Source organism: Pseudoliparis swirei, chromosome 1, assembly GCF_029220125.1.
Source record: "Pseudoliparis swirei isolate HS2019 ecotype Mariana Trench chromosome 1, NWPU_hadal_v1, whole genome shotgun sequence".
NCBI classification, from domain to species: domain Eukaryota; kingdom Metazoa; phylum Chordata; class Actinopteri; order Perciformes; family Liparidae; genus Pseudoliparis; species Pseudoliparis swirei.
The window spans coordinates 4,028,341-4,089,288 of record NC_079388.1 but is presented as its reverse complement, the minus strand read 5'-3'; the positions used below and the strand labels follow the sequence as shown (position 1 = coordinate 4,089,288).

Sequence of the window (60,948 nt, the reverse complement as noted above, 5' to 3'; positions counted from 1 at the left end):
TGGCCCGGTAACTGTTGCGTAACCCGAGAAAACATCTGACCGCTGCATTGTTGACTGGAAACAAGAGCCGTTGATCGGTGAGAAGAAAGTTAAACTAAAACTAAATGAAAGAAAGAATTAAGCACAGTCGTGATTTTTAGTTAGTCATATTCAGGATTATATTATTATTATTTTTATTATTAATAATACAGATTATTATCTAATCATCAAATAAAACACATCAGCACATTTTGATTGATAGTCTGAACATATATAAAAAATAAAAAATAAAGAGTCCAACAGAAACTTTTAGACCAGCAAATGGAATAAAGCATCCCTGCAGATACTCACATTCTGCTCCCTGGAGAGTTTGGAGTTTTGTGCAGGGAGAAGGAAGCAAAGTCCTCTACTGTAAACCATGTGTGTGTGTGTGTGTGTGAGTGTGTGTGTGTGTGTGTACCAAGGGAGTAAACCCTCCTCGCGGGAGAGCATGTCGCCAACTATGATGACACACGTCTGGTTAACCGCTCGTCTCTCCCTCCAGTATCAGCACCGTGTGGACCGTCCAGAAACATCACATGTGGTGGGTCGCAACTTCTTTTTTGGGGGGGAATAGGGGGATGAGGTGGGGGGGACTAGAGGCATTTTCTTTCCTTTGTTTTCTTATGAGTGAGACGCATTCACAGATTTGTGCATTCTGCAAGAGGTGAAAATAGCTGGTGACAAAATTCAGCGCCACAACATTTCACAGGGAAATTGAAGACGGACGAGTTATTACAAAAACTAGAAAGAAAGACAAGGATTCATATAATTGTATTAAAACAAGATCAGTTTGTATTAGATGAACCATGTGAGGCATCATTTGTTGACAGGAAAAGGTTTAGGTTAGTGGGGAATATCAACAGCACTCACTAAGGCAACAACCAGTGAGCTTAGCTTAGCATAAAGTCTGGAAACAGATAATTTATTAAAATCCCCCCTCTCGTGAAACCACAACTCGTCTTAGTTTCACTTTGATTTTTCAGAAGCAAGACAAAATGAGAACTTTAGGTGCTGGTAGATGGATTTTATTTACTTTAACATTTGCATCTCGTCAAACTCTCAATGAAGCACATTTTTACAGCAACATTCCTCAGATCAGTCGCTTTATTGTTCACCAATTATATGTCATAGACTTGATAATCATGTCAACCTCAGCAATTTGACAATCAATAAAATAAAATAATCCTTGAGCTCATTGGCTGAACTCTTCAAACAATCAGTTCTTGTAAAGGCAGCAGATAATTTAACAGCTCGATCTTATTTAATGACGTAAAGAGAGATTCTTCCTATGCAGAGTTCATCAAGTTTATTAAATCTGATGTACGATAGCAGCACGGGAAATAAAAGTTGTACAAAGTATAACACAAGATACTCAATATTATTTTAAAGACTGAGATGACGCAACCCTTTTGGATACCAGCACTGTGAATTATTACGAGGCCCGCTATTGGTCCTTTAAATATGACATAACATTACTGAATTTGGAATGAATAATAATCCAAAATAAAAGTAAATAAACTAGTTTTATAAAACATGAGAATCTAAAGGCTGTGTTTTATAAAAGTTCAACATGTTTCAGGCACATGAATTATTTTGGCATGAAATCAAGTCGCTGCATGAACTGAGTGTTTAACTGGATTTAAATCATGTGCTTCTCTTTGTCAACGGAAGAACTTAAATTATGTTAACAGCGTACCATGGAATTAAAGCAAAGAGGTAGACGAACATTTAAAAATAGACACTGATGAACACTAAAAAGAGAAACACGACGTTCCGTTCTTTATGGGTCGTTAGGCCGGTCACAAAAATTACATTTCAATTCCTACGTCTGAAATGCAGTATTGAGCCGCGTTCACACCAAAAGCAAGACCACATTTTTCACGCAAGTAGATCCCATGAGCAAAGTCATCGTACAGACGCTAATTGTTTGCGCTAATATTTGCTTCAAGTTGAAATATTCCAACTTTGGCGAAAAATGTACTCGACGCCGAGTTGCGAAAGCCAATCAGCGTTGAGCTGCTCCGCCGTTGGTGAATCTAACTGCTGTTCCTCTAATGGAGCTGGAAGCAGCAGACATTCATGAAGAGGAATATATATATATATTAATATTATGAACTCAAACACGAGGGCGTTAGATGTTCAGACGTGTGTGGGATGTCCTCAACAAGTACGAAGCAGAATTAGTGGTGAGTCCTTTATGGTGGATGAAGGAGATGATGACTGTTTCCACGGAGTAAAGCCAGAGATAAGCCCCGCCCCTCACGCAAAAAGCAATAAATGGTCACGCTAGTAAACTCACGTGAGTATTTCGCAACGCTTTTGGTGTGAACGCGGCTTAAGACTTTTATATTATCCTTACATCAGTGGCAGAAAATTGACTTCGACAATAATATCATTAATCTCAATTATTTGGAGGACCATGTGTGTATGTATATATATATATATAAAATAAAAAATAAAAAAAATAAAAATATATACATATAATCCAAAGTAATGAGTTGCTGTGACGGCCTACCTGCAGCAGGAGGATGAAGTCATGGATCGTGTCCCTGAGTACTTTTTTCGCTTCTTTTGGTTTGTTGTGGGAGAAAAACAAATCCCTCAGCTGCTGTTGTTGTCACAGAGATTATATATACCACACAAAGCACTTGTGGTATTACTACTTCATATGTATTTCAGTTCCCCTCGGCCAATGTGCAGCATAACAATGCTCCCATTATCTAGGAATGTTTCCTGGGGCCGCGAGGCCTCTGAATCGGAAGCGGGCCGATCTGGTTCTCCTGGAGCCCAACAACTGGGTTAAAACTGTCATTTCCCATGTCGAATGAGTGGGAACTGTGTCTCCAAAAAGAAAACCATCATAAAAACATCTCCAAGTTATGTGCGGGTGCAGTTATTCACGCATTCCTGAGCCCGCTTGAACACGGGATAGACGTTCACCAGAGGGAACATGGCGAGGGCTCCGATGAGGGAGCCGGCCTGGATGGAGATGCCGCACCACAGCAGGGCGGCGTGACCCGCCTCGTGCAGCAGAGTCCCGATCACCACCTTCATGTAGGAGTAGAGGCCGGTGAAAACGATCCCGGAGACGACCTGTAGGGGGCACAATCAGGGAGCTGAGACACGGTGAACAGGGAGAAGAAGAAAAACACCAGAGGAGGCGTCGGCTTCTGATTGCAGGATCCGATATAACGAATATCAACTGTGCAATACGCTAGAATACGACTAAGTATGTAGTGTGTTTAAAATACATAGAATAGTCAAGTGCAGTATGTTAAAAAAGTATTTTGCATTAAGCAAGCCGGCACGCTTTTCTGGCCATTCTGACCCACAATCCTTTGCAACAGGACACACTTTGAAAGCGCCACTGCAGTAAAGTACTCGAGGTACAAAGACACAGTATTGAGTATTGACGTTGGCTGTTTTTCTGCTGCGTTGTCAGATTAATGTTTCTTAATTTTTCTCGTGTGTCGTCGATAAGAATGTGTTTTATTACCCGGAAAAGATCATCAGAGGAATGTATTGTTTTGGTTTTGGTACCGACATCGAAACGATTAAATGATACCCGGCTTTAGAAATATATGATGATATTAAGACGATATTTAGATGACATTATGATATTAAGACGATATTATGATAATATTAAGACGATATTTAGATGACATTATGATGACATTAAGACGATATTATGATAATATTAAGATGATATTTAGATGATATTTCCGCGCTGCAAGTGAACGCACCATAACTGAAAAGATATAAATGTTTTATTCTTTTATTAAGCTATTGTCTCTCATTAATTTGAGTAATTTAAGGTTAAACTGCATGCTTTGGGATTCTCATTGTTAGTTTGAATACAACGTTTTATCACTTTTTAACGTATGCACATGAATGCATCCCCACTCACCACCAAGGCCACGCCAGCAGAGCTTCCCAAAAGTGGCGGGCAGGGACTGAGGACTGCCAACGCCATGAGGTACGCAGCGAATACGCCTCCTGCTGAAAACAAGAGGCCCAGACCAGTGTAGGACCTGGAGGACAGCAACGGGGCAAGGAAATACATTTAGGAACAAAAAGTCACAGCTAATAAACAGATATCTTACAGATATCTTCAAATGAATCCACGTGTTCAACGTTCTCACCTCAGGACAACAAACATGGCGAGGAAGCAGGCCAGCGGGTTGGCGATGTTGCCGAGGACGACGGAGAGGTGAAAGGCCACGGGCCCGTAGGGCAGACAGGAGAAGCTCTGCACGGAGGGCAGAACGCCGTTGGTGAGGGCGTTGGAGACGGCGAGCAGCGCCAGCAGGTAAACGTTCCGCCGCGTCCAAAACGCCTGCGGCCGCTCCTCCGACGCCGTTGTGCCGCCGTTGTGCAGCGGGTGCGCCTCCTCTCCGCCTTTTGCCGCGTCGCCCGCCTCCTGTCGCGGTGCGTTTTCCGGCGACTTCGTCCGCCTCCGCATCAAAGCCTGGAAGCTCAGAGCCGAGACGCACAGCATGACGCACAGGAACCAGAAGAAGTTCTGCGCCGGAAAGTTCTCCTTCAAATACTCCGGCCGCACCGTGCCGTTCACCGTCGGGCACTGCAGCTTGCCGACGCCTTGCCCCAACGCCACGATGCACGGGAACAAGGCGCTGAGGCCCTGCCCGATGAAGAACGTACGGATGTACTGGGAGGGGTAGCTGAACATGAAGGGCAGGAAGGTGACGTTGGAGGTGCAGCAGACCGTCGACAGCACGAAGGCGAAGAGCAGGAAGAGCAGCGACCTCTCGCCTCCGGCGATCGCGACGGTGTGCGACCAGAAGACGGCGAGGAGAGCGGACGCCACGATGGCCAGCGCCTGGACGCAGTGGATGACGAGGCGTTCGTTCAGGCGCCCCGGAGCGCAGTGGTGCGTGACGGTCACCGCTATCGGACCGACGTTCCCGAACGCGATCAGCACCGAGAGATAGGCCGGCAGGTTCCATCCTGAGACGAGGAAAGACAATTGAATGAAACAATACGGTAAAAAATAACAATACAACGATGTTTTGTGATTGAAAACATTCAGAAATGTTAAAATTATTTTTACACATCCATCATTTTTATTTCCTGCTATTACAACAAGTAAACACAACATGTACATTAAGGAATCTGCTTGCAAGACATGTTTCCTAAATTATTACTGGATTAATTATTCTTACGAATTTCAACTGACAACATGCTTTGTAACAAGTTCAACAGCCGCCAGATAAATGTAGTGGAATAATAAGTTTAATGTATGAAATGCACTAAGGTAACATGACGCGGAGTAAAGTCACAGGAACACCTGCACGAGCTTCTCCTCATGTTACATTCCCTCTCTGGAGAGGAGACTCGTTATTCTGGTTACTACTTCTAGTACTTATTGCACTTGAAGCAAATACATTTCACAATAAAAGTTTTTTCAAAATCTGCATTTCATTTGATGTTTTCGGGTTAACACACTTTTAAATTGCTCAATATTGAAGTCACAATAAATGTTTTATTTTAATTTACTTTGATACCTTTCTGAAAACATTTATTTAAATTGGCTTGTTTAACATAAAGAAGTGTTTATCTACTTTTGGATGCAGACGAGGTTTTTCTAAAATTGACCAATGTTGATTAAAAAAAAAAAAAAAAGGTGCTTGTGATGAGAAAAAGATAACAGGTGTTATTTAAAGGTAAAACAAGTTCGGATTATTATTCTAATTGCAGGTCCGTTACACCCTACTCAACGTCAATATCTGGGAGCCATCACAGTGACGTCACACCTGCTCAAGCTAACGTTAGCTGGGATCAGCGTTCACGTCATATGGAGACGTTACGAGCTCGCGCTAACATCCCATTGTTACGATAATGTCCCAAATATTGACAATTAAATGCCTGTGTTGTGACAAAACATTTGCACTAACAGGCCACATCCAGATAAGGTGGACATGTGTTATCTCTCACTGACCTTCGGGCAGCACGTTCACTATCACCGGCAGCTCGACCCACAGGCTGTTGACGGATATCCAGGAGCCCATGGCGAACAGGGCCACCAGCCCGTGGGTCACCGCCGCGCTGCTCCACCAGCTACCGGACATCGTGCCGCTTACTCCGGCCAAAAGAACTCAACGCTGACGACAAGTCTGGGCGAAGCGGTGACTGCCTTCTTCCCATTCAGCCTGCACTCGCTTGAGGAATGGTGGACCAATTCGCAAAGTTCCCGCCCCCGTGTTGCCTTCGCGTACCCCTCGTAAATGTCGGTGTCGTGGTTTACTCTGTTTGCCTTTTCACTTTTACTGACGTAACGTTTCATTATTATCCAATTAAATGATACACGAGTGAATCATTTGACTCTTTCTTGCCCGTCCATCGATCTATTTTCGTTTCCTGATTGTTGTCCACAAAATCGGTCCCAACACGTAAGTTACTGCAACTCTTTTATGCCGTTTAGTACTCCTTCAGTTTTCCGAGGAACATGAAGGCACCATGAGCTGTGACAACTGATGTGGGCGGGGTCTCAGGGACAACTCATTAAAAACCAACTGTGACAAATGCGAGCCAAGTTGATGTTGAAAGACTGAACTCTTGTCTCAATTATATTAGCAAAGGAAACAACTAAATATGAACAAAGTTGTTTATTCTGTCACATATTTTAAGTCAGCAGTGGTTATTGACTGATCTTGAATAAAAATAAAAATTTTCTTCTCGGCAACAGAAAAAAGGGGTAAACTTTCATTTAAAAAAAAGCCTTATTACAATACAGCACCATGCCCATTATTATTCACGCAATATCAAAAGTATATTAATCAAATTTCATGATTTTCTGCTATCCACTTGTTTATCAAGACGCAATAAAAGCGCTCATGTTCCTCCACTTTCACTCACTGCAGCATCCGGCATGTCCTGGAGCACCGGCTTCATTTGGATCTTTCTGGGCGCCCAAACGAGAGAGTAGCCGGGCTTCAAACGGGGAAGTGAGATCTTCAGCTTGATCACCATTTTCGTGACGTTGCTGAAGACGCAGTCCAAGTTCGGGTCCGTGTTGTTCAGAACCATCTTCTGGTACAAGACCTCACAACGGACCGCTTCCCGTTTCTCGGCTCGGGTGTTGCCGTCAAAGCGCAGCATCATCTTGTCGACTTCCTGCTGCGACTTACACGGCCCCCCGTTTCTGTTCACCGTGGCGACTATGTAGTCCCTGTCCATGTTCTCCTCTTCGGGTTCCTTTTCTTTCTTGACGCTCTTCATCGACGGACCGGGCTCGTCCCGCTGGTCGGTCCCGTGTTTCGCCCGCCAAGCGCAAGAATCATCGGAGCTGCCGGCGGACGAACCGGATGGTCCGCCGTCTTCCTGAGAGCTTCCCGGGTTCTTGCGCTTGGAGAACTTTTTTCTGTCGTCGGGCTGCGGCCGGCTGGACGGATACTCCGCCATCAGCACGGAGAACGTGCAACTCACCAGACGCAAACTCAGCTCTGGCGACGGGACGGTGGAGAACATTCCCCCGGGCAGGAAATCCTTGAGGTGTTCCTCGGTGACGGTCGCAATCACCTTCACCGTCTTCTTCAGGCACGCTCTGATGAGCTCCCTGTTGGTGGGCCACTGGCCGCAGAACTGGAACACTCCGTCGTAGGTTTTCTCCTGCGACGGGAACTGCTGGAACACGTCCGCGGCCCCTTCGGGTTCCAGCAGCGTCGACGGATCTTTGGACCAGTCGAGGAACTTTTGGTAGAGGCGCAGCATGTAGTGGCTGAACCGAGAGTACTCGGCTCCGCTTCTCAGCAGCTGCCAGTACGGGCCGAGGATTTTGCAATAGACGACGGCCAGGACGCACACGAGGCTCTGGATGGCGGGGTCGGAGGCGTCGGCGGCGACGCACTCCAGAATCACGTTGGGGCACTCGTCGTTGTCCATCGACAGCAAATCGGAGAAGAAGGGCGCCATCTCTCTGTGGTGGTGGACGAGACCCGCCGCCGATTCAAAGTAGCCGGTGAATTCATTCGACTGATTCACTGAAAGCCTGGAGGGGTTTTGCTTTTCCTCGCAGAAGGCGACCCAGTGACTCCTGTAGTCCGGCGCGCCGGGGACGCCGGCGGGCCTCACCACGTCGCAAGCCATGTGGATGTAGCGCGACGTGGCGCTTTCGGACAGATTCACAAAGTCCCTGAATTTGGGGAGCTTGTCGCGGCCGAGCTCCTCCCCCGTCGACAGGACGATCTCTTTCTCGAAGTTCGCGACCTGCCGCTCCACGGCGTCGTGCATTGCGACGAGGAAATTGGCGTTGTAGTTTAAAAACACCACGGGGTAAACGAGCGACACTTCCTCGCAGACGGCGTCGAGTTTCTTCTCGAACTCCGCCATGGCCGGATGCTCCTTGCACGTCAGGGCGTACTGATTTTTGAGGAGGTCCAAGCAAACCTGGCCGCACGTTTCGTTCTTCGCGCCGTACATGCGCGACAGCTTCTGGACCGACACCATGGCGATGTCGAGCAGGTTCAGCGACTCTTGCTTTTCACCCGAGGTCGTTTCTTCTTCGCTGTTGGATTCGTCCGAATCGTCTTTTACGACCACTTTCCTCACACGCTCTCCGTTCACCTCGAAATCGTCGTCCTGCGTGATTTCATCGCTCTCGTATTCCTCCTTGACGGTAACTTTTTCGTACTCTCTGGTTCCCTCTCGTTTCATGCGTTTCTTCACGATCAATTTCGCCGTCTTTCTCCGCACCAGTTCAAAGTGGCTCTGGCGCAGATGTTCCATCGCCGCGTTCCTCCTGCGACTCCTCGTCTCAGAGTTGCGGTAATGCAGTTTCAACTTTTTTATCTTGGACCTGAGGACTTTATACGCTTTTTTAATGTCCCCATCCTCGCAGAACTCAGGGTTGAAATTCCGAAGCCACGTGACTAAAACAACCGGCGCGATTCTCTCCCTGGTGACAAAGTTGCTCAACTCGAGAATCAAGCCGTTGGTGACCTCGACCCACTGCGCTTGGGCCGAAAAATCCCTCATTTCTAGAAGATGCTGCCGCTCGACTCCGATGCTGTCGCATATCGGGCCGACAAAGTTAAAGTTGGCGTACGATTCGAGGAAGGCCAGCCTCGCGTCACTCCCGAGGCTCAACGTCGTTGCGATGCCGCTTTCAATCAAACGGCGAAAGTCAGCCGAGTGATGGCTGGGGAAGATTTTCATGAGCCAATTGAGAATGGCGATCCAGGGGAAGTTATTGTCCTCTCTCATGAGTCCTACTTGAATTAAAAGTCTGTTCTTGCATGGTGCCTTTTCCAGCTCGAGCCCTTCTCCCAATTGAGGACCGATGAAGTCCGCAACAAGCTTCCAGAAGTACTCGTCTCCTGTAAAAACAAAAAGTTGGAACGTGAGGAGAAAAGTAGTGCACGGAGAAGGTCGCTGAAACACGGTGCGATCGTACTGGATTAAATATGTATTTGTGCTTCTGGGAAAATGACAATGTAACCACTGAAGATGCAAAGTTTGCAGTTAGTATAGGGGGTGCGCTATAAATATACAATAATGCAAAAGGAAATATAAAAAATAAAGTTCAGTATTACATGTATTTTGTAGATAGTTAGGTTCTAATAGCATCGTTACTACAAGGCTGTTTTACTTACTCAGATTATCTTCAGGTAATGACGCTTTACCACAAAGCGAGACATGTTGGCCCTCCTCCATTGTGTACTGGTTTAAAAAGTGGGGACAGACAAAGAAAAACAGTTGCAATCTTCAGCATCGAGAAGCAAAATGTAATAGTTAATTTGTGTTTTTGATGTCCACCATCCCCATTACATGCCTTACAGTTAAGGACAGCTATATTTTGCTTTCGATCTCCTAAAGCAAAGGGAAACAAACACATACCACCACCGAAGTAAGACCATAATAATAAGTAACATTTCCTTATATTTTTACGTCCCTGTTTCATATAGTGTGTGTGTGTGTGTGTGCTCCTGAATGAGCGAAGAGGTGAAACAGAAGAGGAACAAGTGTCCTACTTTCAGTGTTGTCCTGGTGAATGCACCCCTGCAGACAAAAGGCCTCCCGTTGGCACTAGTGTGCACAATGACATCACAGTGAAGACAAACTCTTTTCCTTCCCTGAAAATAAGTTGTAGATGTATTCCATCAATTAACTGGTCGCTCCAGATTACATTAATGTTGCTAAATTGATCTAAACACTCTCGCAGTTTACTCGGTGCTGTTGAATTGTATTGTGTTGAAAGATGTTCCTTAAATGTGGTCCACACTGGGTTATTTAGATATTCCTCATTATCTGTACTCATCAGAATCAGAACCTTTTATTGCCACGTATGTTTTTACATACAAGGAATGCGTCATAGCGGTTGGTGCAACATTGTATAATAACATTAAAACAATCAACAACAATCATGCACGAATAATAGTTTTAATTTATTTTCATAATGAATAACAGCCCAACACAATCAATGTGGATCACTGGCGCTAACGATGTTCATAACGTGACATAATGCGAGCATTAAGGCGACCTGTGCATGCTAATGTTAGCCTCTTCTGGAAGCCACTCGGAAGTGTTTGTAACAACTTTGCCTGCACACTAAGCGACACTACTCCGTGAATAACAACAGAGCAGAAGCGCCATGCTGCATGCTGTAGCTTTTACAAATCAATTAAAATGTAGGAGCAGTAGAAATGTTATTTAAAAGCGTAACATTCTTACCCGTAGACTACACCACCGTGAAACTCTTCTTCGTTCCTAATCTGCACAACACGGCGTGGTGAAGTCAAAACAGAACAGTGGACTCGTCAGTGATTGGATAGTTTCATGGAAGGCGGGCTGTAGTCCAGGTTTAGACCAATCACAGAGGGGATGTGAAATGCATTGTGAGTTTCCTGCTGAGACCTTAGCTGGAGGCTGCGAGCCTCCTCGGTAAACTAGCAGCAGGTAATGCAAAATAGCAACATAGCACACTTTTTTTAATTTAAGGAAACATAACTTTTAATAGTATTTATTGTTAAAGTGCCAACAGTTGCTATGCCATTGTTCTGCTAGGTTTTGTGAAGCTACATGGCGACTAATTGTACCAGTAACGTTAGCTTAGTTGACGTTAACAGCCTATTTTATTATTTTAGCTCACTGCTAGTTAACACACTAAGATTACCATGCATTGATGATGTGATGTGTATATGTTTAGTTTGTATTTAACACCTTATAAAACGTTGTATTATCATGATGTATTAACTAACGCTAAATCTTGACTGTTGGGCTTCCGTTTACAAACAATCGGGGATGCGCACGCATGTTTCAAAACAGAAAACACATCCGAATAAATCTATTTTAATCTAATGTATATCATAAGTAGGATTCTTTCCTGTTAATATAAATAGCGATTATATGTTAAGTTTTTATTTAACGCTGTAAAACTTTGTATTATGATTTATTAACTAACGCTAAATATTTAATGTTTGGGCTTCCGGTGTAAACAATCGAGGTTGCGCACGCACCTTTCAAAATAGAAAACACATCCAAAAACAACCAAGTTAGTGTGTAAGACGTAAACTTGTCTTCGTGCTCCATTATCAAGATTGTTTTAATACCCTAAAAGTTAGTAGAATTCTAACGTGTCCTAGAACCTCGTTCACAAACGGTCTGCACACGTTACACATGACATACTGGAAGAGTGCAAACAACTCCACTGTTTATCATTATATTGACACTTTTTTTTATAGTTTCACTAACGCAATAATGTAAAAACGCTCTCACATTCTAAGAAATACAGACTGATCGTATTCTTCTTTTATTTCCAGATGCCGATATGTCACTTCGCCGCCAATGTCTGACTTTCTTTAAATATAGCTTGAGATAAAGAATAAATAGCGGACAATGGACTCCCCAGAAGCGGTGGCTTCAACCCACAGTGAAAGAAGAGAAGACACAGCGCCAAGCACATCAAATACATCTGGTCAAGGAGAAGATGGACCAACGAAGCCAAGGAAGGCATCGTTGAAGAGGACCAATAGTAAGCCTACAAATGCAAAAGCCAAGAAGCCTAAAAAGGCCAGAGCCTCCAGGCCTGCCCAGCTCGGCTACACTGTCCATCAAGGGGAAGACATGCTTCTCGTCATATCGAGTTCTACTTCTCAGTACGCTGGTTCAGCCTGGAAACCCCCAAAGAAGGGAGGCAAAAAGAAGAAGCTAAAGGGAAAAGCAAAACCGATAAAGAAGACAAAGACACAACGCACTACTACAACGCCTAAACTGGCGAATAAGCCAGTTGCAAAGGAAACAGAGGACACTCGTTTGTTTGTGCCACAGAAAGCTACAGACCACAGGTGGGGTGAGAGTCTTCCTGAGGAGGTGCTCATCAGTATTTTTCAGATGGTGGTCGTCCAAGATGGTGCTGTACCATTTCTCTGCAGGTAATACACATATCTGATCTGATGATTCTTGAATATTTAAAAATTAGAGCTTTATATTATGACCTCATTAATATAAAGGGCATAAGAATGGTAGATCCTTCCTTTATAATATCGCCTGTCGACTTTCAGCGGAAACACATTTTGAGTGTATGATCATAGCTTTAAAAAAATGATGTCCAAATGAATGATTCCACTTATTGTATTTCAACTGTAGCAGAGTAAAGTTCAGTCTGCGTCAACAATGGAAACAGCTTTACACATTTCATTGCATTGAAAATCAATTTCATGTCATGTGTGATTCTTTGTACATCAACGAGATCATAATCACGACTGCAAATGATTATTACTTTCAGAAAAATATTGTTTGAATTGCAGATTAGTTTGTAAATTAATCATTTGGCCCATCAAGTTTCAGAATGTCAATCAGTCCAACACCCAAATTATTTCAATCTACTAAAATAGAAGAAACAAGAAAACCAGAACACATTCAGCCTTCAATACAGTTATTAATGTTATTTTATGAGTATCATTATGTCGTCACTTTTCACTCTTGTTTTGGGACTTTTGGGTATTTCCTGGAGTCTGTACGTTCTTCCGTTTATCTCAGGAACGCCGTGAGGGAATGTTCTTCACATTTGGCTCAAACGTCCACCTGAACTCAAGGATGAACTGATTAGAATTTCAATTTTGGCCATAATTCATATGCTAACTATTTATTTATTTGAACAGGGACCGTACACATCAATCAGTCGAAGGCTAAGTTTCAACCGTAGTCCCTGTGGCCAGATATTACAAGGCTTCACTAATGGAGAGAAAGATTATCACAGAAACATCATAAAAAAAGCAATAAACATACAGGTTATGATCAAATACTGGCCTCATCATAAAATCCTAAAGAAATCATAATAAAAAAAACATCAGAAATGATAATTTGACACCAATAGGATAACTTAATATGGTAATTTGTCGTGGATGTGAACTGCAACTTGACTGGTTGGCAGAGGCTCAGCGGTGCGGCGCTGACTCTGGCGTGGTCACTGCGGTGTGTGTTTCCGGTGTAGGGTGGGCAGAGTGTGTCGCCTGTGGAACGCGGCGGCCTCCAGTCCCGTGCTGTGGCGTAAAGTGACTGTCGGTCACTGCTGGATCGCCCCGGGGAAGTCCCAGCCCCCTAAAACTGAGAAGAAGATTCAAGACACTTTCAACTGGCTGGCACAGAACAGGTCTGTATGATGTAGTGTGTGCTGATCTACCCGTCTTATATTTTGGATATCTTAAAAGTAGAGTACGAGTATAAACTGCACTTCTTATTCTCTAGGTTCTCTCAGCTCCGAGACTTCTCTCTCTGTCACTGGTCAAAGAACGTCTCCTATGCAGTCGAGGCAAGTAGAGACTAAGATATCTGTCCTTTTCAATCTACGACTTTATACGCTTCTGAACTGAGAAGATCGGTTATTTAGATGTTTCTTTTATGTTTTATCCAAAAATATTTGCTGTAGAATTGCATTTGTTATTTTTCATTCCTGACAATGAAGCTAAAGAATATATATATCTTGTTTACAAATGTTCATACTTTAACTTGGGTTTAGGGAAATTATAATCTTTTAACTACAAGACAATGAATCAAGAAAATACAAATAATATATAATCTGTTGATGAATCAATCATGAAAGTAGTTAGTATATGTATTTATGTATGTATGTTTGTATGTGGGTGCGTATGTACAGTGGGTACGGAAAGTATTCAGACCCCTTTAAAATGTTCACTCTTTGTTTCATTGCAGTCATTTGCTAAAATCAAAAAAGTTCATTTCTGTTTTTTTCTGTCCAGATGGGGAGCTGAGTGAAGATTCATGAGAAATAAAATGAACTTTTTTGATTTTAGCAAATTGCTGCAATGAAACAAAGAGTGAAAACTTTAAAGGGGTCTGAATACTTTCCGTACCCACTGTATATACATGGGTATGTGTATGTATACTGTATACATGTGTAAACTAAATATCGTCTGATTAATAATATGCTTATCTGCTTATGTTGTGATGTAGGTTGTGTCTCAGTTCTGCCCTCACCTGCGCTCCCTGAAGCTCTCGTACTGTACGGGCCTGACGGCGACAGCCTTCCACACACTCGCTCTGCACGGCCGGTCTCTGCAAAGCATGAATCTCCAGTATTCAGAGGTACATCGAGAACCAGCTCAATTGTTGTCCTAGTTTCAAGGTAAAACATGTTGTTGGTGTTGGTGGTAGATTTATCCTAAAATGATCTGCAGCCGTCGGCTTTAAACCTGACCGCTTCAGGTTAAGAGCATTTATTCTTTTATTCAGGCAAACTTTATTTATTCAGGGTTCATGTGGAGCAAATATGAAGCAAAGTAATTTGTTGTCAAATCAAGTCACCGGTTAAGGCTGTGGGTCAGTGGTTAGCAGGTCAGTCTTTCAATCAGGGGGTTGGTGGTTCAATCCCCGCCCAAGTCGATCTGTCCTTGAGCAAGACACTTAACCTTGATTTGCTCCCTGTAGCTGTGTCTACGGTGTATGAATGTATCATTTTAACGTGTCTTTGAGTAGCTTAGAAAGTGCTATATTAATTAAATGGATTATTATTAAGTCAAGTCAGTAGTTTACACTAGTTGTGTGTGTGTGTGAGTGATCTATGTTTTTGTCTATTAAAAATAAATGAAGGCTCAAAGGAATATAATCGCTAAATAATTCATAGTTATTGTCCAATTTGATGCACCAGTCACCGTTGTCTATCTACCACCTGTTTAGGTTCATATGTAATTGATAATTTGTATTAAATTATTTGCTGTTGTAGTTCCAGGTTGAGGGACTGCTGGAGTACCTCGAAAATCATGGAGGCCAGATCAAGCAAATTTTGTTCACTCATGGACTAAAGAATGACAGACTTCTGACTGCCATCACCGTAAGCCCCGCCTCCCTTTTCTCTCCTCGCTGAATGCTTTATAAAGCATGTATTACACGAAGCCAGAGCTCCGTAGGACGGATGATTCATTACATGGTATTTGTCTTTTCAGAAGGGAAACTGTCCTGATTTGGAGTTCCTGGAGGTCAACACGAAGCTCGACAGTAAAGATTGTGAACTTCCCATTTGCATCCAGGCACTTCAGATGGCATGCCCTAAACTCAAGGTAACAATCACTTTGTTCAGTTTCCTTCATAATGTGTGATCATTGGGACAATATGTAAATGTTACAGAATTGTGTGATAATCTTTTTCGCAACTGTATTTTTGTTTCTTTGGAGGTGGATCACTGCGAACTAAACTAGAACGGGCACTCGGTAGAGCGCATACCTTCGCATATCACAAGATTGGACATTGAATTATGCACATTTTGGCACTAGTTGCATGCCAATTGGATACAAACTGACCATGCTATGGTAAAAAGAAGATTTTGACCTTTTCTTGACCTTGACCCGATTGATCCCAAAATCTAATCAAATGGTCCCCGGATAATAACCAATCATCCCACCAAATTTCATGTGATTCAAGAAGATTTTGACCTTTTCATGACCTTGACCTTTGACCCAATCAATCCCAAAATCTAATCAAATGGTCCCCGGATAATAACCAATCGATTCGGTTTAATGCTTTTTGTGTTATGCGAGTAACACGCATACAAATAAATAAATAAATGGCGATCAAAACATAACCTCCGCATCTTCAATGCGAAGGTAATAAAGTGACTCCCATAAATAGCACTGTAACCGGGTCTTGGCTGTCACAGGTAGGTTTCCCCCAAGCACCAATGGACGAGCTCACTCAATGATATTTAGTCATATCTTTTATTCCACTGCAGACTGCGCCTCTGCTCTCCTCTCTCGTGCCTCCATCCCCACGCTGCCTCATATAGAGCAGACACTCGTCAGCTGATCCCCTGCAGCTGAGGCCAATTAGGCCTCTTCCCAGCACCTGTTCCCTGAGCCACTCCCACACAGCTGAGCCTCACCCATTGGTTCTCAAACTGTGGGGCACGACCCTCTAGTGGGGCGCCAAGGCATTACAGGTCGGGCGCAAGAGGAAATGCTGATCATTTTTAAAATCCAAATTATGTATTGAGAAAATAACCGGCAGATGCATTGATAGGTATAATCAATAATTGCAGCTATATGTTCTATCTAGTGATACTTTGAGAACTTTCCGTGTCACGTGACAATGAATCAGTTCGCTGTATGTGTGCACCATGTTTTCACATGAATCTTGTTCCATCTATTTTCTATCTGTTGTAACTTGTTCTACCTCTTTGTTGTTCTTCCCATCAGACCTTCCGGATGCTGAATGTCAGACCTCTGCACAAGACGATGCGTAATGGCGCTGACTCGCCGTCGGGCTTCCCGTTGCTGGAGGAGCTGTGCATCGCAACAACCTCCTATTCATACATGACCGACAAAGACTTGTGGGACATCCTCTTTGGCTCCACCAGGCTGCGGGTGTTGGACCTGCGAGGCTGTTCTCGAATCACACCATCCGGTCTCACCACACTGCCCTGTCTCGGTAGGACGAAGTCATGCAATCTATCCTTTAACGTTGCAGAATTTGGAGATGTTAAGTGACTTAAGTATGATTTTAAAATGTGACCTAATTTGGGGCTCCTACTCGCATTTTATTCACAATAACTTGGGTGTTAATTTGGGGCTGCTCTTCTTTATTCTTGATAGATTTCAGCTCTTGTACAAATATATATATATATATATATTATATATACACTACCGTTCAAAAGTTTGGGGTTACTTAGAAATGTCTTTATTTTTCAAAGAAAAGCACTGTTTTTTCAATAAAGATAACATTAATCAAAAATACCCTCTATACATTGTTAATGTGGTAAATGACTATTCTAGGTGGAAACGTCTGGTTTCTAATGAAATATCTCCATAGGTGTATAGAGGCCCATTTCCATCAACTATCACTCCAGTGTTCTAATGGTACATTGTGTTTGCTAATCGCCTTAGAAGACTAATATCTGATTAGAAAACCCTTGTGCAATTATGTTAGCACAGCTGAAAACAGTTATGCTGGTGATATGAGCTATACAACTGGCCTTCCTTTGAGCTTGAAGTTTGAAGAACAAAATTAATACTTCAAATATTAATCATTATTTCTAACCTTGTCAATGTCTTGACTATATTTTATTTTCAATTCATTTGATAAATAAAAGTGAGTTTTCATGGAAGACACAAAATTGTCTGGATGACCCCACACTTTTGAACGGTAGTGTATATATATTTATTATTTACTAATAAAATACCCAGCTGTGTTCATAATATTGGTGATCTGTGAATCGATGGTACCTACCTTTTATTTTGCCAGAGCTTGAGTGTCTGTTCTGGGGTCAGTACTTCAGCAGCAATGTCGGGTTGCCATCACCGAAGAAGGGGCTTCACATGTTGACCGAGAAGTGGAGTCGCACGCTGCAACAGCTCGACATCGCAAACCAGCTCTTCGCCGAGGAGGACTTGGAGATGGCGATGAGTCACCTCGCTCACGGCACAGAGGCAGATACTCTTCGCTCACTAAACCTGAGTGGGACCAGGATCACACCGCCGGCCCTCAGGTACTCGATGAACAGTTAACCCTCCCCATTCAAATAAACTATGAACCAACACTTTTAAAAAGACAATCTGCAAACAAGCATTTCCAGTTGTAAATCCTGAAGCTGGTTTAGCGTTGTCATTAGCTCATTCAAATTCTTAACTCATTATCGTCATTAAAACATGCCGTCCGTCCTTTATTTCTGCAGGCCGGTCGTCGGCCAAATGACTGCTCTCAGCTACCTCAACCTTTCATCCTGCCGTTATCTTCCACGAGGACTGAAGAGAATTTATCGTGGCCACGAGGACGTTCGCCAGCTGCTCGACAAATTGGAGTAGATGTCACATTCATTTGGTTCCAAAAGTAGTTCCAGGCTTAGGTGAATGCCTTAAAACACGCCTCTTTGTGAATCACGTGGTTATGATGAAATGTTGTTTAGATATTTTAAATTTACTTGTAAATGTCTTTTTATATATATGTGTACCATACGCATAAACAGTTGATGTTACTGTTCTAGAAAGCAAGGGTGTGGAATCCACTGAGAACCTGTTGCTGCTCTATTACTTAATCCAAGGTAAGAGCACGGTCGACTCTACATGTAGCTGAAGGGGTGACATTGACATGTTGCAATTTAATACATTTATATGAATTACCTTAACTGTTAATTTACAGGGATATTTAGTTGTGTGTACCCAGGTTTCTTGTCTTTCTTCTTTTTTTAAAATACATTTTTACACCAAGTTACAATGATACCAGACAAAATAAATATTTGACATTAAAAATGAATATTCAAAAGGTTGTGATGAAGTTTGTTGGCTATTGTCTTTCCACTAGAGAGTGCTGTACACTCGAGGTAAATGTACAGAAGGAATCAGTAAGAAAAGCTTGACTAAGTCCAGCTTCAAGGTAAAAGTATGCTCAGCTGAATCATATCTAGTTCAATCAGTGTCAAAACAGTGCATTGATCCCACCCACACATTACATGACAAAACATTATAAGTAAAATAAGTAGAGCTGTCAATCGATTAAAAAAAATTAGCTAATTAATCGCACATTTTGAAATTGCGATTAATTAATCGCGATTAATCGCGCTTAAAAGTTTTTTCCTTCTTTTTAAAGACAAAACTTCACACAGAGCTGTGTTTTCAAAGAGGCTCCTACATATACAGTGCCAGCGAGGTATTTAATATCGTGGATGATAAATTGTTTCTTCAGTGAAACATCAGATTTGTAAAAAAAAAGAAGTATATTGAGACCCCATTGGTCCTGTCATCTTTAACATTGAACAGCAGCAGAACCAGTGGCCTTGATAACTGACTGACATTCACATATGTCACGTTAACCCTCTGGAGGCTGGGCTCATTTTATACATTTTACAAAATAAATTAAATTCACCGTTTAAAGTCTTTTGCATGTGACACACCCCCACGTGTTATACATCAAACATTCCAGAACAATCTCAGCTCTATTCAATGAGGCTCATTTTCCTCGCGCCGTGTTCTCTGCTCTCTGACTGACAGGCTGCTATAGAGCCTAACCTGTGAGGTGGGAGGTCCTTTGTGATTTACTGAGTGTTCATTGGTTGTTTTTTCCCCAAAATGTTGACAGACAAACGGATTGACAAATCACGTTGAAGGTTTCGTGTGACGAGTTCTTTCCGCGCCGCGTCACCCGACACGTCGCCCCTCCGTTCCTCTGTGTATCAGAGGGGGAGACGGGAGGAAGGAGGAGCAGGAGAAAACCTATGAGGGGCCGTGAGGGACATTATTCAGAATACCCTCACACACACAACTGAAATGCTTTCACACACACTACTGAAATGCTCTCACACACACACACTAGTGAAATGCTCTCACACACACTACTGAAATGCTCTCACACACACTAGTGAAATGCTCTCACACACACTACTGAAATGCTCTCACACACACTAGTGAAATGCTCTCACACACACTACTGAAAAACTATATGCTTACACACACAACTGAAAATCTCACACATACTAGTGAAAAGCTCTCACACACACATGATATGAAAAGCTCTCATACACACATATAAAAATTTCACTTGAAACGGAAGGCATTTCACTTGCAACGGAAGGTGCAGTGTTGCCAGGTCCGCGGTTTTCCCGCGGCATTGGGCAACTTTTGAAGTGTTGCCGCGGGTTGAATTTTGTGTCTGCTGGTTCAGGTAGACCTATTTTGCATGCAAATTACATGAATATCTTTCAATAAAAATCCATATTTTAAATGAAATAATTTATTTATACCCAAATCCTACCATAAACTGCTTTTAATGCTGGCATACTAAACATTTGGTGTTACTTTGTAGATATTACAATACATTTGGCAATGATAGCAATGCTGTTGGACTTTAAAAGCAGTGTATATGGTTTGGCACGGGCATATTTTGAGTTCTGATATTGGGCTGGTTTTTGGGCTGGTTTTATTGGCCATTGGGCTGGTTTTGTCGCACAGACCTGGCAACCCTGGGAAGGTGTTTCAGTTGAAACGGAAGGTGATCAAGGATGGCAGATCAACAATGTGCTCAACAGCCCTTAAGCAACGGCGTTACTAAACAACATATTGGCCTCAGCGGAGACCATCAGAACACTGTCTAATGCCTCAACTGTTCGGCAGCAGCCGGTGTTACACCTACTGGTTTTCAAACCTACTGGTTTCCCTACGCGTGCGTTGTGTTCTCTTCACATCTGCAGCGGGGCTCTGTCTCGCTCACCAGATTCGTCACACATTCACAAACATATTCAGGCATGAGAATCCCTCACCTTTCGGCGAAATTCGCCGTTTTGAAACCAAAATAGGTGACTTGCGTGAATCTTGTAGATCCGAAGAGTTTTTGTTTTGGGATGGGGGGGGTCAATCGGCCGGCCGGCGTTTATGAGATTGGAGTGGGACACGGAGAAAATGTGGAGTGGTGCTCTTCGCAATAAAACATCTTTGATGGGACGTGTCGCATCTCGGCCAATCAGCGTCAAGATGTCTTAAGCGTTTGGTGGTTTAGGTTAGCTTGAATGTTAGCCGCTACAGCTGCTGCTGTCGCGCTGCACGGTGGAGCGATGCTAACAAAGTACCCGTACATTAAGAGCGATGTGATTTAGCATATCTTTAGTGTCGACACTTCATCAAGAGAGCGATCAGAGCCGCGCTGCTCCGTGTCACGCTGTCCGCACAGCGCTCAGCGAGTGCCGTTAAGTGGCGGAATTTTCGGCTTTAAAAAAAAAAAAAAAAAAAGATGCCAGAAGTGAAATGTTTAAGTTCAGTCTGTAAAGTTGTGTAACTCTACAGCTGCTCATCCTGATGAACTCTGTATCCTCTGGTCAGATACAGACTAACGGCCTCATAGTGGATCATCAATGCTATGATGGCTCCATGTAGTTTCATTAATATCTTGGAGGCTAATACTAATATTACTGCCATTTGTTAAGTGTTGAAAAAGTTGGTAAAAAGTGAACCATACAGATATTTTATTTATTACTATTATAGATAAATATACCAGTGTCTTATTTATGGTATGCTGTTTTTATGGTATTGTATCATGATATTTATGGCAGGTAAGATCGTGACAACCAGGAAGAGGCAGAACAGACTCAAGGACCAGACTCAAGGAACAGAGTCAAGGAACAGACTCAAGGAACAGAGTCAAGGAACAGACTCAAGGAACAGACTCAAGGACCAGACTCAAGGACCAGACTCAAGGACCAGACTCAAGGAACAGACTCTAGGAACAGACTCAAGGAACAGACTCAAGGAACAGAGTCAAGGACCAGACTCAAGGACCAGACTCAAGGAACAGACTCCAGGAACAGACTCAAGGAACAGAGTCAAGGAACAGACTCAAGGACCAGACTCAAGGACCAGACTCAAGGAACAGACTCCAGGACCAGACTCAAGGAACAGACTCAAGGACCAGACTCAAGGACCAGACTCAAGGACCAGACTCAAGGACCAGACTCCAGGAACAGACTCAATGAACAGACTCATGGAACAGACAGACTCGAGGAACAGACTCGTGGCTCAGCAGACTTGAAGACTTGTTCACGCCAAAAAAAAGAAGGAAGTTGGTTCATGAATGACCATATTATACACAATATTACTTTTATTATAGGCCTGATCACTGACTTGGTGTCAGAATGGAGGACCTATAGATTATCATACAACGTCCAACATCGATGTTCGTGGAAGTCACCAGCACCCGTCCCGCCTATCCTTCTCACCTTTTTCACCCCTGACCCGTTTTCATGCCTGCATATTGCTGGAGATCTTCAAGCCACCGTTCATATCCATTTCGGCGATTACGATTGTATAAGTGAGCAGTGCATCACAGCCACGGATGAAGAAATACATTTTCGAAAAAATAAAAATGAATAGATCGCCCGACCTGGTTTCGATCTCTTTCACGCAAAAGGAGACTGCACTCAAAGACATGCAGTCTGTGCGCTGCGCCACCAGATATTAGTTTCTGCTTAAGTAATTTATATATTGATCCATTAAGTCGAAGGGATCTGAAACAACTGGTTACCTTGAGCGGATATGTACACTTTGAAACATGTTTAGCGATGCTTGTTCGCAACATAAGAAATGTGACTTATCGCCGAAATGGATATGAACGGGGCCTTGAAGATCTCCAGCAATATGTTTGTGAATGTGTGACGAATCTGGTGAGCGAGACAGAGCCCCGCTGCAGATGTGAAGAGAACACAACGCACGCGTAGGGAAACCAGTAGGTTTGAAAACCAGTAGGGGTGTAACACCGGCTGCTGCCGAACAGTTGAGGCATTAGACAGTGTTCTGATTGTCTCCGCTGAGGCCAATATGTTGTTTAGTAACGCCGTTGCTTAAGGGCTGTTGAGCACATTGTTGATCTGCCATCCTTGATCACCTTCCGTTTCAACTGAAACACCTTCTCAGGGTTGCCAGGTCTGTGTGACAAAACCAGCCCAATGGCCAATAAAACCAGCCCAAAAACCAGCCCAATATCAGAACTCAAAATATGCCCGTGCCAAACCATATACACTGCTTTTAAAGTCCAACAGCATTGCTATCATTGCCAAATGTATTGTAATATCTACAAAGTAACACCAAATGTTTAGTATGCCAGCATTAAAAGCAGTTTATGGTAGGATTTGGGTATAAATAAATTATTTCATTTAAAATATGGATTTTTATTGAAAGATATTCATGTAATTTGCATGCAAAATAGGTCTACCCGAACCAGCGGACACAAAATTCAACCCGGCAACACTTCAAAAGTTGCCCAATGCCGCGGGAAAACCGCGGACCTGGCAACACTGCACCTTCCGTTGCAAGTGAAATGCCTTCCGTTTCAAGTGAAATGCCTTCCGTTTCAAGTGAAATTTTCATACGTGTGTATGAGAGCTTTTCATATCATGTGTGTGTGTGAGAGCTTTTCACTAGTATGTGTGAGAGATTTTCAGTTGTGTGTGTGAGCATATAGTTTTTCAGTAGTGTGTGTGAGAGCATTTCAGTAGTGTGTGTGAGAGCATTTCACTAGTATGTGTGAGAGCATTTCAGTAGTGTGTGTGAGAGCATTTCAGTAGTGTGTGTGAGAGCATTTCACTAGTGTGTGTGTGAGAGCATTTCACTAGTGTGTGTGAGAGCATTTCACTAGTGTGTGTGAGAGCATTTCACTAGTGTGTGTGAGAGCATTTCAGTAGTGTGTGTGAGAGCATTTCACTAGTGTGTGTGTGTGAGAGCATTTCAGTAGTGTGTGTGAGAGCATTTCAGTTGTGTGTGTGAGAGTGTATTCTGAATAATGTCCCTCACGGCCTCTCATAAAAACCCGACTGATTCATCCACGAGTTAAACTGATTTCTGCTCCTTATTTTCGCGGAGAAATTATTGTTTTAAAAACGGAAACAGTGTCAAACCGTACTGCCGCGGTTTAAAAAAAAAAAAAAAATGCGTTAATTGCGTTAAAATATTTTAGTGCGTTAACGCGGCCAAATTAATCGCATAGATTAACGCGTTAACGCTGACAGCCCTAAAAATAAGTATTACAAATCTAAAATGGTTGATACCGCAGTCACTGCCAAAATAGATCAGAATTAAGTCATTAAAGAAACTGAAATCAAGCAAACAAAGACCACACCATGTCCTGCATTTTATCATGTTTATTTAGATGTAAGAACACACTTTCTTTTCACGAAAGACATTTTACATTCATAACTATAAGCAGCTTAAAAGTTCCTATATGTAAAATGTGAGTGCTTCTTTTTAAATGATTGATTTCTGCAGTGTCTGGGAGGTTCTTAGCCCAATCATTCATAATGTGTCAAGGTTAAATACATTTTAGGATGTTAAAGAATTCCAATGGAAAAATATCTATATTGAACATGGTCATAGAAAAGTGTAACTAAATTACATTTGTCTAGACTAGCGTAGAATATGTTTCTATAATCCATTTCTAGCATTATTTAGCGCAGAATGTATGTATTTTTCTCTCAAGTCTGTTAATCAAAAGAAAAAGGGAGTACAATTATTTTGTGACTAAATAAAGCACAGTACACAATCTGATAATGCAGGCAACATACAAGAGTAAATGATTGTAGAAAGCTTTACTTCATCTGTGCAAGGGCAGTAAACTGAGGCCAGTGATGGGATCTGTGATCGACCTTTCAACCAGCTGAAGATAGGTGAGATTCTCTTCTGTTGAGGTCAAGGTTAGACCAAATCTGGTTCATTTGAACAACAAAGTTACCTGGTGTGTATTTCACCTGTACAGACACCCTGTGGTGATGGTAGTGTTAGTTATGCTGCTGTCCACCCATGTTTCTGGTGGTTGGCACATGACCATTGATGAAGATGAGCTAAACTCGGTTTGCTAATGAATGATCGTCAGGATGGTTTCCAAGAAGCTTTCGATTGTGATTGATCCAGACTTATACTGCTGCACAAGCGCTCTCCTCTTCTCCTCGGTGATGTATTTGGAGTAGAGCAGATCCCATAGAGTCATGGTTGTTCCTTGGTAATTCCCTTCTGCTCTGGTTGTTGTTGTAGATTTCAGAATTAGTTTGGTTGCCTCGTCAACAAAGAAATACAACTCGTCTTTCTTCGCAATGACCAGTAAGCTAAGGCCTGTGATGGGATCTGTGATACACCTCTCAACCAGTTGAAGATAAGTGAGATTCTCTTGTGTGTTGGGGTCAAAGAAGCCCTTTGTGTCGTCATCAGGGTCAGACAGAATCTCGTTCATCTCTTTGTCAAAGTATCCTCTTGTGTATGCCACCTGTACAGGTACCCTGTGACTGTACACTGGGTCAATTATGCCTCCAGTGGCAATTTGTGCTTCAAGGAGACGGATTCCATGAACTTTGACGATGAGATCTTTTTGCAAGGCCTGGAACAATGAGATTATGTCTCCAGTGTAGGGATCTTTGTATCCGGTAACTGCCCTTTCTGCTGAGAGCAGCTTGTTTTTCCACTCACTGCCAACGACTCCTTCAGCTACAGCTTCCTCTACAGAAAGTTTCTTGTTGTTCACTGGGTCGATGACAAAGCCAGTGGCAGCTTGAGCTTCTAGCAGAACCAGAGTGGTACCAGGAGTCAGCAGGCCTTTGATTTTGGCCTGGTAGATGCTGAGGGTCTCTTTGGAGGACTGCAGGTACACCCCTGCAATGCAGTTGGTCCCTTCAAGGTACTTACGCACCGATTCCATTTCACTTACTTCTGTCACTGTGACACTCCCAGAAGTAAGATTTTTGTAGAGATCTTCGTTGATGATTTTTGATTCGAGCAACTCGGCAGCAGTGACGTCCTTTCTGATTCCATGGAAGTGGTCAACATCATTTGTCTCTGTGACTGTAGTGGTGATAGTAGTTTTCAGTGTGCTGCTGTCCACCCTTCTTTCAGGTGGTTGGCACATGACCATTGATGAAGAAGAGCTAAACTCGGTTTGCTGCTCAATGATTGTCAGGATGGTTTCCAAGAAGCTTTCGATTGTGATTGATCCAGACTTATACTGCTGCACAAGCTCTATCCTCTTCTCCTCAGTGATGTATTTGGAGTAGAGCAGATCCCATAGAGTCATGGTTGTTCCTTGGTAATTCCCTTCTGCTCTGGTTGTTGTTGTAGATTTCAGAATTAGTTTGGTTGCCTCGTCAACAAAGAAATACAACTCGTCTTTCTTCGCAATGACCAGTAAGCTAAGGCCTGTGATGGGATCTGTGATACACCTCTCAACCAGTTGAAGATAAGTGAGATTCTCTTTTGTGTTGGGGTCAAAGAAGCCCTTTGTGTCATCATCAGGGTCAGACAGAATCTCGTTCATCTCTTTATCAAAGTATCCTCTTGTGTATGCCACCTGTACAGGTACCCTGTGACTGTACACTGGGTCAATTATGCCTCCAGTGGCAATTTGTGCTTCAAGGAGACGGATTCCATGAACTTTGACGATGAGATCTTTTTGCAAGGCCTGGAACAATGAGATTATGTCTCCAGTGTAGGGATCTTTGTATCCGGTAACTGCCCTTTCTGCTGAGAGCAGCTTGTTTTTCCACTCACTGCCAACCACTCCTTGAGCTACAGCTTCCTCTACAGAAAGTTTCTTGTTGTTCACTGGGTCGATGACAAATCCGGTGGCAGCTTGAGCTTCTAGCAGAACCAGAGTAGTACCAGGAGTCAGCAGGCCTTTGATTTTGGCCTGGTAGATGCTGAGGGTCTCTTTGGAGGACTGCAGGTACACCCCTGCAATGCAGTTGGTCCCTTCAAGGTACTTACGCACCGATTCCATTTCACTTACTTCTGTCACTGTGACACTCCCAGAAGTAAGATTTTTGTAGAGGTCTTCGTTGATGATTTTTGATTCGAGCAACTCGGCAGCAGTGACGTCCTTTCTGATTCCATGGAAGTGGTCAATGTCATTTGTCTCTGTGACTGTAGTGGTGATAGTAGTTTTCAGTGTGCTGCTGTCCACCCTTCTTTCAGGTGGTTGGCACATGACCATTGATGAAGAAGAGCTAAACTCGGTTTGCTGCTCAATAATTGTCAGGATGGTTTCCAAGAAGCTTTCGATTGTGATTGATCCAGACTTATACTGCTGCACAAGCTCTCTCCTCTTCTCCTCGGTGATGTATTTGGAGTAGAGCAGATCCCATAGAGTCATGGTTGTTCCTTGGTAATTCCCTTCTGCTCTGGTTGTTGTTGTAGATTTCAGAATTAGTTTGGTTGCCTCATCAACAAAGAAATACAACTCGTCTTTCTTCGCAATGACCAGTAAGCTAAGGCCTGTGATGGGATCTGTGATACACCTCTCAACCAGTTGAAGATAGGTGAGATTCTCTTGTGTGTTGGGGTCAAAGAAGCCCTTTGTGTCATCATCAGGGTCAGACAGAATCTCGTTCATCTCTTTGTCAAAGTATCCTCTTGTGTATGCCACCTGTACAGGTACCCTGTGACTGTACACTGGGTCAATTATGCCTCCAGTGGCAATTTGTGCTTCAAGGAGACGGATTCCATGAACTTTGACGATGAGATCTTTTTGCAAGGCCTGGAACAACGAGATTATGTCTCCAGTGTAGGGATCTTTGTATCCGGTAACTGCCCTTTCTGCTGAAAGCAGCTTCTTTTTCCACTCACTGCCAACCACTCCTTGGGCTACAGCTTCCTCGACAGAAAGTTTCTTGTTGTTCACTGGGTCGATGACAAAGCCGGTGGCAGCTTGAGCTTCTAGCAGAACCAGAGTGGTACCAGGAGTCAGCAGGCCTTTGCTTTTGGCCTGGTAGATGCTGAGGGTCTCTTTGGTAGACTGCAGGTACACCCCTGCAATGCAGTTGGTCCCTTCAAGGTACTTACGCACCGATTCCATTTCACTTACTTCTGTTACTGTGACACTCCCAGAAGTAAGATTTTTGTAGAGGTCTTCGTTGATGATTTTTGATTCGAGCAACTCTGCAGCAGTGACGTCCTTTCTGATTCCATGGAAGTGGTCAACTTCATGTGTCTCTGTGACTGTAGTGGTGACAGTAGTTTTCAGTGTGCTGCTGTCCACCCTTCTTTCAGGTGGTTGGCACATGACCATTGATGAAGAAGAGCTAAACTCGGTTTGCTGCTCAATGATTGTCAGGATGGTTTCCAAGAAGCTTTCGATTGTGATTGATCCAGACTTATACTGCTGCACAAGCTCTCTCCTCTTCTCCTCGGTGATGTATTTGGAGTAGAGCAGATCCCATAGAGTCATGGTTGTTCCTTGGTAATTCCCTTCTGCTTTGGTTGTTGTTGTAGATTTCAGAATTAGTTTGGTTGCCTCATCAACAAAGAAATACAACTCGTCTTTCTTCGCAATCACCAGTAAGCTAAGGCCTGTGATGGGATCTGTGATACACCTCTCAACCAGTTGAAGATAGGTGAGATTCTCTTGTGTGTTGGGGTCAAAGAAGCCCTTTGTGTCGTCATCAGGGTCAGACAGAATCTCGTTCATCTCTTTGTCAAAGTATCCTCTTGTGTATGCCACCTGTACAGGTACCCTGTGACTGTACACTGGGTCAATTATGCCTCCAGTGGCAATTTGTGCTTCAAGGAGACGGATTCCATGAACTTTGACGATGAGATCTTTTTGCAAGGCCTGGAACAATGAGATTATGTCTCCAGTGTAGGGATCTTTGTATCCGGTAACTGCCCTTTCTGCTGAAAGCAGCTTCTTTTTCCACTCACTGCCAACCACTCCTTGAGCTACAGCTTCCTCTACAGAAAGTTTCTTGTTGTTCACTGGGTCGATGACAAAGCCGGTGGCAGCTTGAGCTTCTAGCAGAACCAGAGTGGTACCAGGAGTCAGCAGGCCTTTGCTTTTGGCCTGGTAGATGCTGAGGGTCTCTTTGGTAGACTGCAGGTACACCCCTGCAATGCAGTTGGTCCCTTCAAGGTACTTACGCACCGATTCCATTTCACTTACTTCTGTTACTGTGACACTCCCAGAAGTAAGATTTTTGTAGAGGTCTTCGTTGATGATTTTTGATTCGAGCAACTCTGCAGCAGTGACGTCCTTTCTGATTCCATGGAAGTGGTCAACGTCATTTGTCTCTGTGACTGTAGTGGTGATAGTAGTTTTCAGTGTGCTGCTGTCCACCCTTCTTTCAGGTGGTTGGCACATGACCATTGATGAAGAAGAGCTAAACTCGGTTTGCTGCTCAATGATTGTCAGGATGGTTTCCAAGAAGCTTTCGATTGTGATTGATCCAGACTTATACTGCTGCACAAGCTCTCTCCTCTTCTCCTCGGTGATGTATTTGGAGTAGAGCAGATCCCATAGAGTCATGGTTGTTCCTTGGTAATTCCCTTCTGCTTTGGTTGTTGTTGTAGATTTCAGAATTAGTTTGGTTGCCTCATCAACAAAGAAATACAACTCGTCTTTCTTCGCAATCACCAGTAAGCTAAGGCCTGTGATGGGATCTGTGATACATCTCTCAACCAGTTGAAGATAGGTGAGATTCTCTTGTGTGTTGGGGTCAAAGAAGCCCTTTGTGTCGTCATCAGGGTCAGACAGAATCTCGTTCATCTCTTTGTCAAAGTATCCTCTTGTGTATGCCACCTGTACAGGTACCCTGTGACTGTACACTGGGTCAATTATGCCTCCAGTGGCAATTTGTGCTTCAAGGAGACGGATTCCATGAACTTTGACGATGAGATCTTTTTGCAAGGCCTGGAACAATGAGATTATGTCTCCAGTGTAGGGATCTTTGTATCCGGTAACTGCCCTTTCTGCTGAAAGCAGCTTCTTTTTCCACTCACTGCCAACCACTCCTTGAGCTACAGCTTCCTCTACAGAAAGTTTCTTGTTGTTCACTGGGTCGATGACAAATCCGGTGGCAGCTTGAGCTTCTAGTAGAACCAGAGTGGTACCAGGAGTCAGCAGGCCTTTGCTTTTGGCCTGGTAGATGCTGAGGGTCTCTTTTGTGGACTGCAGGTACACCCCTGCAATGCAGTTGGTCCCTTCAAGGTACTTACGCACCGATTCCATTTCACTTACTTCTGTCACTGTGACACTCCCAGAAGTAAGATTTTTGTAGAGGTCTTCGTTGATGATTTTTGATTCGAGCAATTCGGCAGCAGTGACGTCCTTTCTGATTCCATGGAAGTGGTCAACGTCATTTGTCTCTGTGACTGTAGTGGTGATAGTAGTTTTCAGTGTGCTGCTGTCCACCCTTCTTTCAGGTGGTTGGCACATGACCATTGATGAAGAAGAGCTAAACTCAGTTTGCTGCTCAATGATCGTCAGGATGGTTTCCAAGAAGCTTTCGATTGTGATTGATCCAGACTTATACTGCTGCACAAGCTCTATCCTCTTCTCCTCAGTGATGTATTTGGAGTAGAGCAGATCCCATAGAGACACTGTTGTTCCTTGGTATTTCCCTTCTGCTTCGGTTGTTGTTATAGATTTCAGAATTAATTTGGTTGCCTCATCAACAAAGAAATAAAACTCGCCTTTTTTAGTAATGGAAAGTAAATTGAGGCCTGTAGTTGGGTCTGCCACACACCTCTCAAGCAGTTGAAGATAGGTGAGGTTATCTTGTGTGTTTGGGTCAAAGAAGCCCTTTGTGTCGATATCAGGGTCAGACAGAATCTCGTTCATCTCTTCATCAAAGTATCCTCTTTGGTATGCCACCTGTACTGGCACTCGATGGCTGTGGATTGGATCAATTATGCCTCCAGTGGCAATTTGTGCTTCAAGGAGACGGATTCCATGATCTTTGACGATGAGATCTTTTTGCAAGGCCTGGAACAATGAGATTGTGTCTCCAGTGTAGGGATCTTTGTATCCTGTAACTGCCCTTTCTGCTGAAAGCAGCTTCTTTTTCCACTCACTGCCAACCACTCCTTGAGCTACAGCTTCCTCTACAGAAAATTTGGTATTGTTCACTGGGTCGATGATAAAACCAGTGGCAGCTTGGGCCTCCAGCAGCACAAGAGATGTGCCAGGGGTCAGCAGCCGTTTGGTTTTGGCTTTGTAGATGCTTATCACTTTCTTTGTTGACTCGACTCTGACACCTGCGATACAGTTTGTAGCACCAAGATACTTCTGAATCGATTCCATTGTGTTAACATTCTCTTCAGTTACTTCTCCTTGTATAATCTGTGTGAAAAGCTCCTTTGAGATAATTTTTGACTCATACAACTCACTGGCTGAGACCTGCTTTCTTAGTCCTTTGAACTTTCTTTGTTTGGATGATACCTCTGTAATGATGACAGTGAGTATTTCAATGATCTCCTCCATTTTCATTGTTCTTGTCTTGTATTGTTCTATAAGCTGTTCCCTTTTTTGTTTTGATATGTATTCAGAGACCAACACTTCCCATAATGTCACCTCTTTGTCTTTGAATTTCCCTGCATTCATGGCGATAGTTTTGTTTTTGAATGCAAGCTCGATTTGCTCATCTGTGTGAAATACAAGGGATTCGTCTTGATACAGGGGAAGGAGAAGAAGCCCTGTTTCAGGATCTTTCTCACATCGCTTTATCAGCTGAAGGTAAGAGAGGTTTTCTTTTGTGTTTGGGTCAAAGAATCCCTTTGCATCACGAGTGGGGTTCAACAGAGTTGTTCTGATTTCTTCATTCAGATGTCTCTTTCTAATTGCAACATGAATAGGAAGCCTGTGACTATGATTTGGGTCAACGATTCCTCCAGTAGCTATCTGTGTCTCAAGAAGGCGAATACCATCACTTCTTTGAATCAGCTCTGCATCCATGGCTTCAAACAGTGATATTGTTGCATCTGTGTATGGATCTTTATAGCCAGTGACAGCACGTTCTGCAATGAGAAGTTTCTCATATACATCTGGTCCAATTACTTTCTCTCTTGCTGCCTCGTCAACAGCATATAACTTGTTTTTGAGAGGATCAATGACCCATCCTGTTGCAGCCTGTGCTTCAAGCAGTACGAGTGCAAAGCCGGGTGTCAATAGATCTTCTTGTTTTGCTTCATATATGCTCATTACTTTCTGGGATGGATAAACCTTAATTCCAGCAATGCTCCCAGTTCCCCTCAGGTATCCTCTCACAGGTTCACTTTGGATTAGTGCCTCAAGAGTGAGCTTTCCTTCTTTCACCAGTTTGAATGTATTTGCATCAATGATCTCAGAATCCAGTAGTTGTTGTGCAGAGACAGGTTTTCTCAGGCCCATTATCATTTTGGGAGTTTCATTCTCCAGTTTTTCAATGGTGGAAATCACTATTGTGATTATGGTTTGTGTGGTTATCTTCCTCTTTCTGTATTTTTCAAAGAATTCAAGCTGCTGATCCTCAGTGAAGTACCCTGAGTGAATCAAGTTCCACAGAGAAACAGATTTTCCTGCAAAACGTCCAACTAATATGCTCACAGCTGTCTTTTCAAACTCTTCCGTTATCTCCGTGTTCGTGTAAATATGTTCCTTTATTCCCATAGCTGTTGGTTTTTCATTCAGTGGCAGAAGAAACAGTCCTGTCTCCTCATCTTTTACACATCTACCCAACATCTCCATGTATGTCAGATTGGCTTGTGTCTTGGGGTCAAAAAAGCCCTTGGTGTCTTCAGTTGGGTCTGATAGAGTCTGATAAAGTTCTGCATCAAAGTATCCTTTACTGTATGCAACCTCAAGGGGCAGATGAAGAGACTTTATAGGATCAATGATACCACCTGTAGCAATCTGGGCCTCAAGTAAACGAAGGGCATGCTGCTTGACAATTAGATCCTTTTGCAAGGCTTGGAAAAGTGAGATCTTTTGACCAGTGTATGGATCTCTGTAACCGGTGACAGCCCTCTCTGCAGACAAAAGCTTTTCATGCATCTGTGGACCAACCAGCTTCTCTTTGAGGGCTTGTTTCACAGTAAGTTTTTTGTTTTTCAGAGGATCAACAATGAACCCTGTGGCCGCTTGTGCTTCAAGGAGGCAGAGGGCAGTGCCAGGTGTGAGAATGCCAATTCTCTGTGCCTCGTAGATGCTTAACTTCTTATTGGAGGGTTGCAATATCACCCCAGCCACGCAACCTTTGCCTTGTAGGTAGGTTCTCACACTCTCCATTTTCATCAGATCTGCGCTTGTCACCTTTCCCTCGATCATGCTGTTGTATATTTTTTCGTCCACAATTTTAAGCTGGAAAAGATCCACAACAGATACCTCTCCTCTGAGACCAGCACAACTCAGCCCGGCTTGTCGTTTTAGCTCCTTGTTTTCAATCATCTCTATAATGGTGACAATGAGCTGCTCAATTGTGATTTTCCTTGACTTGAAGAGCTTAAAAAACTCCTGTCTTTTGTCCTCCGTCATATACTCTGAGTTGATGAGATCCCACAGTGTTGTGTGCTTGCCCTTGAACCGGCCATACTTAACAGTAACTGTTGTTGTTTTGAACGTTTCCGTAATTTTATCATCTATGTTGATTCTGCTGCTTTTGCTTTTGAGTGGTAAGAGACACATGCCTGTAGTGGGATCTCTAACACATCTGGCAATGAGCTGCAGGTATGTCAGGTTCTCCTGGGTGTTGGGATCAAAGAACCCTTTGGTGTCATCACTGGGATCACTCAGGATCTCATTCATTTCCTCATTGAAGTATCCCTTCTTGTAGGCCACGTGGACAGGAATGCGATGGCTGTTCACTGGGTCAATGATTCCACCAGTGGCAATTTGTGCCTCCAGAAGTCGAATTCCATGGTCTTTTAAGATCAGATCCTTTTGCATGGCTTGGAACAAAGAAATTATTTGGCCATCATATGGGTTTTTGTACCCAGTGACCGATTTCTCTGCTGAGCGCAACTTTTGACACATATCGGGCCCCACAATCTTTGCTTTGACAGCATCATCCACTGAAAACTTCCTGTTTCTAATAGGGTCAAGTATGAACCCTGTTGCTGCCTGTGCCTCCAGTAGAATCAGAGCAGTTCCTGGCATCAGCTTTCCTTTTTGTCTGGCCTGGTAGAGGGTCATGATGCGAGAATCAGGAAGCAGAATGCCGGCAATGCTGTCTTTCCCCTGTAGGTATACATTTACATTTTCATCTTCTATCACTTCCTTTACTGACATTTTTCCCTTTTTCAGATCGTCCATAACCTCCTGACTAATGATGTCTGCTTCCACAAGCTGTTTGGCTGTGACAGTTTCTCTGATGCCTTCAAAGATGACACTCGTTGTCTTCACGGACTTTTCTATCACTTCCAGAATGGTTGTGATAATCGTCTTGATATTGAGCTTCCCCTCTCTGTACTTCTGAATGATGTCTCGCCTCTGGCCTTCATCAAAGTACTCTGACATCAGGAGTTCCCACAGGGATACTGTCATTCCCATGTACTTTCCACATGTCACGGTCACCTTCTCCTTTTTGAAGGACATTTTAGTTTGGTAGTCAATGAAGTTGAAATTCAGCCTGTCTGACTTACCAAGGAGTGGGAGGAGGCACAGTCCCGTGATGGGATCAATAACACACCTTTGCATCAGCTGAAGATAAGTCAGATTATCTTCGGTGTTCGGGTCAAAGAAACCCTTTGTGTCGTCTCCTGAATCCTCTAGTATGGTGTTCATAGCTTGGTCAAAATAGCCTCTCTTAAAGGCTATTTCTGTCGGTAGCCTGTGACTGTTGATGGGGTCTATTATTCCACCTGTGGCAATTTGCGCCTCAAGTAGACGGATTCCATGTTCCTTAACTATGAGGTCTTTGGACAGTGCTTGAAACAGGGATATAGTTTGGCCTGAGTATGGGTCTTTGTATCCAGTTACTGCACGCTCAGCGGAACGCAGCTTTGCATGAAATTCAGGGCCAACGAGTTTGTTTTTGATGGCCTCATCCACAGTGAACTTTCTATTTTCTACAGGATCAACCATGTATCCAGTTGAGGCTTGTGCCTCCAGTAGAACTAGTGCTGTCCCGGGCATCAGCACGCCTTTCTTCATGGCATCATAAATGCTCATTCTCTGATTGGACGAGAGTACAGCAATGCCTGCGATACAGCCTTTGCCTTGCAGGTATTCTTTTACTGTTTCTATCAACATCACATCCTGTGTTGTGGTATTTCCCTTCTGTAGGTCATCAAAGGTTTTTTTGTCAATGATCTTTGATTCGAGCAGTTCAGTGGAGGAAATGCCTCTCCGCAGACCTTTGAACGTGATGCAAACAGGAAGGAGCAACAGGCCTGTGTCGGGCTCCAAAGTGCATTTCTCAAGGAGGGTTTGGTAGTTCAAATGTTCTTGTAAACTTGGGTTGTAGTACACTTTGAGCTCTGACATCTGGTTATTGAGTAAACCCTTTTCATAGAAGCCCTTTTGAATTGCAGATTCAACTGAAATATTTGACTTCTCAATCGGATCAAACAGGCCGTGTGTGGCGATCTGTGCTTCCAGCAGCCGCAATCCATAGTCTCTTGGTACTAAATCTTTTTGCACAGCTTGGTATAAAGATATCATTTGCTTGGTGTAGGGGTCTACATAGCCATTGACGGCTTTCGCGGCAGTGAGGAGTTTCTCTTTCATCTCCGGTCCAACTATTCCCTCCTTAACGGCTTCAGCAACTGAAAGTATTCGATTGTTGATTGGGTCTACGATGCCCAATGTGGCAGCTTGTGCTTCAAGCAGAGCTAAAGCTGTTCCTGGCTTAAGCAGACGCTTCTTCATGGCTTGGTATATGGTTATCTTCTCCTTTGTTTTCTCCATAAATATGCCAGCCACAGGTCCGTGGACCTCTGTGTGGCCATTTTGCTTAGATTTCTCTGTGTGGCCATTTTGCTTGGATTCCATCTTGTCCTATGTGTATAACACAAAGAACATACGCTTAAATCGGTTTCATAAGTTGAGACCTCTGCAACATTTTAAAGATATATTAGTGTCGTATTAGTGTTTGATAATATATTTTTACAGTGTTGGAATTATATGGCTAGGCTATATATTATGGGCATTTTTTGGAGGCTGTAATTTATGCTGCTGTTGAGTAGAGTTACACTGAGCTTGTGTATATAAAAGTAGACTATTTTCGAAGAAAAAAACATGAAATTCAACAGCACCTCTTACATTCACCATCAAGTATAATGGACACCTCTAAACAGTTTCAACAAAAAACGTATATACAACCTAAATGCAAGTAGGATTATTTGCATCCAAATTTGTGCAAATGTTTGTCCGATGCATATTATTTAGCATTTGCCAAGAGGTTTTGTAAAATGTATTTATTTTACATTTCTAGCTCTGTTTTTCCCACTTTTTGTTGACTAACGTTTAACTATATATCAAATCAAATGTTAGGATATTGGTCGCTCTTAAGATTACTGTGAAATCCCAGAAAAGCCACGGTGGGTATTCTTTTTATTACTTTAGCATTATGTTGTAGTTGGTTTGCCTCTTTTTATTCCTTCACACAGTGTTATGTTGAAGCTTTACATGGTTGACCCTGTTTATTTTTAATGATGCACTAAAGTAAACCCTTGTTTTATTGTAGTACTAATTTCTGATCCCCTCCATGTCTGCATATACTGGTTAAGACAAAGCTTGCCTGATTACACGCTTATATTGTTTAAGAATGAGCTTTTTGTTCTATCCGCTATTTATAGTTTTTAGAAAAAGTCATAATTTAAGAACAATATAAGGTTTAAATGCCTACATTACCTAACATATCTGTAAACCCTTCATAAATGACTGGAAACCGCAGCTAACTATAATTTATCATTTAAAAGCATTTGATACAATGGCTACGTTGGTTGTCTTATCATTATTCAAAGCTGCAGCTCACTTCTATAATATATATGCAAACACTTTATCACAGAATGCAAAAGTACGGGAATATGCAATATATGAAGGTCAAATATTTGTTTCCACTTTGAGCACATTAGGTTTCAAAATAATGACGTAATGCCTGTGCATAAAATTAAAAAAGGAAAAATAATTTGATCACATCCAACTTTAATCTGGTTTACATATATATATATATATATATATATATATATATATATATATATATATATATATATATATATATTTTTTTTTTAAACAAGATGTTAATGGTGTTAGAAGGCAATGATTTGTTGGTTCCTTTAAAGTCAGAGAAGTGAACTTGATGGTAGCCATAAGTTATTTGTTGTCTTCCAAACCTTTCAGTTACCGTATGAGTCTGTGGGCAGCTTCAGATCCTCTGGTGCTCCGTTTCTGTTCCGAAATCCAGGACAAAGACCTCCAGTATGTGAGCTGCTGTGGGGATGAATCTCTGTTTCCGTAGAGATAAGGCAAACACAAACACCACCTCCCATTAGCTGCAGCTGCATTCCAATTGAGACCTTTAGTCTACATACTTTACACATTCTAAGCACCTTATTACAATTCTTTTGAATGCATCTAAACATTTCATACATAATTTCTGCATATGGTGCACATAGATTTAAGGCAAAACATTGTAATCAATTGTCCTTTCTGCTCGTGCACCGATGAACTCGGCCGGTTCATGAACTTGTTTCACAAGCATCGTGTATTTGCTTTGGCGTTATGTGACAAATAGTTTCTAACGTGTGACGGCCAGCGGCCACGTGTTGACGCAACAGACACGGCCACAAACACGTTGCAGCTCTTTAGCCTTTCGACATGCTTTCCATTCTTAGTGTTCACCCTCCTTTCCCACTTTGCTTTTCATCTCCACCTCTTCCCGAGGGAGATATCTGTCTCTTTCGATGCAAAAGGCTCCTGAATGTTCTCCAGCTAGTTGCTAACTGTATCGGTACCCTGTGTAGTGCTGGGCTGGCAGTGTCCAGGGGTTTTCTGTTTCTAAATAACAACATTGATAGGTGCAGAACAAGATACAACACATGTACTTAAAGCTGCTATCGCACTATACGTGCAGCTGCAATGACTAAATTCCCCATTCGTCAAGTCAGTCAACACATCTGTGAGGTATAATCTAGAATACAGGTTACTACACCCCCAGTACAATTAAATGACCTCATACAAATACGTTGTGAGGAAAATACCCATCGGCCCGTTTCACACCTTCTGTTGAAAGATTAATAGTTGTATAACTCACTCTTGATGATCAGGGTGGGGAGGGGATCGCTGCCATGACGTTTTAATGCACACGTAAACAGGTTGAAGCCAGACCCGGCTCTATTCTTTACTTCATTAGTTTTCCTAATGTTGCTCACTGTGGGAATTGTGTGAGAAAAGCCCCATTTGTAGCTTCCCTGATGGAAATCACTCCTCAAGCCTCTTTGCACATCAGCCTGTGAGCAGCTTTGAGTGAAGAACGGGTTCCTCCTGTCATTTCTAATCTCAGTGGACTCAAGGTGGGTCCTGGTGTTTTACTGCATGCAATGCAACACCTGGAAGGTTTGCTGTGCTGCCGTTCCACCTTCATGTCATGACTAACCGAGGCCAGAGGTTTGGTTGTGTGCAGTGTTCCACCTCACAGCTGCTGTTTGAGACCGTCTCCCCTTTGTGAAGGTTTTTAAAGGTGCTCAACGTTTACTTTGCATTTATTGAGCTCATCATGCCGCCTGCGTGAAGGTCAGGAGTTGTTTAAATATTATGGCATTACTGTTTACTGTTCGCTTTAAGTAAGTCATCAAATTCACTCCCCAGTCCGGGAGGAGGGGGGGACAGTGAAGTACACTCAGTGTGACGGCTCTGCCACAACATCATAATAATAATAACTAGAATGGGCACTCGGTAGAGCGCATACCTTCGCATATCACAAGATTGGGCATTGAATTATGAACATTTTGGCATGAGTTGCATGCCAATTGGATAAAAATTGACTTTGGTAAAAAGAAGATGTTGACCTTTTCATGACCTTGACCTTTGACCCGATCGATCCCAAAATCTAATCAAATGGTCCCCGGATAATAACCAATCATCCCACCAAATTTCATGCGATTCGGTTTAAAACTTTTTTTGTTATGCGAGGAACACGCATACAAATAAATAAATAAATAAATACACGGCGATCAAAACATAACCTTCCGCATTTTCAATGCGAAGGTAATAATCATAATATCAAATTAATTTCAATTACATTTTTATTATTGTCGTGCAAGTTAAAGTTAAGCTGGACAGCATAATGTTGAGACGAAGATAATATAATTAAAGTTCTAAGCCCTCACAAATATTCCTAATGCTTAATAACAATAATTGTTCCACATTATTTATACGGTCTAATACTTAATAATCGCTCTTCACTAACTTACATCTGGATCATCGTTGTAATGCGCTGTAATCTTTATATAATGTATTATAATGTGATTATAAGTTGCTCTCAGTGGTAATTATTTGCTTCAAGTAAAGTTTTTATATTTATTTTATAAATCAATGCTAGATTAAAACAAAATGTATTTGTTTGGACAAACATTACAGAGTGAAATGTAATTCTCCATCATTCAGTCATATTGGAGCTCATTAGGACTCAGTTTGTTATGACCTGTTATTTACAGATGTAGGAAATAAACGGGTTTTCAGGTATTATCTATATTTTGAGTTCTGATCGTGAGTTGACGAAACAGTTGGGAAATGTAAATGTGATGTAGGTTTAATTCTATTTTTACTCACTTCACTTAAAGCAAACAATGACCTCCTACAGTGCCTCAAAACCAGCTGGTACTTTATTACATCTATACCGTGGAAATATCATCACACTGTGATGCGTTTTGAGATATTATAAGGTATAACAAGTATGTGAATTCTAATAAAATGAATCTGTGAGTGACCATAAATTATTAAGTATTATAATACTTGACTGATTATTATTATTATTATTATTATTATTATTATCATTATTATTATTCTATTTATTTAAAAGGGACCATGTACAGTTAAAACATAAATGTCACCGTTTGATGCACTGTACCAGATTGTAGCTTCAGCTAATTTGCATCTGTAGTCCCTTAACAGACCATAATAAACATAAACAATAACAAACATAAACCAACATAAAAACATCAACAAACAAAAACAAACATAAAAAAATAACAACCATAAAACAAGAACAAAACTAAAAAAATTAAAAACATAAAACTAGAACGGGCACTCGGTAGAGCGCATACCTTCGCATATCACAAGATTGGGCATTGAATTATGAACATTTTGGCATTAGTTGCATGCCAATTGGATATAAATGTATCGTGCTATGGTAAAAAAAAGATGTTGACCTTTCCATGACCTTGACCTTTGACCCGATTGATCCCAAAATCGAATCAAATGGTCCCCGGATAATAACCAATCATCCCACCAAATTTCATGCGATTCAAGAAGATTTTGACCTGTTCATGACCTTTGACCTTGAACTTTGACCCGATCCATCCCAAAATCTAATCAACTGGTCCCCGGATAATAATCAATCATCCCACTAAATTTCATGCGATTCGGTTCAATACTTTTTGAGTTTTGCGAATAACACGCATACAAATAAATAAATAAATACACGGCGATCAAAACATTACCTGCCGCATTTTCAATGCGAAGGTAACAAACAGTCCAGGATGAGAAACACTACAACAGTATTTGTGCTAAAAAGAACACAACATGCACACAATGCGACACAACGCACACACAACGCCGTGTGCAACCGTATACGTCTTTATGAAATGCTAATTGTCATAAAGCATTATGCATATGTTTGAGTAGTTGTCGTTATACCTATACAACCCCATAACCAGATTGTAGTATTAAATATGTATCATGAGTCAAACTGATTCTCCGTAACGTCGACGTGTCGAGCCTCGTTGTCTAAACACGGTTTCCAACCGTAACTTCCACCGAGCCAAGAATCTGTCAGAATGACAAGAAGGTTTTATTGTTTCCACTCAGCGGACCGACGGCCTCGTGTTCTAGAGAAATGTCTAACAACACACACTCAGATCTCTATCGTCACATTCCTGACTCGCTGAGATTATGTCGCTGTCATCGTGTGTCAACAGCTCCGAGGGAGAGGTCGGCCCGATCGGTGCCGCTGCTCGCCGTGCTGGTGCCCGAAGCAGAACTCCTTCATGATGCCCCCCCTGAGATAGGAAAGGGCACCCACGGCGAGGGGGGGGGGTTGGGGCCATCGTAACTTTTTTTGAGCAATTAAATATATCTCTTGTTCTGCCTGTTTTGTGATATACACAGGCACGTGCACAGACATTTTGGGGGGCAGGTGCTCAAACCAAAAAAAAAGGGCACCCATCGCCAAAATGATTTTTCCAAATTAAGGAGTTGGTTGCTTGCAACACTTGAAACACATTTTGTCGTGAGAAGACATGTTTTCTATTAACAATTACAATTTATTTTCATTTACAAAATAATAGGAGCCAAAAATGCCATATCATAAACAACGTACTAACCTCGACCGTTCGGTCATGCCGGGAAATATCAAACTTCTGTAAAAACGTTATAAGGCCTCAATCTGATATTAGTTAGTAAGAAGATATTACAAGTGTTGTTTTTTCTTGCGTTTACTCTTTTCACCCTCTGCAATTACTCATACAAGATTGATCTTTGTAAAACTGGAACAGACAAAACAAAGAGAAACATACCACATAAAACAATGTGGCACATGGATAGCATGACACCGAGAGCTATTGTTAGCATAGTTTAGCTGCTCTGTTCTAGCTGTGAATTATTGTGACATTTATCAAATGAATTAATAAATTCAACATACTATCGAAATTGTCTAAATGGCATTTATAAAACAGATCTCTCTCTCTCTCTCTCTCTCTCTCTCTCTCTCTCTCTCTCTCTCTCTCTCTCTCTCTAACATGACGTCAGTAAACAGCTGGACTAGGCTTTGAAATCACGGATTTCGGGAATTTGTGTTTGTTTATTTTTTTTAGGAAACGACGGACCAGTTGTGACGTAATATTTTCAGTTGTGGTTAATTTATCACCAAACAACGTCAGGGGACAAACACCGTCATGACTCATGACCTGTGTGTCTGATGCTGCGGGTCAGAGGAGAAGGAGGTGCAGCCGTTTGGTGGCGCGAGGAGCACTGCGCGGAGGAGGAAGTGGAGGAGGAGGAGGAGGGGCGCGGCGAGGGGGGGGGCTCGTGAGCGCCGCGGAGCATGTCGGGGCGAAATTCTCACAAGAACTCCAATAAATGCCCAGACAGATATCCAAACACATTTGGGAGGACTTGATGACAGAGACTATTTTTTATTCTTAAATACTTATTAATGAAGACAAAAAGTGGGCTCCAGCAAAAAGGGCACTTTTCTCATCCAGGGCAAAAGGGCTGGTGCTTGAGCACCACTAGGGCTCTATCTGTGCACGTGCCTGGATATACATACCTAAAAGATGCCTAATATTTACGTCACATTGAAACTGCGGAAGGTTATGTTTTGATCGGCGTGTATTTATTTATTTATTTGTATGCGTGTTACTCGCATAACTCAAAAAGAATTAAACCGAATCGCATGAAATTTGGTGGGATGATTGGTTATAACCGGGGACCATTTGATTAGATTTTGGGATCGATCGGATTAAAGGTCAAGGTCAAGGTCAAGGTCATGAAAAGGTCAAAATCTACTTTTTACCATTCTTATCCAATTGGCATGCAACTAATGCCAACATGTTCATAATTCAATGCCCAATCTTGTGATATGCGAAGGTATGCGCTCTACCCAGAGCCCGTTCTAGTTCTATACTGAAATAATATCGGCATTATAATTATTATAACTATGATGATTTTTTTAGTTGCCTATTTTTTGGTGCCCCCTCAGGACTGGGTGCCCTACGCACAGCGCATAGTGCGCGTCATGGGAGCGGCGGCGCTGGGCACAATGTTCAAATCAGTTTATTTGTTATAGCCCAATACCACACATTTGCCCTCAGGGCTTTACAACCTGCACATGTGTTGAGTCTTGTTAGAATCCTTCATGTGGAAAGCAAACATGCTCAGAGATAATCAGTGAGGAATGTTTGCTTTCCCCTTTTATCAGAAGGGAGTTGGCTGACAGTGCAGCAAACGCAATACATCATTTCTTCACTTTTTATCAACTCCCTCGGTCATGAGAGCACCGAGCTGCAGCTGGAACGGGACTTCGACTTTGGATTAAACGTGACCTTTAACCGAAAGGATTCAGCTTTTCATTGGAACTTTTAAAAAAAAGAAAAAAGAAATGATTGAATTTTTCAAATCACCGATCTTGAAATAGTATTTACCTGATGTTTGAAGAAAAGGTCCAACCCCGGTTAGCCGTCGGTGTCGGCCGATGTATGAAGCGTTGGGGACCTTGATGAGCTCCCAGCGTCTCAGCCCCGGTGCTCTGAGCTCAGCGGTCAGATATACAGCCGATCCAGCTGTTAAGCCCCGCCCCCTCCCAACGAACAACCTCCTGTCCTCTGCGAGGGAGTGCTTTGCACACTGAGCTCAGGATGCCAGAAATTCCTGCGGACTTCCTAAAAGGTCGGCCATTGTGCGGTTGGACAATAACAAGCGAGCAACTTAATCCTCTCTTACTGTGCTCCAGGTGTGCAGAGCAACCGACAACCACGTCACCGAAGCTCAGACAATGAGCTGTAACTCGTGTCCAATGTACGTCTCACAGATGGCTCTGGGTCGAACACAGGGGTCGAGGCCCTCTTTATCTTGTATTGATGGGCGGTCAGTTATTTCTCTTTTACACGCTGTAAGTAAGAAGCGACGTAGATGATTATCTTCCTTATCTCACCGGACAGATTGTGACAAGCCGGATGCCTCGGTGATTACAGCGGGCTTTGTCTGTGTGTACGTGCCTCCCTCAGGTTTGGCAGGTTCTCCACTGTGAACTAGCAGATACACGACTGTGTGTGTGTGTGTGTGTGTGTGTGTGGGTGTGTGTGCGTGTGTGTGTGTGTGACACCCTTCACTGGAACCATTTTTGATTAGTTGCATAAACCAGATGGTGAGACATTAGTCACATTGTGTTGATGCCATATCTCTGACTAACGAGTCGAAACATTTTCCCAGGTGTAACCAACGGCAACAGGTGACATCAGCGTTCCACTCAATCGAGCGTGAGAACATTTCGAATTAGGGTCTCGGGAAAATAAATCACCCTCCGTCGCATTTTGCGATGAAGTCACGAGGAAGCCGTGAAGACTGCGTGCTGGATCCTTCATGTCGGTGAAAAAAAATAAGGAACTAGAACGGGCACTCGGTAGAGCGCATACCTTCGCATATCACAAGATTGGGCATTGAATTATGAACATTTTGGCATTAGTTGCATGCCAATAGGAAAAAAATTGACCGCGCTATGGTAAAAAGAAGATGTTGACCTTTTCATGACTTTGACCTTGACCTTTGAACTGATCGATCCCAAAATCTAATCAAATGGTCCCCGGATAACAACCAATCATCCCACCAAATTTCATGCGATTCGGTTTAATACTTTTTGACTTATGTGAATAACACGCACGCACGCACGCATACAAATACACGGCGATCAAAACATTACCTTCCGCATTTTCAATGCAAAGGTAATAATGAGCACCGAAGGAAGACGCGTCTCCCAAAAACCATAAAATAGAGCGGAGTGCTGTTCTATTCTGTGCATTCAAATGTCTCATGAGCTTTTTTTTCGTGGCCCATGACTGGGTTTCTATAAAATAAGATGGACCAACTTGATCGTAAGTGACTCGGCGTATCGCTAACAATAATAAAACCATCTGTCTCAATTCTGCATGAAAACACCGGCCTTAATTCTTCTACAGAAAATATAACTTGTTTTACTCATGAATGAACTCTTGTTTTCAAAGAATTCGATTATTTTGCAGAGCCCAAAATCACAAATTTCAATCCGTACGCTTCCGACATCCCATCCCATCGGATCAGGAAGTCAAAGCTAAAGTCCGTAACCTTTTGGTTTCCGAAATAATTGCTTCATAAAATAATAAAATAATCTGCCGACTCATCAGATCTCGCGTAGGAGCTGCAGGGCGTGGTCCCCTGGAGCTCTTGAGCACACGTATAGGACGACTCCACCTTTGAGCAACCGGACGGATAACCTCCTCCAGGGGTCGCGGGGCAAGTTCCTCTGACATTTAGTTTGTTTGCTCTAAGGGCGAAAAAACAAAACACATTTTTCCCTTTGTAGATCTTCAGTAATTAAATAGATCTTCTCTGACAGCTACGGTTTAAAGGTCGATTGAGTGCAGGAAGAGACGAGATCTCACTTGCAGTAATGAATTGGGATGGTTTTAGTGATTGAATGACTGTCAGCCAAAATCGTTTGGCATGACTCATCAGTTAGTGGGAACTAAGTCAAATAGGCCGTGTGCCGACAAAGCTCTCACTGACTGTACGTCGACAGGTCGGATTAGTTGTGTATTAGACTTTGTGAGGTAACACATATATATCGAGGGTTGCGGTGCATTAACATGGGGTCAGATCAATGAGGTCAGATCTATGGGGTCAGATCTATGTGTATATACAGGACTGTCTCAGAAAATTAGAATATTGTGATGAAGTTCTTTATTTTCTGTAATGCAATTAAAAAAACAAAAATGTCATGCATTCTGGATTCATTACAAATCAACTGAAATATTGCAAGCCTTTTATTCTGATTTATTGCTGATTATGGTTTACAGCTTAAGAAAACTCAAATATCCTATCTCTAAATATTAGAATATCATGAAAAAGTATACTAGTAGGGTATTAAACAAATCACTTGAATTGTCTAATTAACTCGAAACACCTGCAAGGGTTTCCTGAGCCTTGACAAACACTCAGCTGTTATAAATCTTTTTTTTTACTTGGTCTGAGGAAATATTAAAATTTTATGATTTAGGATTTTAGAGTTTTCTTAAGCTGTAAGCCATAATCAGCAATATTAAAAGAATAAAAGGCTTGCAATATTTCAGTTGATTTGTAATGAATCCAGAATGTATGACATTTTTGTTTTTTTAATTGCATTACAGAAAATAAAGAACTTTATCACAATATTCTAATTTTCTGAGACAGTCCTGTATATTAGTGCTGTGAAAAATAACGCGTTAATTCAATTCCAGGTTTAACTTGTTGTTTTTTTTAACGCATTTAACGCATGCGCAGAATGAGCTTCCAATCCGTCTGTTGTTGGTCGTCGGGACGAAAAAAAAGTCACTTGCAAAATGAGCTTCCAATACACCACTTCAATCTGAACTCTGTCCGCTCTCATGCAGACGGTCTGTTCATCGGTAATGATCCTTCCGCAGGTTCACCTACGGAAACCTTGTTACGACTTTTACTTCCTGTAGATCAGGGTCTCAACACGTCGATCGCGACCTGCCAGTCGATCGCGGCGTAGTGTCGGTAGATCGCATGACATTAAAAAGATTGGCCCGCCCCCTGACATGTTCTCTATAGCACGTCTTTGTTCTTTTATTAAACTAAACGTCTGTTGTTGATCGTATCTCCACAGCAGCATGTCATTTCTGTCTCTTCGCGTTGCGTTAACACTTATCGATCTCCGTCTCGCGTCACTTGTCAATCTGTCCCCGTGTCCCGGGCCGGTGAGGTTTCAGCTTTGCAGCGGTGTCCCCGCCGTCCCTTTCATCACGGCCCAGTTCATGAAGAAAACCCACACAGTCAGTTTGCCTCAGCAGCTGCTAGAGGAAGACTAGAGGCCTTTAGATTGTATCATGGTGGAGTTAATGGTTGACAAACAAGAGAAAAATGTTCTGTTTAACCCTCCTGTTACCTTTACATTTACTAACATATTTTACCCTCGGGGTCAATTTGACCCCAGCAATTAAAACCTCCAGAAAATTATTAGAATAAATATTGCTTCCCAAGTTTAAGTGTGAGGTACTTTATGTTTGTTTGTTGACTACCTAAATAGCCCTTTAAATAAATAAAAAAGTTGATATTTCTTATATGTTTGACACAGTGAAAAACAGCCTGGGGTCAAATTGACCCCAAAGAACACCGACATTAAACATTGAATGGGGTCAAATTGACCCGAAAGGTAACAGGAGGGTGAAACATTCTGTTTAGGATGAAGATGTATTAATGTTCGATATGGAAGAAAACTGCTAAATAACTGCTGAGTTGCAGCACCATTGTATAGAAGAATGTATAAATGTATATATCCGTCTTTTGTCATAAATCTCTATGTTCTCACAAAATATACCGAGAATATCGGTAATATGTGATTAATCATGATTAATCCACAAAAACCTGTGATTAACCCGATTAAAATTTTTAATCGTTTCACAGCCCTAATATATATATATATATATATGTATATATACACAAATATATGTGTATATACAGGACTGTCTCAGAAAATTAGAATATTGTGATAAAGTTCTTTATTTTCTGTAATGCAATTAAAAAAACAAAAATGTCATGCATTCTGGATTCATTACAAATCAACTGAAATATTGCAAGCCTTTTTTTTTTTTATATTGCTGATTATGGCTTACAGCTTAAGAAAACTCTAAAATCCTATCTCATAAAATTTTAATATTTCCTCAGACCAAGTAAGATTTATAACAGCTGAGTGTTTGTCAAGGCTCAGGAAACCCTTGCAGGTGTTTCGAGTTAATTAGACAATTCAAGTGATTTGTTTAATACCCTACTAGTATACTTTTTCATGATATTCTAATATTTAGAGATAGGATATTTGAGTTTTCTTAAGCTGTAAGCCATAATCAGCAATAAATCAGAATAAAAGGCTTGCAATATTTCAGTTGATTTGTAATGAATCCAGAATGCATGACATTTTTGTTTTTTTAATTGCATTACAGAAAATAAAGTACTTCATCACAATATTCTAATTTTCTGAGACAGTCCTGTATATGTGTGAATATATATATATATGTGTATAGATATATATATATGTTTATATATACATATACAGGACTGTCTCAGAAAATTAGAATATTGTGATAAAGTTATTTATTTTCTGTAATGCAATTAAAAAAACAAAAATGTCATGCATTCTGGATTCATTACAAATCAACTGAAATATTGCAAGCCTTTTATTCTTTTAATATTGCTGATTATGGCTTACAGCTTAAGAAAACTCTAAAATCCTATCTCATAAAATTTTAATATTTCCTCAGACCAAGTAAATGTAAAGATTTATAACAGCTGAGTGTTTGTCAAGGCTCAGGAAACCCTTGCAGGTGTTTCGAGTTAATTAGACAATTCAAGTGATTTGTTTAATACCCTACTAGTATACTTTTTCATGATATTCTAATATTTAGAGATAGGATATTTGAGTTTTCTTAAGCTGTAAGCCATAATCAGCAATAAATCAGAATAAAAGGCTTGCAATATTTCAGTTGATTTGTAATGAATCCAGAATGCATGACATTTTTGTTTTTTTAATTGCATTACAGAAAATAAAGAACTTCATCACAATGTTCTAATTTTCTGAGACAGTCCTGTATATGTATATATATATGTGTATGTATATATATATATATTGTTAGGATTTGAGTGTTTCCTGTTTTATGTTGAAGTCCCTGTCTCGTTTCCTGTTTCCCTGCGCTTCCTTCCCTGTGCTTGTCTGTTTCTTTCCTGATTGTTTCCACCTGTGTCTCGTTCCCCTGTGTATTTAATCTGTGTCCTTCTGTTTGTCTGGTGTCGGATCGTCTTTTTTTGTTCCCGTGTGGTGTTCGTCCGTGTTCCTGTACTGAGAATAAACTAAATTTTTTGTGAAACTCCTGCTGCGTTTGGGTCCTCCACACCACACATCCGTAACACATATATATATATTAGGGCTGTCAGCGTTAACGCGTTAATCTATGCGATTAATTTGGCCGCGATTAACGCACTAAAATATTTTAACGCAATTAACGCAACTTTGTTTACTTCCGGTGTCGTTGAAGTCGTTGCACTCCCCTGAGTGTCAAGCCGCGGCAGTCCGCCTCCTTCCTCCCGTCTGCTCCTCCATATTCACAGAGAAGCAGAGGGCGACGTGTCGGTGACGCGAGGCGGAAGGTGAAGGGGACTTTTTTGTTTGTTCCGCCCGATGCGCGCGCAGACACGTCGGCATGGAGCTCTGCGGCGCGCGACATGGAGAGAGAAGAGTGAACGACACGTTGAGACAGAATGACATGCTGCTGTAGAGACGACCAACAACAGACGTTTAGTTTAATACAAGAACAAACACGTCTTTAAGGAAAGAACCGTACATTACTTCTGCTGGAATCTGGCGCTATAGAGAACATTACAGGGGGGCGGGGCCTCACCCTGATAGAATGGTGGGAGAAACACTGGGATGTGCAAAAGCCTTTAAAAGGTGCATTTACATTTTTTTGTAAAATGGAGTAAATGCCCCCAGCCTCCAGAGGGTTAACGTGACATAGTTGTCAGTTTACCAAGGCCACTGGTTCTGCTGCTGTTCAGTGGTAAAGATGACACGACCAATGGGGTCTCTAATACACCTTTGTTTACTAATCTGGATGTTTCACTGAAGAAACAATTTATCATCCACGATATTAAATACCTCGCTGGCACTTTATAGGTAGGAGCCTCTTTGAAAACACAGCTCTGTGTGAAGTTTTGTCTTTAAAAATGAATACAATTAAACAAGTGTTTAAAATACACGCTGTCTGAAGGGATTACTCGTTCATTTAGAAGATTTAGTCTTTTGAAGAAAAAAAAACTTTTAATCGCGATTAATGAATTTCAAAATGTGCGATTAATTAGTTAATTTTTTTTAATCGATTGACAGCTCTAATATATATATATATATATTTTATTCCAACCCTGACTACTACTTACTGACGTCAAGAGGAACACGTTTTCTCTCCTCTGTGATTCTCATAATCTCACTGAATATGTGCAAAGAGTTTCGCTCCTGATTTCATGATTTATTGTTTCAACAATCGTAAACCGCAGTGAGGACCACGCTGTTGTATTTACTTAATAAACAGCGTTAATGTAACCACGAATAGATTAAACTTGAAAGTGCTAGATCACACAGGCTTTATCTAGATTACACCGCCACAGCTTTTACAACAAAACCTCACATGGACACGAGCCAATGCAGTCGTAATATTTTAACATTTACCTGGCAGACTTCCTGAGTACACCCACTTAACTCTCATTCACGTACGCTCGGCTAGATTTTGGAAAGGTTGCGTGTTTCTCAAGGTGATGACCAACAGTACCGGTGTTCAGTCATCGGGCCAAGAGACACACCCACACACAGGAACATGTTGCACTGAGAGGGTGTGTCCTGTGTTCAGTGATTATTTATTCATCCCTATTGACATATTCAGAAGACACAGAGCATCGTCGGCCGTTATCGGGAGTTAATGAATCTCAGAGCAATATTTACTTTAATCCAAGGTTCAAGGTTCAAGGTTTTTTATTTGCCATCTGTGCCTAGACCAGCAGTCCAGACACATCGGAATTATTTTTGCAGGGTTCTCCGAGTCAACAGAGGTACAAAACAAACACACTATAATAATAATAATAATAATAATAGTAACCGTAATAATAATAGAAATATGAAAAATATATTTTAAAAAACACTGAACAAAAAACACACTGTACATAGTGGTAAAGTGTATGCAGTATTAACAGTATTAACAGTTAATTTGAGCTCTGCTTGGGTCTCCACCGTCTTCAGTGTGTCGCTGTACTGCTTTAACATGTTCCAGTCACAGAGATAAGCGTCTCTTCAACAGGAATACCTGGTAGTTTAACGCCATGCCGACTACCAACGATTCATGCTGTCATACTCATTGAATGTGTTGTGACTCTGTAATGATTCCTTCTGGTCACATGACGTCTATTGTTCTGTCCATCCTGGAGAGGGATCCTCCTCTGGTCTCTCCTGAAGGGTTCTGACCTTTTATTTTCCCCGTGAAATGTTTTTTTCTATTTCTTGGGAGTGTTTCCTGATCCGATGTGAGGTCAAAGGTCAAAGGTCAGGGATGTCGTATGTGTACAGATTGTAAAGCCCTCTGAGGGGAGTTTGTAATTTGTGATTATGGGCTATACAAAATAACCTGAATTGAATTGAATGTACTCTTCTGACGACTCTTCTTCTGCATGAAAAAAACACTCCCATGGGGATGAGAGCTGCAGGATGGTGCATGTACGTGTATGTTGAAGAAAACTTGTAAAAATAAAAAATAAATTTTTAATTCTACCTGCACTGATGTGAGAATGTAGGTTCAGTGTCACCTGACTTGAGTTAAGAAGCCGTTCTAGTCTGTATATATATATATATCAGTGGCGGGCCGTCAGGGCCAGCAAGGCCTTCTCTGCTGGCCTAAACATCATCAGAATATATATTTTTTTCTAAATATATTTTCCCACAAATATGTATTCAATTATTAACCAGAGTAAGAGTTATTCTCTTAATTTCATAGCGTTCCTCTTGGTTTCAAGATTCAAGATTCAAGATTCAAGATGTTTTATTTGTCACATACACACACAGGGTGTGCAGTGAAATGAAAGTGGCAATGCTCAGCAGGAATGTGCAAGGGCAACAAGTACACACTATTTACAAATAAAAAACAACAACACAATATTTACAGTAAGTGTGTGTGTGTGTGTGTGTGCCTAAGAGGGGCAGTTGTGTGGGTCTATGTGGGGGTCCTGGTGAGGTCGGAGTTCACAATCCTGATGGCCTGAGGAAAGAAACTCCGTCTCAGTCTCTCTGTTCTTGCAGCGTGACTACGGAGGCGCCTGCCTGACCGCAGCAGCTGAAACAGTCTGTTGTTGGGGTGGTGAGGATCCTTCATGATCCTGCCGGCTCTGGTTCTGCACCTCCTGGTGTACAAGTCCTGCAGGGTGGGGAGTGTAGTTCCAATAGTGCGCTCAGCCGAACGCACTACTCTCTGCAGAGCCTTCCTGTCCTGAGCGGAGCAGTTGCCAAACCAGGCTGTGATGCTTCCTGTCAGGACGCTCTCTACAGCTCCAGAGTAGAAGGACTGAAGGATCCTCTGGGAAACTTTAAATTTCCTCAGCTGCCTGAGGTGGTAGAGGCGCTGCCTTGCCTTTCTCACCAGAGTGTCTGTGTTTGTTGACCATGTCAGATCCTCGGTGATGGTTGCGCTGCTGCCAGACCCAGGTTGAGATTTGGAGGGCTGGTCTTTATGTTAGATCTTTTATCCAATCATATTCAGCCATCGTGTGTTGCCAGGGGGCTAAAATCTGCCCTTAGGCCTTCAGAATCAACATTGCGGGCGCTGGTAGCTTCAAGTGAATGGGAATGACAATGTTGTGTCAACCAATCAGCTTTAGAGTTGGCTCCTCTAGGCCTTCGAGAAGGCCCCGGAACCGGCACAGGAGCAGCAAGCAGGCGGAGGGCGTGCACGTCTTTTGATTGGATTACCAATATTGAGAGGCGGGGCCTATGGGCAGGTAAATGCAGAACCTCAGAACTAGGAAACTGAATTTGATAGACTGTACAACAGAGTCATTGAAGTCTTCTTGAGGAAAGAAAGAAGGATGGATTTTGTGTTCAAATAATCAGTCTTCGGTGAGTCGGCATACAATGCATTCTATTTTTTATAAAATGTGTAGGCCTATGTATGTTTGGCACAAAATAAAATGGCAAATAGCCTATGTTGCAAATTATTTGTTTTCTTTCTTTTATTTTCAGTGAATAGTTATGTGTCTTTATCATCACGGTGAAACTGCTTTGGGTGCGACAATGCCCTGTTTAGTGAACAAACTAGTGCAAGTGACTTTTTTCTTCTTCTTTTTCTCCATCCCGATGCGCGCATTTTGCAGCGCGTGAGACGGAGAGCCGAGAGAAATGACATGCTGTTGTGTAGATACGATCAACATCAGACGGCTGTTTAGTTTAATAAATTAACAAAGACGTGCTATAGAGAAAATGACGGGGGCGGGCCAATTTTTTTTAATGTCATGCGATCTACCAATACTACGTCGCGATCGACGTATTGAGCAGCCCTGGTCTAGAGCCATGGCATCATAATGATAGTAATAAGAGGTGGATTAATTCTGGTGGGACTGTGTAGGACCTCACTGAAGGCCCAGGCCCCAGGCCCACGGCCCGCCACTGATATATATATATATATATATATATATATATATATACACTACCGTTCAAACGTTTGGGGTCACTTAGAAATGTCTTTATTTTTCAAAGAAAAGCACTGTTTTTTCAATAAAGATAACATAAATCAAAAACACACTCTATACATTGTTAATGTGGTAAATGACTATTCTAGGTGGAAACGTCTGGTTTCTAATGAAATATCTCCAGAGGTGTAGAGAGGCCCATTTCCATCAACTATCACTCCAGTGTTCTAATGGTACATTGTGTTTGCTAATCGCCTTAGAAGACTAATATCTGATTAGAAAACCCTTGTGCAATTATGTTAGCACAGCTGAAAACAGTTATGCTGGTGATATAAGCTATACAACTGGCCTTCCTTTGAGCTTGAAGTTTGAAGAACAAAATTAATACTTCAAATATTAATCATTATTTCTAACCTTGTCAATGTCTTGACTATATTTTCTATTCAATTTTCAATTCATTATAATAAAAGTGAGTTTTCATGGAAGACACGAAATTGTCTGGATGACCCCAAACTTTTGAACGGTAGTGTACAGGACTGTCTCAGAAAATTAGAATATTGTGATGAAGTTCTTTATTTTCTGTAATGCAATTAAAAAACAAAAATGTCATGCATTCTGGATTCATTACAAATCAACTGAAATATTGCAAGCCTTTTATTCTGATTTATTGCTGATTATGGCTTACAGCTTAAGGTAACTCAACTGTCCTATCTCTAAATCTTTCAATATCATGTCGAAGTATACTAGTAGGGTATTAAACAAATCACTTGAATTGTCTAATTAACTCGAAACACCTGCAAGGGTTTCCTGAGCCTTGACAAACACTCAGCTGTTATAAATCTTTTTTTACTTGGTCTGAGGAAATATTAACATTTTATGAGATAGGATTTTAGAGTTTTCTTAAGCTGTAAGCCATAATCAGCAATATTAAAAGAATAAAAGGCTTGCAATATTTCAGTTGATTTGTAATGAATCCAGAATGCATGACATTTTTGTTTTTTTAATTGCATTACAGAAAATAAAGAACTTTATCACAATATTCTAATTTTCTGAGACAGTCCTGTATATATATATTTTATATATATATATATATATATTTATTTATTTACGAATAAAATACCCAGCTGTGTTCATAATATTGGTGATCTGTGAATCGATACGACCTACCTTTTATTTTGCCAGAGCTTGAGTGTCTGTTCTGGGGTCAGTACTTCAGCAGCAATGTCGGGTTGCCATCACCGAAGAAGGGGCTTCACATGTTAACCGAGAAGTGGAGTCGCACGCTGCAACAGCTCGACATCGCAAACCAGCTCTTCGCCGAGGAGGACTTGGAGATGGCGATGAGTCACCTCGCTCACGGCACAGAGGCAGATACTCTTCGCTCACTAAACCTGAGTGGGACCAGGATCACACCGCCGGCCCTCAGGTACTCGATGAACAGTTAACCCTCCCCATTCAAATAAACTATGAACCAACACTTTTAAAAAGACAATCTGCAAACAAGCATTTCCAGTTGTAAATCCTGAAGCTGGTTTAGCGTTGTCATTAGCTCATTCAAATTCTTAACTCATTATCGTTATTAAAACATGCCGTCCGTCCTTTATTTCTGCAGGCCGGTCGTCGGCCAAATGACTGCTCTCAGCTACCTCAACCTTTCATCCTGCCGTTATCTTCCACGAGGACTGAAGAGAATTTATCGTGGCCACGAGGACGTTCGCCAGCTGCTCGACAAATTGGAGTAGATGTCACATTCATTTGGTTCCAAAAGTAGTTCCAGGCTTAGGTGAATGCCTTAAAACACGCCTCTTTGTGAATCACGTGGTTATGATGAAATGTTGTTTAGATATTTTAAATTTACTTGTAAATGTCTTCTTATATATATGTGTACCATACGCATAAACAGTTGATGTTACTGTTCTAGAAAGCAAGGGTGTGGAATCCACTGAGAACCGGTTGCTGCTCAATTACTTAATCCAAGGTAAGAGCACGGTCGACTCTACATGTAGCTGAAGGGGTGACATTGACATGTTGCAATTTAATACATTTATATGAATTACCTTAACTGTTAATTTACAGGGATATTTAGTTGTGTGTACCTGGGTTTCTTTTCTTTTTCTTTTTTTAAAATACATTTTTACACCAAGTTACAATGATACCAGACAAAAGAAATATTTGACATTAAAAATGAATATTCAAAAGGTTGTGATGAAGTTTGTTGTGTATTGTCTTTCCACTAGAGGGTGCTGTACACTCGAGGTAAATGTACAGAAGGATTCAGTCAGAAAAGCTTGACTAAGTCCAGCTTCAAGGTAAAAGTACGCTCAGCTGAATCATATCTAGTTCAAACAGTGTAAAAACACAGTGCATTGATCCCACCCACACATAACATGACACAACATTATAAGTAAAATAAGTATTATAAATCTAAAATGGTTGATAACGCAGTCACTGCCAAAATAGATCAGAATTAAGTCATTAAAGAAACTGAAATCAAGCAAACAAAGACCACACCATGTACTGCATTTTATCATGTTTATTTAGATGTAGGAACACACTTTTTTTCACGAAAGACATTTTACATTTATAACAAAACAATTAAAAGTCCCTTTATGTATAATGTGTGAGTGCTTTTTTTGAATGATTGATTTCTGCAGTGTCTGGGAGGTTCTTAGCCCAATTATTTATAATTTTTCAAGGTTAAATACATTTTAGGATGTTAAAGAATGGCTGAATTCCAATGGACTCAAAATATCTTTATTGAACATGGTCAGAGAAAAGTGTAACTAAATGACATTTGTCTATACTAGCGTAGAATATTTTTCTAGAATCCATTTCTAGCATTTAGCGCAAGTATGTATGTATTTTTTATCTCAAGTCTGTTAATCAAAAGAAAAAGGGAGTACAATTATTTTGTGACAAAATAAAGCACAGTACACAATCTGATAATGCAGGCAACATACAAGAGTAAATTATTTTAGAAAGCTTTACTTCATCTGTGCAAGGGCAGTAAACTGAGGCCAGTGATGGGATCTGTGATCGACCTTTCAACCAGCTGAAGATAGGTGAGATTCTCTTCTGTTGAGGTCAAGGTTAGACCGAATCTGGTTCATTTGTACAACAAAGTTACCTGGTGTGTATTTCACCTGTACAGACACCCTGTGGTGATGGCAGTGTTAGTTATGCTGCTGTCCACCCATGTTTCTGGTGGTTGGCACATGACCATTGATGAAGATGAGCTAAACTCGGTTTGCTATTGAATGATCGTCAGGATGGTTTCCAAGAAGCTTTCGATTGTGATTGATCCAGACTTATACTGCTGCACAAGCTCTCTCCTCTTCTCCTCGGTGATGTATTTGGAGTAGAGCAGATCCCATAGAGTCATGGTTGTTCCTTGGTAATTCCCTTCTGCTTTGGTTGTTGTTGTAGATTTCAGAATTAGTTTGGTTGCCTCGTCAACAAAGAAATACAACTCGTCTTTCTTCGCAATCACCAGTAAGCTAAGGCCTGTGATGGGATCTGTGATACACCTCTCAACCAGTTGAAGATAGGTGAGATTCTCTTGTGTGTTGGGGTCAAAGAAGCCCTTTGTGTCGTCATCAGGGTCAGACAGAATCTCGTTCATCTCTTTATCAAAGTATCCTCTTGTGTATGCCACCTGTACAGGTACCCTGTGACTGTACACTGGGTCAATTATGCCTCCAGTGGCAATTTGTGCTTCAAGGAGACGGATTCCATGAACTTTGACGATGAGATCTTTTTGCAAGGCCTGGAACAATGAGATTATGTCTCCAGTGTAGGGATCTTTGTATCCGGTAACTGCCCTTTCTGCTGAAAGCAGCTTCTTTCCACTCACTGCCAACCACTCCTTGAGCTACAGCTTCCTCTACAGAAAGTTTCTTGTTGTTCACTGGGTCGATGACAAAGCCGGTGGCAGCTTGGGCCTCCAGCAGAACCAGAGTGGTACCAGGAGTCAGCAGGCCTTTGCTTTTGGCCTGGTTGATGCTGAGGGTCTCTTTGGTAGACTGCAGGTACACCCCTGCAATGCAGTTGGTCCCTTCAAGGTACTTACGCACCGATTCCATTTCACTTACTTCTGTCACTGTGACACTCCCAGAAGTAAGATTTTTGTAGAGGTCTTCGTTGATGATTTTTGATTCAAACAACTCTGCAGCAGTGACGTCCTTTCTGATTCCATGGAAGTGGTCAATGTCATTTGTCTCTGTGACTGTAGTGGTGATAGTAGTTTTCAGTGTGCTGCTGTCCACCCTTCTTTCAGGTGGTTGGCACATGACCATTGATGAAGAAGAGCTAAACTCGGTTTGCTGCTCAATGATCGTCAGGATGGTTTCCAAGAAGCTTTCGATTGTGATTGATCCAGACTTATACTGCTGCACAAGCTCTCTCCTCTTCTCCTCAGTGATGTATTTGGAGTAGAGCAGATCCCATAGAGTCATGGTTGTTCCTTGGTATTTCCCTTCTGCTCTGGTTGTTGTTGTAGATTTCAGAATTAGTTTGGTTGCCTCATCAACAAAGAAATACAACTCGTCTTTCTTCGCAATCACCAGTAAGCTAAGGCCTGTGATGGGATCTGTGATACACCTCTCAACCAGTTGAAGATAGGTGAGATTCTCTTGTGTGTTGGGGTCAAAGAAGCCCTTTGTGTCGTCATCAGGGTCAGACAGAATCTCGTTCATCTCTTTGTCAAAGTATCCTCTTGTGTATGCCACCTGTACAGGTACCCTGTGACTGTACACTGGGTCAATTATGCCTCCAGTGGCAATTTGTGCTTCAAGGAGACGGATTCCATGAACTTTGACAATGAGATCTTTTTGCAAGGCCTGGAACAATGAGATTATGTCTCCAGTGTAGGGATCTTTGTATCCGGTAACTGCCCTTTCTGCTGAAAGCAGCTTGTTTTTCCACTCACTGCCAACCACTCCTTGAGCTACAGCTTCCTCGACAGAAAGTTTCTTGTTGTTCACTGGGTCGATGACAAAGCCGGTGGCAGCTTGGGCCTCCAGCAGAACCAGAGTGGTACCAGGAGTCAGCAGGCCTTTGCTTTTGGCCTGGTAGATGCTGAGGGTCTCTTTGGTAGACTGCAGGTACACCCTGCAATGCAGTTGGTCCCTTCAAGGTACTTACGCACCGATTCCATTTCACTTACTTCTGTCACTGTGATACTCCCAGAAGTAAGATTTTGTAGAGGTCTTCGTTGATGATTTTTGATTCGAGCAACTCGGCAGCAGTGACGTCCTTTCTGATTCCATGGAAGTGGTCAACGTCATTTGTCTCTGTGACTGTAGTGGTGATAGTAGTTTTCAGTGTGCTGCTGTCCACCCTTCTTTCAGGTGGTTGGCACATGACCATTGATGAAGAAGAGCTAAACTCAGTTTGCTGCTCAATGATCGTCAGGATGGTTTCCAAGAAGCTTTCGATTGTGATTGATCCAGAGTTATACTGCTGCACAAGCTCTCCTCTTCTCCTCGGTGATGTATTTGGAGTAGAGCAGATCCCATAGAGTCATGGTTGTTCCTTGGTATTTCCCTTCTGCTTTGGTTGTTGTTGTAGATTTCAGAATTAGTTTGGTTGCCTCGTCAACAAAGAAATACAACTCGTCTTTCTTCGCAATCACCAGTAAGCTAAGGCCTGTGATGGGATCTGTGATACACCTCTCAACCAGTTGAAGATAGGTGAGATTCTCTTGTGTGTTGGGGTCAAAGAAGCCCTTTGTGTCGTCATCAGGGTCAGACAGAATCTCGTTCATCTCTTTGTCAAAGTATCCTCTTGTGTATGCCACCTGTACAGGTACCCTGTGACTGTACACTGGGTCAATTATGCCTCCAGTGGCAATTTGTGCTTCAAGGAGACGGATTCCATGAACTTTGACAATGAGATCTTTTTGCAAGGCCTGGAACAATGAGATTATGTCTCCAGTGTAGGGATCTTTGTATCCGGTAACTGCCCTTTCTGCTGAAAGCAGCTTGTTTTTCCACTCACTGCCAACCACTCCTTGAGCTACAGCTTCCTCGACAGAAAGTTTCTTGTTGTTCACTGGGTCGATGACAAAGCCGGTGGCAGCTTGGGCCTCCAGCAGAACCAGAGTGGTACCAGGAGTCAGCAGGCCTTTGCTTTTGGCCTGGTAGATGCTGAGGGTCTCTTTGGTAGACTGCAGGTACACCCCTGCAATGCAGTTGGTCCCTTCAAGGTACTTACGCACCGATTCCATTTCACTTACTTCTGTCACTGTGATACTCCCAGAAGTAAGATTTTTGTAGAGGTCTTCGTTGATGATTTTTGATTCGAGCAACTCGGCAGCAGTGACGTCCTTTCTGATTCCATGGAAGTGGTCAACGTCATTTGTCTCTGTGACTGTAGTGGTGATAGTAGTTTTCAGTGTGCTGCTGTCCACCCTTCTTTCAGGTGGTTGGCACATGACCATTGATGAAGAAGAGCTAAACTCAGTTTGCTGCTCAATGATCGTCAGGATGGTTTCCAAGAAGCTTTCGATTGTGATTGATCCAGAGTTATACTGCTGCACAAGCTCTCCTCTTCTCCTCGGTGATGTATTTGGAGTAGAGCAGATCCCATAGAGTCATGGTTGTTCCTTGGTATTTCCCTTCTGCTTTGGTTGTTGTTGTAGATTTCAGAATTAGTTTGGTTGCCTCGTCAACAAAGAAATACAACTCGTCTTTCTTCGCAATCACCAGTAAGCTAAGGCCTGTGATGGGATCTGTGATACACCTCTCAACCAGTTGAAGATAGGTGAGATTCTCTTGTGTGTTGGGGTCAAAGAAGCCCTTTGTGTCGTCATCAGGGTCAGACAGAATCTCGTTCATCTCTTTATCAAAGTATCCTCTTGTGTATGCCACCTGTACAGGTACCCTGTGACTGTAGACTGGGTCAATTATGCCTCCAGTGGCAATTTGTGCTTCAAGGAGACGGATTCCATGAACTTTGACAATGAGATCTTTTTGCAAGGCCTGGAACAATGAGATTATGTCTCCAGTGTAGGGATCTTTGTATCCTGTAACTGCCCTTTCTGCTGAAAGCAGCTTCTTTTTCCACTCACTGCCAACCACTCCTTGAGCTACAGCTTCCTCTACAGAAAGTTTCTTGTTGTTCACTGGGTCGATGACAAAGCCGGTGGCAGCTTGGGCCTCCAGCAGAACCAGAGTGGTACCAGGAGTCAGCAGGCCTTTGCTTTTGGCCTGGTAGATGCTGAGGGTCTCTTTGCTAGACTGCAGGTACACCCCTGCAATGCAGTTGGTCCCTTCAAGGTACTTACGCACCGATTCCATTTCACTTACTTCTGTCACTGTGATACTCCCAGAAGTAAGATTTTTGTAGAGGTCTTCGTTGATGATTTTTGATTCGAGCAACTCGGCAGCAGTGACGTCCTTTCTGATTCCATGGAAGTGGTCAACGTCATTTGTCTCTGTGACTGTAGTGGTGATAGTAGTTTTCAGTGTGCTGCTGTCCACCCTTCTTTCAGGTGGTTGGCACATGACCATTGATGAAGAAGAGCTAAACTCAGTTTGCTGCTCAATGATCGTCAGGATGGTTTCCAAGAAGCTTTCGATTGTGATTGATCCAGAGTTATACTGCTGCACAAGCTCTCTCCTCTTCTCCTCGGTGATGTATTTGGAGTAGAGCAGATCCCATAGAGTCATGGTTGTTCCTTGGTATTTCCCTTCTGCTTTGGTTGTTGTTGTAGATTTCAGAATTAGTTTGGTTGCCTCGTCAACAAAGAAATACAACTCGTCTTTCTTCGCAATCACCAGTAAGCTAAGGCCTGTGATGGGATCTGTGATACACCTCTCAACCAGTTGAAGATAGGTGAGATTCTCTTGTGTGTTGGGGTCAAAGAAGCCCTTTGTGTCGTCATCAGGGTCAGACAGAATCTCGTTCATCTCTTTATCAAAGTATCCTCTTGTGTATGCCACCTGTACAGGTACCCTGTGACTGTAGACTGGGTCAATTATGCCTCCAGTGGCAATTTGTGCTTCAAGGAGACGGATTCCATGAACTTTGACAATGAGATCTTTTTGCAAGGCCTGGAACAATGAGATTATGTCT

At 42.1% G+C, this 60,948-nt stretch overlaps 6 protein-coding genes and 1 long non-coding RNA gene across 9 annotated transcripts in view; 2 read left to right on the top strand and 5 right to left on the bottom strand.

Moving 5' to 3' along the window:
* Positions 1-790: 790 nt before the first annotated feature.
* On the bottom strand, positions 791-6,532 carry slc52a2 (solute carrier family 52 member 2). The gene is made up of 4 exons (XM_056416335.1): positions 5,981-6,532; positions 4,164-4,989; positions 3,929-4,052; positions 791-3,114 (listed from the first exon to the last, which is right to left on the bottom strand). Exons 1-4 carry the CDS (start codon positions 6,108-6,110, stop codon positions 2,899-2,901), a joined length of 1,296 nt encoding a protein of 431 aa, XP_056272310.1. The 5' UTR covers positions 6,111-6,532; the 3' UTR covers positions 791-2,898.
* A 100-nt stretch (positions 6,533-6,632) lies between these two features.
* Positions 6,633-10,685, bottom strand: LOC130195053 (uncharacterized). 2 transcript variants are annotated; one of them, XM_056416312.1, is made up of 4 exons: positions 10,011-10,685; positions 9,817-9,849; positions 9,633-9,699; positions 6,633-9,356 (listed from the first exon to the last, which is right to left on the bottom strand). In XM_056416312.1, the coding sequence occupies exons 3-4, from the start codon at positions 9,691-9,693 to the stop codon at positions 6,874-6,876; spliced, it is 2,544 nt and encodes an 847-aa protein (XP_056272287.1). In that variant the 5' UTR covers positions 9,694-9,699; positions 9,817-9,849; positions 10,011-10,685; the 3' UTR covers positions 6,633-6,873. The 2 variants fall into 2 exon arrangements, with proteins under 2 accessions (XP_056272287.1, XP_056272296.1); XM_056416321.1 differs by lacking the exon at positions 9,817-9,849.
* Positions 10,686-10,890: 205 nt separating this feature from the next.
* LOC130197167 (F-box/LRR-repeat protein 6-like) lies at positions 10,891-18,750 on the top strand. Of its 2 annotated transcripts, XM_056419720.1 has the most exons (11): positions 10,891-10,935; positions 11,799-12,410; positions 13,472-13,630; positions 13,726-13,789; positions 14,452-14,583; positions 15,221-15,328; positions 15,441-15,554; positions 16,686-16,917; positions 17,731-17,974; positions 18,161-18,331; positions 18,470-18,750. In XM_056419720.1, the coding sequence occupies exons 2-10, from the start codon at positions 11,875-11,877 to the stop codon at positions 18,288-18,290; spliced, it is 1,719 nt and encodes a 572-aa protein (XP_056275695.1). In that variant the 5' UTR covers positions 10,891-10,935; positions 11,799-11,874; the 3' UTR covers positions 18,291-18,331; positions 18,470-18,750. The 2 variants fall into 2 exon arrangements, with proteins under 2 accessions (XP_056275695.1, XP_056275687.1); XM_056419712.1 differs by having other exon boundaries at positions 18,161-18,750.
* On the bottom strand, positions 12,594-14,564 carry LOC130197180 (uncharacterized). Its single transcript, XR_008832396.1, has 2 exons — positions 14,476-14,564; positions 12,594-13,584 (listed from the first exon to the last, which is right to left on the bottom strand). It is a non-coding gene; the product is annotated as an uncharacterized LOC130197180 (long non-coding RNA).
* Positions 18,751-24,085: 5,335 nt separating the features above from the next.
* Positions 24,086-43,365, bottom strand: LOC130193534 (epiplakin-like). The gene is made up of 3 exons (XM_056414050.1): positions 43,053-43,365; positions 37,037-37,138; positions 24,086-35,688 (listed from the first exon to the last, which is right to left on the bottom strand). Exon 3 carries the CDS (start codon positions 35,680-35,682, stop codon positions 24,814-24,816), a length of 10,869 nt encoding a protein of 3,622 aa, XP_056270025.1. The 5' UTR covers positions 35,683-35,688; positions 37,037-37,138; positions 43,053-43,365; the 3' UTR covers positions 24,086-24,813.
* A 1,076-nt stretch (positions 43,366-44,441) lies between these two features.
* Positions 44,442-55,035, top strand: LOC130193558 (F-box/LRR-repeat protein 6-like). Its single transcript, XM_056414086.1, has 3 exons — positions 44,442-44,498; positions 54,055-54,298; positions 54,485-55,035. Exons 1-3 carry the CDS (start codon positions 44,483-44,485, stop codon positions 54,612-54,614), a joined length of 390 nt encoding a protein of 129 aa, XP_056270061.1. The 5' UTR covers positions 44,442-44,482; the 3' UTR covers positions 54,615-55,035.
* Positions 55,036-58,234: 3,199 nt separating this feature from the next.
* LOC130193542 (epiplakin-like) overlaps positions 58,235-60,948 on the bottom strand; it is an 11,909-nt gene continuing 9,195 nt past the window's right edge. The window contains 2 exon segments of the mRNA XM_056414062.1: positions 58,235-59,417; positions 59,419-60,948. The exon segment at positions 59,419-60,948 is cut by the window's right edge and continues 3,719 nt beyond it. Of these exon segments, the coding sequence (XP_056270037.1) occupies positions 58,325-59,417; positions 59,419-60,948 (2,623 nt within the window). The 3' untranslated portion in view covers positions 58,235-58,324.

Bases quoted from the DNA above. Each gene is read 5' to 3' on its own strand.
- LOC130197167 (XM_056419720.1), top strand. From the start codon at position 11,875: ATGGACTCCCCAGAAGCGGTGGCTTCAACCCACAGTGAAAGAAGAGAA. The intron at 13,631-13,725 runs GTCTGTATGATG...CTTATTCTCTAG, and splicing joins AACTGGCTGGCACAGAACAG to GTTCTCTCAGCTCCGAGACT. The intron at 15,329-15,440 runs GTAAGCCCCGCC...TTGTCTTTTCAG, and splicing joins GACTTCTGACTGCCATCACC to AAGGGAAACTGTCCTGATTT.
- slc52a2 (XM_056416335.1), bottom strand. From the start codon at position 6,110: ATGTCCGGTAGCTGGTGGAGCAGCGCGGCGGTGACCCACGGGCTGGTG. The intron at 4,990-5,980 runs GTCAGTGAGAGA...TCCTCGTCTCAG, and splicing joins AGTGAACGTGCTGCCCGAAG to GATGGAACCTGCCGGCCTAT. The intron at 3,115-3,928 runs GTGAGTGGGGAT...TGCCCCCTACAG, and splicing joins CTGCTGGCGTGGCCTTGGTG to GTCGTCTCCGGGATCGTTTT.
- LOC130195053 (XM_056416312.1), bottom strand. From the start codon at position 9,693: ATGGAGGAGGGCCAACATGTCTCGCTTTGTGGTAAAGCGTCATTACCT. The intron at 9,357-9,632 runs GTAAGTAAAACA...TTGTTTTTACAG, and splicing joins ATTACCTGAAGATAATCTGA to GAGACGAGTACTTCTGGAAG.
- LOC130193558 (XM_056414086.1), top strand. The intron at 54,299-54,484 runs GTACTCGATGAA...TTATTTCTGCAG, and splicing joins ATCACACCGCCGGCCCTCAG to GCCGGTCGTCGGCCAAATGA.
- LOC130193534 (XM_056414050.1), bottom strand. From the start codon at position 35,682: ATGGAATCCAAGCAAAATGGCCACACAGAGAAATCTAAGCAAAATGGC.